This window comes from Telopea speciosissima, chromosome 9 (genome assembly GCF_018873765.1).
Source record: "Telopea speciosissima isolate NSW1024214 ecotype Mountain lineage chromosome 9, Tspe_v1, whole genome shotgun sequence".
NCBI classification, from domain to species: domain Eukaryota; kingdom Viridiplantae; phylum Streptophyta; class Magnoliopsida; order Proteales; family Proteaceae; genus Telopea; species Telopea speciosissima.
The window spans coordinates 54,242,644-54,314,732 of NC_057924.1; the positions used below are offsets into that span (position 1 = coordinate 54,242,644).

At 38.8% G+C, this 72,089-nt stretch overlaps 1 protein-coding gene across 2 annotated transcripts; it reads left to right on the forward strand.

Moving 5' to 3' along the window:
- The first annotated feature begins 8,689 nt into the window (after positions 1-8,689).
- LOC122640898 (carnosine N-methyltransferase-like) lies at positions 8,690-56,492 on the forward strand. 2 transcript variants are annotated; one of them, XM_043834180.1, is made up of 18 exons: positions 8,691-8,853; positions 18,180-18,252; positions 28,822-28,865; positions 29,541-29,583; positions 29,798-30,025; positions 30,139-30,238; positions 35,783-35,856; positions 36,532-36,576; positions 36,673-36,752; positions 36,914-36,978; positions 37,087-37,153; positions 37,255-37,368; positions 47,861-47,934; positions 54,011-54,108; positions 54,284-54,343; positions 54,454-54,522; positions 54,625-54,678; positions 56,258-56,492. In XM_043834180.1, the coding sequence occupies exons 1-18, from the start codon at positions 8,768-8,770 to the stop codon at positions 56,309-56,311; spliced, it is 1,428 nt and encodes a 475-aa protein (XP_043690115.1). In that variant the 5' UTR covers positions 8,691-8,767; the 3' UTR covers positions 56,312-56,492. The 2 variants fall into 2 exon arrangements, 1 of the variants encoding a protein (XP_043690115.1); XR_006329773.1 differs by lacking the exons at positions 54,454-54,522; positions 54,625-54,678; positions 56,258-56,492 and having other exon boundaries at positions 8,690-8,853; positions 30,139-30,291; positions 35,785-35,856; positions 53,985-54,108; positions 54,284-54,344.
- Positions 56,493-72,089: the final 15,597 nt, after the last annotated feature.

Consider the following 72,089-nt stretch of genomic DNA (forward strand, 5'->3'; position numbering starts at 1 on the left):
CCTTCACCATTGACCATCCACAAGCAGTTTGGATGTCAAAAAGAATTCTTGCCAAGATTCCTTGGGTAACTATTCCTGTCTTTTTTTCTCTCCAATACTTGATATTAGTATCATTTGTGTTTAATCGTCATTTTAGTTGTTCTTAATAATGTTAGAATTTTCTATCCATGCATAAGTGTAAGAGCCATGAGTTTGTAAAATATTTAAGATGCGTATTATAGTTGGGTATTATTTTATTGGTATCTTAAACAAAAGTATTTGAATCAATATATTATTACTTTTCAGAATTTTTTTTATTAATATGTAGAAAGGTTATTTATTAAACGAACAAACATCGGAACAAATTATGTAATTTTAAAAGTGTCAAATAATCAAGAAGGAAGGTGTCTAGACGACAAGAATGATCAACCCAGTTAAAAAGAAATCATAATCACTTCATTCATTACCTTCATCTCACTAAAAGAAATAGAAACTATTAATGAAAGTACATGTATTAAATCATTTATAGTTGATACAATTTCTTCTAGAAGTATTTTCTTTCTTTTATTTTTCTTTCCTATGAATATCGCATGTGAAAATGTTTTAGTCAGTCTACACAATTAAAAAGACATACAGATGGAATTTGGGTATCATTTCATCAATATCTTACGCAAATATATTTCTATGAATATATTGTTTCTCCTCTCGATTTCATTTTTTTATTTTTTGTAAAAAAATATATTTACTTAACACGCAAACCATGAAACATAATAAAATGCTATAAAAAGTGATTGTTAACCAAGAAGGGAAGGCATCTAGCTAACAAAAATATCTTGAATTAAACAAGAACATAATGACTTGATTTTGAACATCCACAACCTTCAACTAAAAAAAGAACTTCAAAAACCAAATAAGATTCCATGAAAATTGAATATCGTCTAACTACAAAAAAAAATGCTCAAAAAGCGCACTTGGGTGGAGGTCTACTACCGCGGTTGCCAAGGACAGCGGTGAAAGACAATCTATAGATGCGGTTTTTCTCAAACGCAGCCAAATGTACTTGGAGGGTTCAAATATACTGCGATTTTCCATAACCGTGACCATTGATAGACATATGGTTGCATTATATACATTGCACATATATTTTGAATTTTTTATTGGGGAAAGGTTTTGTACACGGTCGTGTAAACCATGTACAGGAGAGAGTCTCTCACATAAAGTTGGAAAAGGCAAAATTATCCACTCATTAATTACTGCCTTGAAACTCCCACCCTCTCACATACACGGTTTACACGACCGTGTACAAAATCTTTCTCCTATGAACTATTAATAGATTCAATCACTTCCAAAACATCTCAAAGACCACATTATCTTATCCGAACACTTTTACTTGATGACCATTATAAAAACCACTTCCATATTTCTTTCCTACCCTTGGCACACAAAAGAACAATAATGAAAGCATGAGCACCACCTTCTCTCAATTTAAAATTTTCATAAAAATTAATAATGATTTAATTAACCCCACCTAAATCTTTAACCAAGAAAACAAATCCCCACTAAAAACCACTATCTCAAAAAAGTGAGAGCAGTCCACTCAAGGTATTAATCTTACAACAACCACCTTTTAGAAGCATTGATTTATATATAGTATTGAGTACTAAGCTTAAAGACTTAAAATAAGGAAATATTCCTTGCTTCCCATGATAGCACAACAAGTGGAAAGAATAAAACTCGTTATTTCTTTCCATAGATTAAGTCCATCTAATGGAAGATTCTTATCCTTTATTATTCAATAAAAGATAATCCTCATTGAGACATACACTAAGTTGCTTCATAATAAGGACAATGAGATACAATGCATATTTAATAGTTTACTACGAATATTCCAACATGGCTATAGAGAGGCAACCATTTGTAATTTTCTCCCAAAATCATCACTAGTATTCCTACCCCTTTTAATATCTCAATGTGTCTCTATTGTAATAATTACGCCACTCTTGAAGAAAGGCCAAACCAATCTTTGTTTCTCTCCATGCTTCCTGTTTAAGAATGTTTGTAAGACATCAATGACCCTCCTCATCATAATCAAAATTAACTAATAGGGAAAAGGTTTTTTGAGCAGCTGGGGGAGGGTGTGCTGGCGCCCTTTATGTCTCTCTCCTCCTCAGATGAAATGACCTTGCTTCCATAGAATACCGCTTCATCGCACGTCATTAGTGTACTCCCCAATTCCTCTTGCTTAAAGAACACTCTCCCATCTAATTAATAATACTTTCATCTAGCATTTTCTATAATATCAAGTAATCCACTAACTTTGAAGTTGGAAGTATTGACATTAAACTTAGGCTTTCTAAAAAACATTGTGCAAAGAAATGCTTCATCGAATATATTCAATGACCAATGAAGTTTTTTGAGCTTCATTGAATATATTTTAATAGCCCAAAAAAATTTGTGCAAAGAATCCTATAACATTTCTATATTGAAAATTTGCCTATCTTTCACAGTCCAATCTATATGATTCCTTATAAAACTTTGAGCCTTTACAAAATAACTTTTATGAGGAAATTGGGGTATTCTTGTCTCCTAGTCGAACCATTGATGAGATCTTTTTGGTTCTTTCCTTCTTGATCCACTATGAGATTAGTGTTTGTTTATCCTTAAGAGAGTAGTTGTCTTGTTGACTTTGTCCCCCTTTCTTGGGTTTGATCGTGTGAGAGTTCTATAGTTATTTCTTCTCTTGTTTTCTGTATTCTTTGTATAGTTTCTCTATTTTTCTCAATAAAGCGATATTACCTATAAAAAAAAAAAAACTTTTATGAGGAAGATGTACTTCTACAATCCATACCCACCCAAAGAGAAGAAGGCGAGTATTAACCAATATGAATTTCACAGTTCAAAAGATTTTAATCAATGAGAATTCTTTAACGAGTCTTATCAACAATGAAGAACTGCTATAAAAAACCTCTTCAACTCCCAAAGATTGCAAATCTGGTACCTAAAGAGATGAATTTTGGAATTATCCTCTTCTTCACCCCTTTAGAATTTCATATTGAGTTGTTTATCTCTTGAACAATGCAAAAAAGAGTGCATAGATAAAACAGATCACATTAGGATAAGGTGGACATATATATCTTATTGCATTCGACAATTAAAGAACTTTTAAGGCTTGAATATATTTCTCACCTTATCAATAAGAAGGGCAATGTTCTCTTCTTAGATATCCCAAAGAGACTTCTCTTCCCGCTGTTGTGGCTTGCCTTTTATTTTGCTTGCATCACTTTATTGAAGGCATATTGATCTTAGTAATGAATACCCTAGATTGGTTTACCGACTAGATAGCTTTGTGCATGTAACCTGTCATATTCTGCAGTTTCTTTTGGGTTCATGGCTTGGGCTTGCCATGAACCTCCTGATGTAAAAATTGTATCACTAATATGAATAGATTATTTCAGGTTATTCATCTTATATGTGGCATTTTATTATCATCTTAGTCTAGCTTACAATTAATAATTGATGGTCTTTCTTTTTGCCTTCTGATTTGCTAAAATGTTTCACCCAAATTTTTATTTTTATTTTTGCTGAAATGATCCTTTTTGTTCTCATTTGATATATTTTGTTCTAGATTTTTTTTAACAGTAGAAATGTGCCAAACATAGCATATGCATTACAAGCTAGAGACGAGATGCAAGATGATTGTTTCCAAAGGATTAAGAAGGATGAAGAAAAATACGGAAAGCTCTACAATCGGATCAATGATTTACCAGGTGTGTTACGTGAGATTTCAATCTTTGTTATTTTTGGCTCTGTTTGTTTTGGCATAAAATTTTACTTGAAATTTTTAAATGTTGAAAAGCGTTCCAATGTTTGTTTTTTGATAGAAACAAACATTAGAAATTTTTTTAACATGTAAAATTTTACATTTACAAAGTAAAATTTGTCACGTAAAATTTTACACCGAAACAAGCGGAGCCTTAAGGGAATATAAATCAATCCTAAACAATTGGACCTAGCCCATGGACTCACCCAATTTGACCTGGTCTGTTGAACCTAATTCACATGACAAGCAACTAGGTAATGGTCCTCTTCTCTTACAGGACTGCAACCAATAAAACTCTGAGAGCGAGTTGAGCATGACTAAGCTTGCTAAAAATATTGGAGGGGAAAATGGAAATTGTTTTGGAGGTTGAGCAGCTAGAAGCTTAGATGGCAAGTTCATGCAAGGAATGAAAATTGCAGCAAGAGCTCTGATGTCTGGATCTCCCTTCCTTTAGTCTCCAGTGGCGCCTCCGAATATGAGGATTCACAAGCATGCCCAGAAGTCCCAGACTTGTTGTATTCCTTCCCAACTTCCTTCATCCACCAACTGATCCCCACGAGACAGCCCTTCGACGCGCATGTGCGAGCTCAACCGCTCACCATGGGATGTGATGACCTTCACTTTCGAGGTATGCCCTCCTCCAATTGCCATTACTACACAGGGTTTGGTCCTTTATGGGGAAGGGAAGAGCAGAAGCCAAGAAGAGAGATATCGAATTCGATTCTGGTTATTCTTCTTCTACTCCATGAATGGCTACATGTCTAAGGCTTCTCTTCATGGCTCGACAAACCTGGAGGGGGATTCTTCAGTAGTGGAGGAGTTTCAGCAGCCGAGGGGGAGGAAGAGAAAGAGAAATACCAAAAGTTTTAATACAAGTAGTCACTCTAGGGAGAGAGATGAAGCCTTATCCCGCCGGAGATGTCTATGGTGATCGGTTGCAGTTGTGGTTCCCTCCATTTCGATACCATACATAGAAAAAAGGAGCTGTGGAGTGGAATATATGGGTATTTTGGTAAAATTCTTGTATAGGGTTTCACTATAAATTTCTAGCGAGGGTTCTTTCTCTGCAATGTAATCTGAGAGGTGTGAGGATTAACGATTGTAACCCTATTCTCCATTGATAATGAAGAAGATCACATCTCACCGTGGATGTAGGTAATCTTACCAAACCACGTAAATCCTTGTGTTCGATTGTGTGATTATTGTTGTGATTTTCATTCTTTTCTGCATCATTATAGGTTCCATTTTCTACACTACAGTTTAGATAAATTACACCCAAAGTTTTGAGAAGTATGTTATAGGTAATTATACTTTACTTCTTGTTGCCTTTTGGTTTGATGAGGTTAATTACCATGAATAATGAGCAAACTGAGAATGTGCAAAATGACAGAAACAATATCATCCTGGGGTATTCTATGAACCCCGATCAATTGTGTTTTACAACTCAATAGAATAAATTTCCTTGACCTGGTTTGATGAGGTTAATTACCAATCTCATTTTCCTTTGTTCTGAAAATTAGAAAAGAGATAGAAAAGAGGGGAAGAAGGAAAAGAAAGAAGAAAGAAGGGGGATGTGGTGCAAGAGTTGAGGATTCGGACTTCTATTCGAGGATAAAGGATTCTTGTATCAAGGCAGATCAAAAGGAATCAAGGAAAAGTGATTGAGAAAGGGTTTTGAGTTCAAAAAGGTAAACCCTAATTTTCCCTTTCGATTCATTGATTTTTGATGGGATTTGATAGGGTGGTAAGTTCCCTAGTAGTAATAGTGAGGTATAGAAACGATTTAGAGTAAAAGAGATAGAAGCTCGGGGTTGTTCTTGGGAGAAAAGTAGCAGAAATGTCATTCTTGAGCAAATTTCCCTGGAACCAGTCGATCAATTGGGCCTAAGGGTTTTTTTTATAGATAAATCAATTTATTGAAAAAAAGAGAGAAAAGATATACAAAAACAAAGGCAGCCTACCAAGACTTGGAATGAATTACCCAAGCCTCAGAAGGAACCAAGACTAAAGATTATACCCAAGGCCCGAAGCCAAGCAAAACTCAGGAGACCCCAAGAGCACAACGAAACAAAAAAGCAACAGAACCCCAATCATCCAATGGGACATTACTCCCCCAACCCACATTGGGTGCACTTCCCATTTCTAAACTAAGAAGATATTCCTGAGAGATTTCTCCCCCTTGGGGATATCCCCCCTACACCGGTCCTAGACGTCCGCTTTGATATCTCCAATAAGACAAGGTATAGTCTTCATTTTATTTCTAAAAAGATGGAAATTTCTCTCCTTCTAGATGTGTGCAACTATTGCACAAAAAGCCAATTTAGCGATGCACCCAATCGAATCTCCCTTGAAAGTCTTGGTGATCCACTTTGCTTCCATAAGAATACCAGCTCCTAGCCTTCTAGCTGGAGAGAAAGGATTCAAAAATATCTCCCCGTACTTTTCTAGTAAAGGAGCACTCAAAAAATAATTAGTCTCTATTCTCCAATCCTGCCCAACAAAAAACACAATACAGAGCAACCATCATCTGTCGTTTCCTAAGTTGATCTTTGGTTGAGAGCCCATCCTTCAAGCATCTCCATGTTGTTACTGAATGCCTAGGAATACAATTGTCGAACCATATCGAACCCGCCCAATCAACCTGTGGAGAAGATGATCTCACCAAACTCCAAATAGATTTTGTAGAGGACCTTGTAGGGCAGGCAGTCCACAAGATAGAATCTTCTTGAAGGGGATTAAGTATTCTAATTTCGTCCAACTGCCCCCAAACCAACCTGAGAGACAAGGAAGTGGGATGGCTATGGGACCACATTCCATCCACCAAAATAGATTGCACCAAAACCAATCTATGGGACCTTGCATCGGATCTAATATGATCCCCAAATCTATTAAAGAGTACCCCAGCAGGGTGCCAAGGATTCAACCAAAGAAATATACCTGAGTCATTCCCTATAATGTAGTGAATAAAAGGTTTCAGCCGAACCCGATAATTCATCATCTTCCGCCAAACCCAAGAGTAGTTCTGAGTAGGTCGGACAGTCCATATAGAATCCACTCGCAAGTATCTATGTCGAACCCACTTCACCCAAAGTGAGTCTTTTTTAGATGTGACCCACCAAATCTGTTTTATAATATCTGCTATATTCATATCTTTGATGCGCCTCACCCTTAATCCACCCTCATTTTTAGGCTTATAGATATCATCCCAAGCAATGTAATGAATTTTCCTCTCCAAAGAGGCCCTGACCATAAAAAATTTGAAAACATTGACTCCAGGGGCCTAAGGGGTTGATCGGTACTTCGTCTGGTTGACCAAAGATTGGACTATCCCCACGGACCTAGGTTGTCATCCTAGATGGCGACTCATTTTCATCATGTATATCCCAATCACCCTGTCGCCAAGGGACCGAAGGAGGAGGGAATCTCCTGTCCGTCAGTCGTAGTACCTAGTACCTACAGGCTAAATCAGTTTTGGGATGAGAATGGGTGAATCCAAAAAATCAAACAAATAAGGGAAAGTCTAGTTTCAGTTTCATTCTAGTTTGCCTTGATTTATTTAGGGGTTCTCTTATCAGGTTGTTATCGGTTTCATGTCGGTTTTGGGTTGGGTTTACCATGTATACATATACATAATTATAGGTCAGGTTGGTATCATTTCTTATCGGTTTCAGTCGATTTGGTATAGTCCGATTCTTATCCGGTTTCATAATATCTGAAACTAAGGGTGTCAAAACCTAGCCCGAACTATTTAGACTAACCGAAAAAACCCAGACCGAACCGAACTAATACTTATTGGATTGATTTTGGGCTTGGGTATTGCAAGACCGACTGAAAACCGGACCGCACCGGACCGACCGATAACAAACCGAAAATCAAACCGAATGAAACAGATAAAAAAGCATAGAGTATAAGGTTATAAATAGGTGGATTGATTACCCATTGATTTCAATATTAGTGAGCAATTTTCTGATTGTAAGGGGAATTGTTACAAATCAATGAGCATGAGGTTGAAAAAAAGGAAATTGATTTGTAACCATGCTTCTTCCATTGATCTCCTTGTTTACTATACAAAATTAATTGGTTATCCAAAATGATTTGATAGTAGGGTTCTTTTTGTGATTTCAATATTAATTATCTTCTCAGTGATTATTCATTGATTTCAATTTTAATTACATTGTCCTTACAATTAATGATAAATAACTATATGATTTGTAATAATGATTTCGCTACAAACCCTATTTATCCATTGATTTGAATATTAATTATCTTTTATTCTTCCCCATATAATTTATTTTTCTTTGTTTGAATTACAACATGAACTGATGAACCTATCAAACCATTTTTCTTATTTTTTGTTGTATACTTTTTTTTTTTTTACTTGGGAAGGTGAATTGAAGTGTTTTTTATTGAATCTTTTCTCACTACAAATTATGAATTTAAGATTTCATTGTGGCTCAAACCTGAAAGTAAACCGATCTAAACAGGTATTAATCCGATATTGAAAACCTAAAATAAACTAAAATCGCACCGGATTGAAATCGAAACCGACCGAAAACTGAAGTTTCTTAACTGTTTGGTTTTGGTCTCACCATTCCAAGACCGAAACCCGATTCAGCCCGACCGAAACCGAGCTGAATCGACCGTTTGACACACCTATCTGAAACCAAAGCTGGTTCAATAAAGATTCGGTTCGATCGTTTGGTTTAGGGTTTGACACCCTAATCCCTACAATACCACAACGCGTGTCGTGCGTGAAAGCTCCAAACTTTACCGCAAGTGGTGAGATGTAGTTTCTCTCCAATTTAAGATCCCAGTGGGGTTGACAATACTCCTGTCAACACTAGTCTGACGCTAACGCAAGCATTAGGTAACGTCCATATAAAAACCTCGAATTGCCAATGTTGTCATAATCTTTCGTGGCGGAGCTCTCATCTGTACTGGCTTTGGAGTTTTGATTCCGAAGACGAAATGCCGAGCGGAGAGCTTCAACACAGCAAGCTCGAAGAGGCGCTTGAGGTGAAGTCTCTCAGGCGAATCATTAGCGCTTACCTCAAGTAAGTTTCTCTTTAATCTGAAATGATTTAAATCTCCACTCTAATTTGATTCTGTCGATCAGAACTGTGTTTTTCTGCTAGATTGATCTTTGGTATCGTTTCCTTCTACCTTGAACTCTCTATTCATCATTTGTAATATTAGTTGTTTGTATATTTGATTCATCAATATGAAAGGAATAGTTTTTGCTGAATAAAATTCCAGATAATTTCTCCAGAGAAACGAAGCACTTAAGCTTGGTTTCAGGAGAACATTGGTCGAGTAAAATTTTGATTTACTCAGGAGGAGCTGAACATGGTTTGATAATTTTCTAAATTTAGGTAAACGGGCTATTACCTATAATAGGTCTAAACAGAGACTAAAAACGTAATCGTGCTTATAAGACGCCTGCTTGGATGGAATTTTAACTTTAAGACGAGTACAGGACCATTCCAGGTTCATCTTTGGTCCATAAATGAGATTGATTAAGTGTATTAGACTGTCTAGACGGGATACCCGGATGTTGAATTTTGTAGTAAAAATTGTGCTATACTGTTCTTTACTCTGTTACCATGGTTATCAATAGTTTAGGCTGTGTCCATCTTATTGAAACAGCTAGATAATGGCCAAACTAGTCTCTTTACTCATGGAACAATGTTTGGCTCTGCGCAGTTACAGTTTCATATCCTAGTATCATGTTTGGGTTTACTGGGGAAAAAGATAAGGCTTGTGGAGAAATAGTAGCAGGCTATAGAGTTAGTGTTTCTGAAGATGAGTTGCTGAAAGGATAAATGGAGGTTTTGGAATAGAAGATTAAAATCTCTACCTTGCAACAATGGAGATTCAGACATTTATGTCCATTGGCTAGGTTTTAAGGCTAGGATGCGAGAGTTCTGAATTCAGGATCAAGAATGTACGCCTTTGGTAGCAGGTTAGTGAATTTAATAGCTAATAGCAGAGAATGTGTTGCAGGATGGTTTGGAAAGGCCAATGCTGTGGGTGAATGGGCCCAATGAATTCATCCTTTCTCACAACAGAGGACATGTTGGTAATTAGGTGATTTAGGAGCAGGGCTCATGACTCTGCCAAAACAAATTGGATTTGCAGGATATTGGCATCTTTGTGTAAGTAACTGGATAAGCTCTTTTTAGATGACATCAAAATCATGTGAGACAAATAAGTTTTGACCTTCCAAAATAAGTCCCAACAATAGTGATGGAAATGACAAAAACAATTTGATACTACATGGTTAATATGGAAATGGAATAAAGTTTTGATGCTTTTGTTCTTTCTTCCATGCTTGTGAATCTCCAGTCCCATGGAAAAGGAGGAAATATTGTCATTGCTCTCACACCAAATCCAATACATACTCCATTTTTTTTTTCCCCTTCAAATAGAAACTTTGAATTTAGTTTAGACACTTAATGACTAAACTATCCCTATACTTTTAAGTAAAAGATAACATAAAAATAGGACTGGAACACCTAACTAGACACAAATTGAGCATAAACAAGTGATAAAACAGGAGTCCTTATAATGTATGTAACGCCAAAGTCCCGGGATAATGGAAAGTGCAGCCCTCACAGGCGGTGACCATAAGGCCATGGAAATTTGAAACAATATAAGACACTTAATTCTCATAACAACAATAATCAGAGTAAACTCAGTGGTAAAGGATCTTATTCAAGTCGTCATAAGTACCTACTTAGATAAATGTACAAAACATAATGAATGCAATACACCTGAAACCAAATCGAAATCTCTTACAACTTTTCTTATAATTTACAAATCAAAACACCGGGTCTCGTGATGTGGTACTATGCATCCTAACTCATTACTCTCGATCAACAAACTTTACTCCTCCTATCCTGAAACACACTGAAAAAGTTTCCCCAAGTGTGGAGCTACAACAGCCCAGTGAGTAAAATCTACTCTAGACAATCTCACCAGTAACATCCAGCAATATATACATAGTAATTTGGCATGCCCTACGTTAGCACTTCATTATCATTTGTAAATACCTTATATTCGTTATCATATAAAATCTAAATAATCGACATGGTACTAATCATAAATTACAAAGATTACCATGCCCACACGTAGATGGGATGGATATACAAATCAATATCATAGCCTCATTCGAATGGTATGGATTCAACACACAATGGATTGGTACCATACCAATGCACATGTAGAATGGACTCACATTCCCACACCCTTCATATAATGGTCATAACCACACATAGATGGAGCTAATCCTCAATTCTCTTCACACTTCCCTACGTTTGTTGTAACCGGTCGTAGATGGAAATAACCTTTGTTCTCTTCTCATCTCGTATCATTTGTCTTAACCGTTCAGAAATGACCTTCCTGTCGAATCTCCACTTCCCTCTCCCCCCCACCCCACGCTAAGTGGGATCAGCCCCTTTACCCTCTATTCCTTCTCCCCCCGCTAAGTGAGGTACACCATGAGTATCCTCTCACTCCTCCTGCCCCCGCTAAGTGAGGTACCACAAAACTCATTCCATACCCTCACTCCTTCCCCCGCTAAGTGAGGTACACCGTGATACTATCTATTTGATAGCGTACACACGACTCATAATACATCAACCAGAACTCACTAATTCAGTTCACAACCAACACATCACATTAATATATATATATACTCGATACCTGTGAACTACTAAAAAAAAAAGCGTACCCAGTGCACGAGGCTCCCGCCACTGCGGGGTTTGGGGAGGGCATATTGTATGTGCAACATCACCATCTTACAAATGGGTTCAAGAATCAACCACGCACATGCCAGCATTCAACATTCAATATGCATATCATTACTCTACCACAAGTACATAGTTCAATCTATTCACTGTTCCTTCATCCTATTAATACATTAATCACTATCCAGAATGGGAGAGAGAAATCGCAAATAGATCCTATTCACTTATCATCTTATGTCATCTCATACAAACACAAGGTGAAACACATTATATTTTGTATCTATATAGCATAGTTATCAAGGCGGGAAGGCGACCATGGCATTGGAGAGGGTCTGAAATCAATGTGACACCGTCTAGGCAGCAAGGCGACCAAGGAGCCTGGACGCCTTGATAACTGCTATATAAGTTAAACCGTATTAAATAAACATTCACATAAGCGCATCATCACACAAACTGGAAAGAAATTCCAAAGTAGAATCCACTCACCTTGGTTCGTTCGAACCCTCGAGTCATAGGCCATCTGTCACCAAATCAGGGCCAAAAGTATATTAGAACTCCCTAAAATGTCAATAAATCCCTTCCCATTGGTCTCGGTCTGTGAAAACAAACAAATAGGCTTTCAGGGTTTATCCGGACTTGCCGAACCCCATCCGGATTGGCATCCGGACTCGCCAGATGTTGATCCGGTTATCTCTGTTTCTAATCAGAAACAGGCATTTAAAATCCAGAGGCAACCGGAGGTCGTCGATCATTCTGCTGTATTGCCGGTTGGGTCTACCGGAGATCCAGTTGAGCCCAAAATGCAGTCGAGCTGCATTTTGGCTCCGGAAAAGTTGGGGGTTTCAAAGGGGTTTTCTTCCCACACTCACATACTTCGAAATCACACATTATAGACATTAAATTCCACCATAAATGACAAGTAATGAAGTGTAAAACAAGCCTTAACTCTATCTACTCATGGACTTGGGGAAACCTTACCTTGTTTTGCCATTTCCACCAAGCCCAAGCCCAAGGCTCCCCATTCCCTTCCGTTCCCTCCAAGGCCACATTACAAATAGGTGTAATGTCACCCAAATCATCCCATAACTACACTGGAAACACAACACAAAGCCTGGATTGAAAACCAAATAGGTTTCGAAGGATTTTACCTTTGTCACAGCCTTGGAATACTAGGCTGGTTATGGTGGCTGGACTTCCCATCACCTCCCAAGCTAGCTGGACTTCTCTCCTAAGCCGACTCCACCCAAACCCTAGGTGTAACAATGGATTCTCTAGCTGGAGCTGCTACCTTGCTTCTACTTTCCTCCTCTCTCTTTCACCCTTTTTTCTCTCCAAAGAGATTGAAGAGGAAAATTTTAAATTCTAGTCATATGTCATCAGGAGACGTAACAACCTAAGGTGCCAAACACCCACAGATTACTACGGATTCGCTCATCACATGAAGTCACAGGGTCACAGAACAAGGAATGCACATCAACATAATAGTCAAGGCAATATATTTCTCATGCATACAACAACAATTCTCCTATTACTGTCCTAATGTAGCAGACAAGTGATGTGAGGCAACAATTACACCAAAGCCAATTAATATATAATCAAATAAAACTATAGTCATCTACTCCATCCATTAAAATATCAATAATTGTCACCATTCAGCAAAAGCATCTAAATCATTAAACCCAAAATGAAAGCACACTATTCTCATTCCCCGTCCTAGTTCTCAACCCGAACAAAAATTCAAAGTATTGAAATTGTTAATTACCCCCATCACAATAAATACATGTCCATAATAAGTAAATCCAAGGTAAAAATCAGAAATACTAGAAGTCACTGGTCGCCATCCTCTTCATCATCATTTGCGGCTCAGCTCCCAGGTTCCTTCACCCCAAAGAACTGGTTCATGTGGCTCATCATCTTTGTCAGTTCTCCAATCTTCTTGGCCTGATTGTCCAATCTGTTGTTGTAGATGACTAGATTGGCATTGGTTGCCATGCCTTGTAGCTTGATCTCCCCTAGTTGGGCCATTTCTTCTTCCTTGAACTTCTGAAATTCCTATTGGGAGACTCCATTGTAATCGTAGTCAGAATCCTCCCCTCTCTCCATCTCTGTCTCAGCATTGCTCCTGGTCCTCTTTCTTCTTCCCTGCTCACCTCTCCCTTGTGCCTCACCCCCTTGAGTCTCATCCCCTGGGTCTCATCCCCTTCTAATATCCCCTTCAGTTTTGCCAACTGAGAGGCATTTATGTGATTCTGGGCTGGGGCTGGTGTTTCATCCTCTAATTCTACTTCGAAGTACTCGAAGATTTGACTCTGTAATCTCCCAAAGGGTAGGTTATATTTGCCATCTCTTGCACCTTTTGTCTCCATGTACCTCATAATGGTATAGGGGAGGTTCACAGGTTAGCAGTACAGAGGCAATAGGTCAAGTAGGCCTGTAAAGGGTTAAGGGTTAATTTCGTCTCTGTGGCCACTCTTGGGTAGTATATTGTGGCTACTAATATGAGCAATGAGCCGGGGCAGGGGTTTCAACTAGGCACTCTTCACTACATAGGCATTTCTGTAAATCCCTGTGATGACAATGTACACTGCCCTCTCTCATCCATAAAATCTTGGTGCCGGGCTCTTTGAGGCCAAAATTTCAATTCTCCTACACATGTGAGGTTCAAGATTTGTCCTAACTCTTAGAGTGTAAACCGCAATTTCACCACTTTCACCAGGGAGGGAATTTCCAGGGTATCTCCCATTCCACTAATATGCCTATTACAGTAGAATAGTCGCACAAGGCGGGGATAGCAAGGGTGGTCAAATGTTAAGAGAGGTTCCCATCCTAGAGAAGAGAAATGCTGATAAAGATACAAGGCATTGAAGGAATTGTAATCAACATCCCTACCATACTCGATTGCCCTTGTCTCGTAATGCTTCCAGTAGTTCCTAGCCTTCGGTGTAGCAAAGTCGTGCGTTCTTGAGGATCCGGAAGCCGCCTTCTTCCCTTTGGGTTTGTAGGCTACGTGCTTGACCCCTTCCAGATCGATGTGATTCTGCCATGGGGGTTTCTTAGGTTTTTGGTTTGGTGGAGAAACGGAGAAATGATGGAATCTCAAGAAGAGGGGTTGTGGGTTGATGTTCTTGGGGCTAGAACACTCAATTTTTTATGGAGGAAAGGGGGTTTAAGGTTTAGAGATGATAAAGAGGAGTTGGAGAGTGAAAAGAGTCGAATGGGCTTTCAGTCCAATTGAAATGAGTCAAATCTGCGCAGCCCATGCATTTATAGTTACGCGATACCGGTGCGTCCGGTTGTCAACCGGCGGGTCTGGTTGACCCCTGTTTCAGACATTTGGGGTTTTTGCTGTGTTTAAGTCCTAAATGACGATGCGTTAGCGTCTCCTAACCCTTTTTATGGTCATAATACTCCATTTACACATGCTCCTAATCGTGTGTCCCTGCCAAAGTGTGTGTATTCATATACACACTTATATCTCTACACCTATGCTAAAAAAAAAAAGTATACATATGCTAGTAATTAATATGTATATACATATATAGGTGTACATATGTACCACGCCATATATAAAGGAATAGTACGATTTTATAATTTATATAGCGTCCACCAGCACTAAAGCTATGTATAAATAAGGTGTATCGCCGTACATTACACATCGCACTTTAAATCTATGTACATAGGAGAAGTATTTGATTAACCGCCCCATGTGCTATAGCTACGCCGTGATACATACCTTGGTGTAGTAGGCGACAACACAACAGTATACTTATAAACAAGAATGTAGTAACATCCAAAAGAAATCATATAAGCATACACAATTCATACACTCTCACGTCATTCACTTGTCATTAACAGACAAACGGCAGCAATCGTCACAGCAATATAATATCACTACATACAGAGCTATCATACATGGAGCATCATACTCCCAAATTCCAAGTCACAGCATTAGTTCATTTGCACAACATCAATCATTACACTCACGGATTATGTCGCATCTACATCCCTCTCCTGGCACCCTGTCCTGAGAAATCAACACTCTTGCATGTGTAACCCCTTGTTCTACCAGGGTCTATGGTTAGTTTCTAACCACGTTCTATGCTCTGATACCATCTGTAATGCCACAGTCCTGGGATAAAGGAAAGTGCAGCCCTCACGGGCGGTGACCATAAGGCCATGGAAATTTGAAACAATATAAGGCACTTAATTATCATAACAACAATAATCAGAGTAAACTCATTGGTAAAGGATCTTATTCAAGTCGCCATAAGTAGCTACTTAGATAAATGTACAAAACATAATGAATACAATACCCGAAACCAAATCAAAATCTCTTACAACCTTTCTTATAATTTACAAATCAAAACACCGGGTCTCGTGATGCCCCATCAGAACAGTCCTTGTTAAATTTCTCTTAATTTTAGTTTCCTTATCCCTGTTTTTTCTGGTTTACTTGAGGTTTCTTAATCGCAATCCCTGAGTAGAAACCCCATCATTTCATATGGTTTTAGTGTTTGGTAAGTGGTCATGTTTCGTTAGGAATTCTTGCGTAGGTTCGCTTCAAGTTTGTGAAAGGAGATAGAAATATACTTTGGGAAGATGAATGGTGTAGAGAAGAAAATTCTATTTAGGCCTTCAATCCTATCTGCCAATTACTCAACAGACTTAGATAATTATCATATTTTGAGATGGAGGTAATTTATACAATGGGACATACATTTAGGAGACCTTTGCTAGATGGGAAATATGAAAAGTCCTCTCCTCCATATAATATCTTAGAGGAAGCTATAAATTCAATATTGGGTTATATTACCTGGTAGATTATCCTAAAGGGAGCTTTGTTCAACTCTTTTTATGACTATTTGGTGGAGTGGATTTACCTTTGTCCATTATTTCTAAGATTTGGGAAAAATGGTTCCACCCAAGGTTTAAATTATCGGTAAGAGACGTATCGTATCCCAAGGGTGATTTTAAGAGACGTATCGTATCGTATCGGAGAGATGCAAGATATGCTAAAAATATGTATGGAGATAGTCAAGAAACATATGGAAATGCTTAGGATATGCAAAATATAATTTTGAAGCATAAAACACTATAAAAGAGTGTCCCAGTGCACAAGGCTCCCGCTACTGCTGGGTCTAGGAGGGGCAAATGTACGCAGCCTTACCCCCTGCTTTGCAGAAGAGGATGTTTCTAAGTTTTGAACTGGCAATCAACAGGTTGCAATAGTTCAACTTAATCATTGCGCCAAGGCTCGCCCACTAAGCATAAAACACTATAAATAAGTTATAAGTAAAATTTATCATGTATAAAAAGAACAAAGTACAACGATAATCGTATTCAATTGATTATATGTAAAGATAAAGTTTCTTTGATTAACAATGGCATGATTGCTAACTTGTTAGGATTGGCTTGAATGCATGTGTTTTGATGAACAGGGAGATGAGTGAAACAGATTAACATATGGCTCACTTTTTTTCAATCCACTTAAATTTGTCACAGAGGTGGTGTTGAAGTTATTCATCCTTCAATGCTTTAATCAGATGTTAGGGTACCAGTACCACTGCTAATTTAGAAAAGATAAATAAAATGGTTTGTGTTCTTGGGCTTTCAGTAATGAACTGTTATTTTTTAAATTATTTTAGACATCAATTCTAGTGGTGCAGCTAAATTTGTTCCTAAAGATTCTGATGACGGTGGTGGTTTTATTTCCCAATTACATACTTCTCACCATTTTATTCTATTCCAAGTTCTTCATTCCATGTTTCAATTCTGCCATGTGATTAGATATTTTTTCTATTTTTTGAGTTCCATGTCTTTATATTTTTGTTTATATTGGTCTATTCTAAATACTCTCTCTTTGTGGGTGAGTGCTACTGATGCTGGAGCATGTCCATTGAAAATTCTCGGCCTTTGATTTATCAGAAGGTTAATTTGTAGCTTGCTTTTATTGTGGTAGGAGTCAAATGGGACAGGTTGCAACTGATAAAGGTCTGTAACTTTTTCTTAACTAAAGAGGTTTAGATGAGATAGAAGAAGGGGCCAGGCTCCCGGTTGAGCAGAGGGAGACAGTTAGGATAACGAACTTGAAATGCGAAGCCCAAGTGGCCAGTGAGCAAGTGGTTGATGGCATTCCTCTCTGCGGCTGGCACTCAAGGAACCACAGGGAACTTCATACAGAGGAAGCAAGTCTTAGGGATGAGACGCCTGTGAGGGGGGATACAGGGGAGACTTGGGCGAGTGGTCTCAGTTTTTTCTGAGATCGACTTTTCTTTTTCTTCAGAAACCTTTCTTTTTTCAGTGTGCCGCTCTGCGAGCAAATCCTAGCTTTGGGTTCGCTCCTAGTTTTGGGCCCAGGACCTCACTTTCTTTAAATCTGCCTTTATGAAATACTTTCTTATATTACTCTGCTAATTGAACTTTTCTTTTAGAATTGTATAATATTGTATTACTGACATTTTTTTCTGGTTTTCCAAGTTGCCGAGTGAGTCACCTTGTGTCAATGTTTTCAGTGTTACATGTACTTAAAAAATTAGGACTAATAATATGATTATGCCACCTTTCTCTCTCCAATACTGATATCAATTATTAATTGTTTGTTTTTAAAATATTGGCATAAAACTCTTATACAGCTATTCCAACGCTGCGGAAGAGGATGTTAGAAGATATGAGAGATCCTATAAAAAACTTCCACCTGCTCACAAGGTAAGCCTCTTCCTAAATCGGGTTCGTCATTTTGTTGCATCATAACCTTTCATGCTGTTTTGTAAGCTTTGTTTTTTTAGATTTCAAAGCAGAGAATTTAAGTCTGCACTATATTGGCTAGATAATGGCTCATGATTTGATGCTTCTTTTTGTAAATAATTAAACAGTTAGGCAGAGTCCTGGGTTTTCATATTGTGAAAGCCGGATCGAACTGAGAGGGGGGGGGGTGAATCAGTTCCCTTAAATTTTACGGCGTCTTTTGCAAACCATACAGTCGCTTATGGTCTCACCTTGCACCACCAAAATGTGGCCAGGTCTACCAAGACTATAAACCCACTCTGCAAAACAGGGATTAGTCTCCAACAAATAAAAGTAGACACAGAGACATGATTTACGTGGTTCACCTCACAGTATGTGAAGGCTACGTCCACGGAGCAATACCCCTCAACGTTTCGTATATGCCTAATACTCAACAACAGTACAATTAGCCGCCCCTACGGCCAGGATACCCCTTACCTGCTTCAACCTCTCACCTCAGTGAGGGCAAGGACTTCAATCCCCAATATAAAATGGTCTCAGCCTTACAATCAATCAACCCAATAATCAGATTTCAATCACAAACCCAACCCTTAACAGATTACACAGAGACAATGGTTTGTGAACACGTTTACCTTCTCAAAGGAAAACTCTGAACTCCAAACGAATGCTGTGAGATCTTCAATAGGACGAATCAAGCACTCGAATCCATCGCTAACAACCAAACCGATGTTTTCTGACGATTTCCTTCGCGCCTCTGCTCTCGAATCACGTCGGAATGGTAGAAGACGACTTCTCCTTGATTTCCTTCCTCACTAGTGCTCCAGAGATGCGTTTTCGGTCCTTTAACGAGAATATATATACAATTCCAAAAGATACCCTGCTGACCAACTGAATACTGTCTTCACAACCACAGCACTGCCAAATCCTTGTTGCCAAAACGACAACACTGCCAAGAGCACCAACACATATAATCATATACACCCTATCACTACTTCAATGGTTGTCTTTTGTGATTTTTCTCATCTGAGCTGGGTACCATTCACTTTTTGCGCAAATGCCCAGAATTTGAGGTCCTGACCTGATTCTGATACAAACTCACGCCTGCAGGCTGGCCTCCGTATGCTTAACAGCCTTAATGGTAAATACTTCATTGTTAAGTATAAAGCTGGTGCAGAGCCACAAGTAAGTTGCATGTGTCTTTATGCGATCTTCTACTTAACAAAAGGTTTTGTAGACAAGCCACCACACCATAATTAGGTGGACGAGTCATGGATCTGTCTAGCTTGGGTTGATGATGTAGCCAAACCTACCATTAGTTAGATAAGAGGACTCTAGATTGATCATATGTCAAACTTTGTAGTTTGTAGCCAACCTTTTTCTTTTGTGACTTTCCACTTTTAAGTTTGGCCACCAGACATAGATGATGCATAGTTCAAGCTGTACACGCGAAGGAGGAAGAGAGAACATACGTAGACTCAGGCCTAAAATCAGAATCTGGGTTCAGTTAATGCTCACGGTTTTGGTTCTGGTCCTGATTCAAGCTAGAATCAGGTTTGCCTCTGTATGGCTTGTGGAAATCTTCTAGCAGATTGTGTGGGGCCCTATGAGAAGACTATGCATGGAGATGTTGGAATATCTTGCTGGAACATTCTATTAGGGGCTGTTACTACTCTAGTTTCTATTTTTGTAATAGTTTCTTAGTTGTTAAGTCAATAGCTATTTAGTAGTTGCTATTTTGATACTTCCTTTTTTTTTTTAATTAAATCAAAGGTTCAAGTAGACTGAATTATTTCGTGTTTCTACCGAAATCTGATCGAAATCCTGCAGAGGTCGGTGGTTGGTTTCATTGACCATTTCAGTGATCAAACAACCATATTTTGAGCTGAAACTTGGCAGAAACCCAAATAAGCATCCTTAAATACAGGGGAACCTTAAGATTGTTGAAAAACACACTCAGATTGTTCCTTGGTTTCGTACCCTAGGTTGGCAATGTATGCCATACGTTACCTGTATATTTCTCAAAGATAGCCTATGTTACACATGATTTAGTACTATAACATAAAAAATGTAATGAAACCAATTAAAATATGCAATTGCAAGTGACAAATGGAGAAAAATCACTTAATATTATTAAATTTCATAATATTACATCAAAGGTGCAAATGTACAGATACTAACTTCATAAGTCACACATCAAAGGTTAAAAGAAGTGAAATTCTCTTGCGCTTCCTGCAGGATTTGTGATTGAGTCGGAGGAATGGTCTTGTTGGAAGCACAATCTTCCACATCGTTCTCCTCCTCTATGTCAATATCACATAGAGTTCCACATGGGCTCAAACAATGTGGAAGATTGCTGCTGACAACGAGACCATTCCTCCGACTCAATCACAAAAGATGGCCATGTCATGGTATGTCAGAAGAAACACTCAAAAGTCCATCACAACAACCTGATATGTCTCATCATCCACATACTCTAGGTTTGGATATAGATCACCAGGTCGGAAGATGATGCAAACGTGCCTCTACTGTGGTTGCTCGATGGACAGGACTGACAGAGCTGTTGGGGGCCTGGGAAGGAGAAGATGGTTCCACTAAAGATGTCACACCTGTGACTGATCATCATTAGTAGTGCAGAATGAAGATGATGAAGAGCCATGTTGATCAAACCCACCGTACCCACCATACTTAGATGTGTCTGAGAAATGATGGTGCATGCCAGTCCCGGTCGCCCGAACCCACTACTACCCTCCGTACTGAGGTCTCCATGTGTGTCAGACATAGAAGAAACATATGTAACATCTATCTCCATGTTAACGTTATTTTTGAATTTTTAAAAATATTCTTCTAATTTTCAAAAATTAAAATAATTATTTTTTGGCAGGAAAAAAAAAAGTGACACTGACACCATAAATCGGCTGGTGGTGATTAACATATATAAAATTGAGCTTCAACCACTAAATATTAACCTATTTTTGTCAAAATTTTGTTGCAAGAAAATCAATTTTTTAAACTAGAAATTAAAAAATATTTGCAACACAGAAAATTAATCCGACTCCGTGAAGTCGTAGATCGGCAAGTACTATATAACATACCACCACATGTTTACCCTATTTTTTGCCCAAATTTTTTGGGAAAAAGGGTATTATCTCAAACTGTGACTCTTCAATCAATCTCCCTCAAATCCACCAAATGTTGTCTGTAGATGACTTGTACAAGCTTCTAACAACTAGTTCCATTAAGAGTTTGAAGTGGAATGGCCAAAAACAACGTAATCGAAACCTATCAAAACCACAAGTCAAAATGGGTTGAACAATACCCATTTCGATGACTTTCAGTTTTTATACCAAATGGTTGTACCGTTTTGGTGAAACGAAATGGCACGACCGAAACCTACGTAGATTTCAACCAAAACATGAAACTTTTGGTCGAAACTTGAAATCCCTAGTGAGTTGCACTAGGTTTTATGCGGTTCAGGTCGAAGATGAAATTTTTTCTGTAGGTTTCGACCAAAACCACTGAAGTCTTGGACCATGATAACATATCCATTCTAGAAGGTTACTATCTTTGAATTTATTTGGGAGACAAGTACTCCCACACATATAGAGTTACTAATTTTGTAGCAAGAATCAGACTTTGGTTAAAATATCTTCAAGAACCAATGGTTAGATGGAGAGTTACTAATTTTGTAGCAAGAACCAGATAATGGGGCTACATGGAAGGGGTGTCCAGAACTTACGGTTTTGGCTATTCCTTTATTGAGTTCTCTTTGTGAGATGCATGCTACTGTGGTGATTCAGCAGCAAACCTTGGGTGGTGAAGCTTCCCGCTGGCCTTGGTGGTGAAGCCAGGTCATATCCCTTCTTCCAGATCATATCCGTCTTCCCTCTCCTTGCCGTCCATCTTTACTACAGTTTCAGCAAGCTACATGGTGATGCATGGGTGACTGTCAAGGTAATCTGAAACTTTTCTTGTGGATTCCCCACTTTTGTTTCCATTCTCTGTGATTTAGTTCAGCTATTATTCACTCCATTTTCTGCTAGTTCTATTTCTCTGTTTCAGTCCTTGTATCAGTAGTTTGTCTACTTGTGATATCTGACTTCATCAGGGATTCCAACTAGTCCAGCCCTTGGATCAAGCCCAATTTTTTATATGTTCTTCTCTATTGGGGCTACACTTGTCCAAAAGTGCAGGTTCATCAGATTTGGAAACTGGTATTCCTCAAGTTTCTATTTTGTCTACCTTCATTACTTGACACTCTTGATGATATTTTTGCCACAAGTTCAGCAGATTTAGGCCAGCCTTTGACCAACTTTTTAGCCCCATCAGCTAGCTGGTTTGTGGGTTATTACATCTTTTATTTCCTGCACTATTGTTACCTAAGCTAGGAACACTGCGGTTCTGTCCTGTAGTTTTTCAGTTCATTAAATCTTACTTTGATTCATTAGAACTCATCAATTTCTCAAAGTTTGCCATATGGTGAAATGTTTTTCATCTTTTAACATATGCGATGCGTGCCAACCAAGCGGCCACATATATTGAGCCTGATGGACTTTGGGGCCAAGCTTGAGTGAGAAGTCTCCTATCATACACCGATATATGACAGGTCCCTGTTACGAGAAGTATGGAGTTATAACCTTAATGCATGGCATCAAAATTCTGTCAGTGCTTGTGGCCAACTTATTTGTAGGTGAGAACCTTCTGAACTCTACTAACTATTGCACAACAACAATTTTGAGGGACACATTTTCTTTTAAATCGAAACAAAGTAAAAAATAAAAAGAACCACAACATGGACATGCCCAGTAAACGCTTTTACATCTAATATTTTGGGAAGAAAGAAAAGCAGTGAGCCGCACTGGCCTATTACGTTTTTCAGCAGCAAACTAAGGAACAAGAGAGTAAACGGAGGGTGCACAAGTGCGCCCGGCTTTCAATCGCCTAGCACGAAAGTCGATGCGCTAGAACCATTGGGGAGATTATTGTATAGTGGGGGATCTTCTCATAGGGTTTCAAGCTGGGCCTGTGATGCAGGTGTGTGAAACTGAAAACTGTACAGATAACAAAAATAAACACTGCAAAAAAAATATTGCACAACATGAAATGCACTGTAACTCAAAAGCTAACAAGGTCACAGCACTGAAAAAGGTCTGGTGTGTAAAGCTTGTGATGCAGTTACACGCTGGGTTAGGTAGGTTTTTTGATTATTTGTTAGGGTTATTTGTGTAATTGCATTTTTGGTTTTATTTTATTATATAGCTGGGAAGTAGATACATTACGTAGGCTTATTTCAATTTCTTTTTCTGAAGTAGTTTCCTACTTGATTTCAGTTTCTATTTTCAGATTAGGTATAAAATTAGAAGTTTTTTCTTATTTAAATAGCCATATAATCCCATCATTAGATAAATTAGAGTTGATTTAATAAAGTTTCTTTTTAGTTCATGTTCTATGAAGTGGCATACACAACTGTTCTCTCTTCCCTGCGTAACTCCTGAACTTATCCATCTTCAGGTCAGATCTTCCTTTCTTATTTCTTTTGTTGTGCTTACCTTCTGATCTCTTTTCTCCTCCTTATACTTCCTCCTCTATTCTTTATCTCCCTATTTTCTCATTTCTGTTTGTTATTCTCTGATTTTGGGCGACACTAGCAGTTCGGCAGAATTCAATTTATTTCCCTGGGATCTTTTCCTTTATCTCAGATGTTGGGAGCTCCACCTTTACACTAGGGCGACTCATCCTGTAGAACTTGGGACTGAAACCTTATTTCAGTTTAGAGTTCTATCCAGAGTTTCGGATCTGGTTCATAAACCTCCGCCCAGATTTGCTTCAACCATTTGTTATTAAAATAATACCTGGTGTTTGGGTCTATTTAATGTAGTCTTAGATAGGTAGGAGACCTACTAGGAGCCAAACAACAGGATCAAATAAAAAAAGGGGCTGCTGGTTCGAATGGACAGCACTAGGATTTAGGTCAATTCCTAGGGTTAGGGTTGGATATTGGAAAAGGGGTTTATAGGGTATTAATGGGCAGGTCTAGGGGGTCAATATGGTATAAAAATAATAGGATTTGGGAAGGTTTTAAAATTCTGCAGTTCTGGACAGAATTGTGTTGCAGGTTTTAGGTTTTAATGGAGTGAAGGAATGGAGGGGATAAAGTGGGAGTTTGGGGCTGAAACTTGGATCGAGTGTCAACAATGATGTAAGGGATGTATGCTGAAAGTTTGGTTTGAAACTGATGGATAGATTTGGAGTTATGGAGGTTTCCTAGTAGAAGTAGGAGAGAGGGATAAAACTGTAATTCCAGACAATCGGCTGGGTGGATGGTGCTGAAATTTGAATCGAGTCTCTCTTAGGGTTTGAGAAAGACTTGATCAAATTTTTAGCAGATTCTAATGGTTAGATTTGGCTGGGCAGAATTCTCACGAAAATCACCTTGTATGTGACCTTCTAGAAGGAAGAAGAATAGTTGCAGAATTTCTTACTTGTTACAGGTCTTCAATGGCAACAACTTTGAAGATGAACAATGGGGTCTCCCGATCTTCACAATGCAAGGAGATAAGTAGCAGCCCTCCCAATCTTCACAATGCAAGGAGTCGATTGGAGATCCACCAATCCCTTCAACCTTGATATTACTCACAAGGCAACCTTGATATTACTCACAAGGCACACTCACGATGGAGCAAAGGCAGCAAGCATAAAGCTAATTTTTATTAATCAAATTCGTATACAATGCTGGCCTCCCTTACAAACTTATATAGAAGACTCAAAAATAGACTTAGACACTAAAAAGGAATGGCCTAACCTTATCCCTAACCTATTAGGCAACTTAAACTGACTAGGAAACTCAAATAGACTCAAAATAGAGTCCTAATGACTTAAAACAACTTAAACTACTTAAAATAAAGAAGATTCCCTAGTAGCCAATAGGATATAAGAACCTCTTAGCCAATAGGATCACTTCACTTAAATTATACCAATTGAACCAATTGGATGTAACCAATTTAAACCGGTTCAATTAAAAACAGAAAATAAAAACTAAGTATTGGGCTAATCCCGTATGCAACCTATATACCCCTATTTCAGGCCCACTAAAGTGGCCTAATACATAGAAAACCCTTGGGAACAAAGGCCCAACATATATATATCCCAACCCTACACTTATTCCCAATGAAACAAGCCCTATTTGATGATGAATCTGCATCAACTCTCCCCAACTTGAAAAATTCGTCCTCGAATTTTGTAGTGATGAGGGGAATCAACATGTGATCAGAGCTTTGACCATCCCCAAACGAATTTCGGTGAAGCGGGAACATTGGGGATTAAGTCTTCAATGCATGGAGCGTTCTCTTCAAAGAACCATAGTGGCATAACAAACTCTATGTGCTCGACCTCTTCAAGAACAACATCTTGGATGTCGATGATTTCTTGTGGAGTGTTGTCAATCACCACTTCATCTTCCATGTCCTCGCCTTGTCTACTTTGCCCTCTTGATAGTTTCTTCTACCATTGTGTGTTGGACCTCCACATCAATTTGATGGCCGAGCTTCTCAACCATGATCTCAACTTTGGTGCAGCTTGGTCTACTTGAATTTCTTTAGCTATAGGTTCTTGAATCTCTTCAACACAAACCGCTTTAGTAGAATCTTTTGTTGGTACATCTGCCATAGGTGAAACTTCAAACACGATCGGCGTCACTTGCATTTGAGTTGACATGTTCGGCGATCCTTGTGGCTGTACATCGATGTGGTCACCTTTGGTTGTAATCCTTTTAGAGTAAACAAATGATATAGACGCTCGTCGATCGGTAGGACACACAAGTTGTTTTCCGGTTCAATCCAACCTTGTCGCTCGTCCAACCAATTGCAACCTCTGCAATAAAGATCCTTGGAGATGGTACCGGCTTACACCAAGCACCATCATGATATGAAGAACACCCAAATTCAACACGGACTTTACTGTAGGCTCGATGCAAATCTCTCCGATTGGGACAACATATCCACCACGGATTGTGAAATAATGTTGTTACGTCTCCTCTCATCAACAACTAAGATGGCTGTGCTCCCATTGGGTAGACGAACTTGGGTCTTGAAAACGAAGGGAGGTGGGTCTTTCAAGGCTTGGTTGGAGCTGCCCTCCGCCATAGCTTTGATACCACTTAATGTAGTCCTAGATAGGTAGTAGACCTACTAGGAGCCAAACAACAGGATCAAATAAAAAAAGGGGCTGCTGGTTCGAATGGACAGCACTAGGATTTAGGTCAATTCCTAGGGTTAGGGTTGGATATTGGGAAAGGGGTTTATAGGGTATTAATGGGCAGGTCTAGGGGGTCAATATGGTATAAAAATAATAGGATTTGGGAAGGTTTTAAAATTCTGCAGTTCTGGACAGAATTGTGTTGCAGGTTTTAGGTTTTAATGGAGTGAAGGAATGGAGGGGATAAAGTGGGAGTTTGGGGCTGAAACTTGGATCGAGTGTCAACAATGATGTAAGGGATGTATGTTGAAAGTTTGGTTTGAAACTGATGGATAGATTTGGAGTTATGGAGGTTTCCTAGTAGAAGTAGGAGAGAGGGATAAAACTGTAATTCCAGACAATCGGCTGGGTGGATGGTGCTGAAATTTGAATCGAGTCTCTCTTAGGGTTTGAGAAAGACTTGATCAAATTTTTAGCAGATTCTAATGGTTAGATTTGGCTGGGCAGAATTCTCACGAAAATCACCTTATATGTGACCTTCTAGAAGGAAGAAGAATAGTTGCAGAATTTCTTACTTGTTACAGGTCTTCAATGGAAACAACTTTGAAGATGAACAATGGGGTCTCTGATCTTCACAATGCAAGGAGATAAGTAGCAGCCCTCCCGATCTTCACAATGCAAGGAGTCGATTGGAGATCCACCAATCCCTTCAACCTTGATATTACTCACAAGGCAGCCTTGATATTACTCACAAGGCACACTCACGATGGAGCAAAGGCAGCAACAAAGGCAGCAAGCATAAAGCTAATTTTTATTAATCAAATTCGTATACAATGCTGGCCTCCCTTACAAACTTATATAGAAGACTCAAAAATAGACTTAGACACTAAAAAAGAATGGCCTAACCTTATCCCTAACCTATTAGGCAACTTAAACTGACTAGGAAACTCAAATAGACTCAAAATAGAGTCCTAATGACTTAAAACAACTTAAACTACTTAAAATAAAGAAGATTCCCTAGTAGCCAATAGGATATAAGAACCTCTTAGCCAATAGGATCACTTCACTTAAATTATACCAATTGAACCAATTGGATGCAACCAATTTAAACCGGTTCAATTAAAAACTAAGTATTGGGCTAATCCCGTATGCAACCTATATACCCCTATTTCAGGCCCACTAAAGTGGCCTAATACATAGAAAACCCTTGGGAACAAAGGCCCAACATATATATATCCCAACCCTACACTTATTCCCAATGAAACAAGCCCTATTTGATGATGAATCTGCATCACTATTGTTAGTTGCTCTTAAGAGGGTTGGGAATTAGGAATCTCCTCCTAAAATTTCAAGTTGAAAGGAGTTAACCCGAGTGAGATCTACCACTCGAAAGCAACCTGGTTTACTGCTGGTTGTTGAACTAACGAGAGGTTGAAGAAGAAGATAACTTATTGTATTTACACTTAAGCCCCATTCCTTGATATTACGATAAAGTTCCTGATTCTGGAATTTTTTCAGTTTGATTCCATCTCCATATACTTTCCAGAATTGTTCTTTTTCTTTGGTGGGCCCATAACGACCCAAACTTAGGGTTCAGAATCTGGGGAATCGAATCTCCATCCCTGTCTAGACAATCAGCTATGGAGTTAATAGATCTGAGTCATCTGACAGTGTTTGAAGGTCTCTGGTTAATTTGTGTTTCAGATTCAATTGTTCCCTCACCCTTTTCTTTTTGGGACTTATAATGCTTGCATTTATTTGGTGATTAGAAAAAGAAATCCAAATTTCAGTGACTCTGTTAGTCTTTCCCAAAACATGGTTTATACACAAAGGAAGAGGATACAAAATGGATTAAAAAATTGTTTCAAGAAAACTCTTACTGCTTCAGATGTATGATACAACAAACTGAAATTGTAAAGCTCTACATAGCCCCTCTCTCTCTCTCTATATATATATCTATATATATATACACAAGTTGCTGTTGCCAATTGGCGGTTAATTTTTTTCTAAATCTAATGGAGTGACTACGCGGAGTCTCTTTCCATAGATTTTGTGCTTGGATTTGGTGTCCCAAGTCTGATAGGAGTTACAAGGAATTTTTTTACACTTGCCTTTTTCTGTAAGATAATTTTTTCATTTCACTTGTGAATCTTTCCAGGAGATCTCTAATTCCATTATGCTGCTTTACTGGGAATACAATTATTATGCTCTTGTAGTATAATATGTAATTCGAATTGATATTTTTATTTCAGCATAGAATTTTCTAATTATCGTTTAAAATAATTTGTTTTCTTTTATCAAAAGATATTTTTAAATTAGTGAATCATATTTTTTATGCAGGCTCTTCTATCCCATTTCCCTTTAAAATGTCAGAGGCTTAGACGGTACATTTTTCTCAACTTGGTCTTTCATTTGAAGCTGTGGAAAAATAGTTTATTTTGTAGGCCTACAACATGCCTAGGCAACACTTATCCTCCTTGAGTACAAGTGGTTAGAAAACTAAGATGGATGTGGAATTGCGGATATACACTGGCTAGTCCTGTAGAATTGATAAGTTGCAAAAGTGACTGTGGGCCTTGTACTTTCAACTTGTGCTGATGATATTATGCTGCTGTGCCATTCTTTTGATGTGGTGAAAATAGATTTGTGAGTTCCAAGGTGTTCTTTTTATTGAACATGTTAAGGAATACCTTATCAATTTCAACAGTCTTACTGAGTCACTGTCTTTCTAGGTTGCTATTTGGCCTTTTTGAGGCTTTGGCAAAAGTGTCAAGATTTTGGGCGTGAATGCCCACTGACTTCTTCAACATCAAATTTATTTTTTGAAAACTTGACCAAAAAAAAAAGAAGCTAAAATGTTGTGAAGTAGTATTCAACAGATGTGTAAATAACCTTATAATGGCCTCCGTGATCCTCCATTTTGAATCCATTGTAATAGATTAATGTTCCAGAGACATTCAGAATGAGTTTGCATACTGCTTAATGGTATCCTTGAAAGTCTGCAAATTGTATGACAATGTCTTCACAGATTCTGATTGCTTTGTTTCTCTATTTTGCAGGTGTATTTCTATAAATTCATATTTCATCTTGAACATGCTACAGGTCTTCTAGAACCTACTATTTGCTTGAATGATCACCTTCTTTATTCTACTTTACCACCTTTTTTTCCAGTTGATTTTTCTTGTTCATATTTTAACTGTAGTTCTCAATCTCATAAAATTTTTGTCTTTAATAGAATTTGAAATGGGTTATAACTCGAGTCTATGAAATTGGTCCAAAAGTGTTCTCAGGTGTTTCTGTCCTAATTTTCTTCCAGGCATTTGAGCCTCCACTTGACATGAGCCAGGACATAGATAACTGTGAACATGATGAACATCTGGGAGATGTCAGTGTGGATCATATTCCCTGTGAAGGTAGGGATTTTTGCTCTTGTCAGTCTGCATCAACTAGTGGAAGAACGTGTTTTCTTGAAACCGATAAAGCCAGTTGTGGAGAAGGGAGCAACCTGATCTGCAATTCACAAAAAGAGAGGACCGTCAGTGAGGTGCCTGCAACAACTATGTTGAAGTTTCTTAATGGATGCAACTTCTAGGATTGAAGAATATTGTCAGGTTTTCATCTGAAATTTGACCTATAATACTGTTTATGTAATAACAGGAAGTGCAAGTTCAGAATTTCGGTGGATCTGTCAATGGAAACTTGTCTTTAAACTCAGATTACAGCAGACAATCCGAAAGAGCTGGTTGTGATGATGTTACAATTGTCAATAATGATATGGAACTGAATTCTGTTTATGGTTCCAACAGAACTGTAAGTTCGATTCCTTTTATTTCATTAAGGCTTATTGGTGCTATAAAGATTAGGTGAATGATTTACGGGGCTACTAACGGCAGTACACTTGGTTGACATGTAGGCCTTAACACAATTTGATCATATAGTATAGTTGATTAGATTTCCCAGCTCAGTGACATTAGTTTGGACTTAAATGCAAATATTAAAAAGTCCAAAAGATTGTCACAGCTTGAGTCATTGGAATTGTTGATCACATCTATTTATCAGCCTTGCATGCCTCTAGGTGGAAAATACTGTACAGGTCATAAAATCTCTCATCTTCCTAGTGTGTCCTGCACAATTATGGACTGTTTTAACCAGTCCTGCCTTCAAGACATGAGTTTTACTTTGAACTGCGCTGCTCAGTCTGTCTTTCTATGTGCACTTAGTAGTAATAACTTAGTTGATGGAGTTTTTGTTGCTGGGCTTGATTGTTTATAGTTTTAGTATGTGGTTCCAGGATTTTGTTTTAGATCTACTTCGGTAACTGTCATTTCACTCTATGATATTACTAGACAGTTTTGTTCAATTTGTCATTGACTGCCTACATAAATAAATTACATTTTTTGTCATTTTTTTTTTCAATTTTTAATATTGTTTGGAAGAGAGTGGAAGGGTTTGATATACTCCACAAGGTCCCTGATACAGTTATGCAAGAATTATTGAGGGCGGGCCTCTCTCTCTCTCTCTCTCCACACACACACACATTCACGTGCGTGCTTGCTCTCACACACATAAAGGGAAACAAGCTCTGTTTTATAGGATCTATCATGGGTATACCCACACACCAGTTTAGTTGTATCAACAGGCCTATTCTACGGTGAGATGAAGGTTTGTGTGACATAGCATAGGGAATGGTTCTCTTTTGAGTGGTTTGATAGTCAAGCCCTACTTCTATTCATGGTGGCAACCTCTTATCTTTTTTTATCTTTGTTCTTCAATTAGTTATATTCTGTTAATTATTCTTGTTGGGTGAGTATCCACAGTTTTGTTAAACAAAAGGGCTAAATATCAAGAGCAAAAGTGATGCAGCAGCTCTCGGTTGTCCTTTCTTCTATCTATTAGAGTTTCGAATAGCAATAGGGAAGTTGGCCTCTATGTGTCTTTGTAGCTATACGAGATTCGGAATTTTACGAAATGTATTCGATTTGAATTTTGGGAATAGTGTGTGTAGTTGGTGCCATCGACTTGTTCGGCAAGGGGCTGATTCTGTGAGATTTCTCACTCTATTTTTCTCTCCTTTTTCTGATTGTCGATTCCATATTCCTTTATCAGAATATCCCTGTTTCCAGATCAGTTTTTTTCTTCTTTTTCTCACTGTAAAACCCTGCTTTTGTAGCCTCTTTTGCTCAGTCAGTTTCTTCCATAGCTGCTGGTTCAGTGATTGATTTGATCTGATACTTTGCAGCTAAATTTCTGTTGCTAATTTTTCGTAGTTCTGGTCATTAAAACAATGTTTACATCTGTCTGTTATCCTCTGCAAACAACCTCTTTTTTTTTTTTTGCCTTAACTTAGATACCGGTCCTATTGCACCACCGTTGGAATCAGCAGAGAAATCATCAATTCTTGCTCTTATTGTTTGGACCAGATTATCTGGGGTTTTGGTTTTCTAATTGTTGGTGTATTGATTTTTCTTTTTATCTCCTATTCTGGTAATCAATTCTGTAGATTCTTCAAGTCTGAATTGTATTGAGCCTAGCTTTATAAATTATAACTATCTGATTTGTTATTGTGCATTCCAATATCTGTTTTTCTCTAATTTCCTTAGTTCTCTTGACTGAGATCAGCAACTTCTATCATCCTATTCTGTAATGCAGTGTTTGGATCTGCCGTTATATGTTTTTGTAACATAATCTAGGCTTAACAACTCCTTTCTTGGGCAGCTTATCAATCAGCTCATTCTCTCTTCTCTGGGTCCATTTTCTCAATCAAGATTGACATGAATCCTCCTAATAATATGCAACTCCTCCATGGACCATCTATCCTGCTTCTTGTCCACACCAATAACCAAAGCAGAATCTCTTTCCACAATGTTAAGAAATGCATTTCATGAGATAAAAATATCGAAGTATGAGGAATGTTCAGCCCTTGTTACTTTCCTCTGAGGCCTGAATAAACTCCAACAATTTGCCACGCCAAATCTTTGAAACATCTCCTACCATAGTTATTATAAGGTGGCTAGGCAAGCCAAAGGCACTGGCTAGGAGTGTTGGAGCCTAGGTGCCTAGGCGGTGGCCTTATTGGTCAAGGGGTGCATAAAATAGGGATTTGTTATAGGCCATTTCAGGTTGTGCTAGTACTTGCTGTTTATCAGTATCGTGACTAAGTTGTGTTAATATTTAGTCTCATTGGTAGTAAATTACATCCATCAAAACAAGTGATAGACGATCAAGGAATTATTTGTTTTGTCAATGATTTCAGGGCTAATTTATATTTGTATTTCCAAGTTTACCCCTTAATTTGCTGCTTTTCTAATTTTAATCCCTTTGTGCTCCTCAAAAGCATAAGGCTGTATATGAGTTAAAAATGAAGGCCCAAATTGTTGACTGCCTAGGTCAAAATCTGGCCAATTCAGGCAAGGCCTAGGCGATCAAGGTGAGGGCGTTGTGGCCTAGGCAAGGCATTAATAACTACGTAACAGGATTCGATGTTGCCTGTACCCCCAATAGTCCTAGTTTAAAATAAAAGTCGAGCTTCATCGTACCTAGCGAGGGAGGGTGCCAAACCTGTATAATCTGCTCTCTAACTGCGTGGGAGGTAACTAAACTATGCTATTCTTGTAAAATAATAGGGATCCCTCCAACCAGATCTGAAGCAGATGTTGGTTGGGCCAAATCCTTTGTTAATCTGCATGTCTGAACTGCTTTGTGCGTGAAAAATCCCTGTATTCTTTACCTCCCGCATTGAATGGAACATTGTACACTGAGGACTTTGCCACAGAATCTTCACTCTCTTAGTGAATGCTGTCCCTAACTAATTCTCCAAAGGCGAACAACATCAGAACATCCTTAGGATGAACCCAATTCAAATGAAACAACTCCAAAGAGTCTCTTAGTGAATGATGTCCCTAACTAATGCTCCAAATGCGAACAACATCAGAACATCTTAGGATGAACCCAATTCAAATGAAACGACTCCAAAGAGTGAAATCAATCATTAACATAACTGATCAGTTGAAAAACAATTGGTCTATAGATCTTGCATCCTCCTTGCACATGAACAACTGTGAGGAAGAAGGGACTTGTGAGGAAGAAGGGGCACTACCACAAATGCTTCCTTTGGAACAATTCAGCACTGTGCACCTTCTTGTGAGTACTCTTCCAACTAAGTGCCCATAGTTGTCACGGCGTCACGGCGATCCAAGTCGGTGGAGGGGTGTCACGTCGATATATCGACATGTAACGCCATGGCGAGCATGTCGACCATGCTTTATTTTTTATTTTCTCTATTTTTAATGTCATTTAGTATGCTATAATATATATCCTATAACATCAAAAATCAACATGAAAGTGTACTACTAATATACTATGGTTTAATTCATGAAAGTGTAATATCCATTAGCGTATATGAAAGTATGAAAACATAGATTAGCCTATCAAATAATTGAAAGCAGTAGTCTTCCTGATAATAAAGTTGAAAAATCAAATGATAGGCATGTAAGCACAAAATCAAAGTACTGGTTTTTAGCAGATTAACATTAAGCTGAAGGGGAAAAAAAAACTGAAATTATGGAGTTGAATATGTGCTTGCTGCAATGCTGCTGTTGTGTGTGTGACACTGTGACTGTGTGTGAGACTGTGACTGATGGACTACTGGCTGTAAGTGAGACTGTGACCGATGGACTACTGGCTGTAATAAATCCCTCCCCCCCCCCCCCTGTCTCTCGACTCTCTCCCTGTCTCTGTGTGTGTAACTGTGTATGTGTGCCTGTGTGCAAGGTAAGAAGAAGAAAAAATAAAAAAAAACACCTTCTCTGTGACTGTGCAAGCCTGCAACTGCAAGGCAAGCGAAGGAAAAAAAAAAAAACAGAGAGAACTACTGGCTGTAATAAATCCCTCCCCACCCCTCTGTCTCTCGTGTGTGTAATTGTGCATGCGTGGCTGTGTGCAGGGCAAGAAGAAGAAAAAAAAGAACACTTTCTCTGTCTATGTGGAAGCCTGCAACTGCAAGGCAAGAAGAAACAAAAAACCGAGAGGTTGTGTGCAAGCCTGCAACTGCAAGGCAACGAGAAGAAAAAAGGAAAAAAAAAAATAACTGAGAGGTCTGTGACTGTAAGCAAGCCTGCAACTGCAAGGCAAGAAGAAGAAAAAAGAAAAAAAAAAAAAACTGAGAGGTCTGTCACTGTGTGCAAACCTGCAACTGCAAGGCAAGAAGAAGAAAAAAGAAAAAAAAAACTGAGGTCTGTGTCTCTGTGACTGTGTGCAAGCCTGCAATTGCAAGGCAAGAAGAAGAACTGAAGAAGAAGGAGTTAAGAAGATGAAGAAGTGAGAAGAAGAAGAACTGACGGAGAGAGTTGCCGGAAGTGAAGAAGACGAAGAAGTGAGAAGAAGAACTGAAGAAGAAGAAGAAGAAGAAGAAGAAGAAGAAGAAGAAGAAGAAGGATCGAGTCGCACTCGCCGGAGGACTGGGAGGAGATTGGAGAAGAAGAAGAAGAACCAAATAACTAAAAAATAAAAAATTGCTTACCTGGAGGTTGCCGGAGGGGTTCGAACTTGCCGAGAGTTGCAGACTTGCAGCTTCAGTAGTTCTTCTTCTTCTTCTCACTTCTTCGTCTTCTTGACTCCCTCAGTCTCCAGACGTCTCACGAAGTCTCTCCTCTGTCTCGACAAACTTTGCGATTTCTAAAATCCCCCAAATTTCAATTCCTATTAGGGATTTAGGGTATAGTAGTAAATTGTACTGTTTAATCTTTAATGGTTTTAATTTTTTATGTTAATGTGACCAATACAAATCAAGGAAAAAGCATTGAAGCTTTTAAATGGTTTAAAAAAAATAATTTAAAACCTAAGTTTTATACACTAATATCGACCGATATGCCCATATATCATGGTATGGCGATAATTATACATCCTCCATGGCGAAGCTCGACATGCTTGCCTCTCCAGGCCAGGACGCCATGGCGGCACCATGGCGACGCCATGACAACTATGTAAGTGCCTTAATTTCAAGTAAATAACAAATATTTGGGGGGAAGTGGTTGAATAAATCTAAATGGCATTCTGATGTCTTTTTTCTGCTAATATCTTAGATGTGTCAGGTGAAATAAGTTTTCTACATATGGCAATTTATTTTTTTTCACATTTCTCCTTTTTATTTGACTATGGATTTTGAATTAAGAGTGGTCAAAGAATAGTTTGGCATATATTTTTGAATTTCCTTTAAGTTATTTGTTCCCCTTTTGCGCTTTATAGGGATATGGATACTCTAATGATAATTTTGTATATTCTGTTAATTTATATATGTATTTCCAGGCAAGCTCATCTGCACGTGACTGGTTGGATCCTTCATTACAGTTAAAAGTTCCATTGGTCGATGTTGATAAGGTAACTTTGGTTATTTTTCTTATCAAAAACGACTCTCTAGTTTCTTAATATTTATACTAGGCTGAGCATGAAAATTTTATGCTGCGACTTATCAAAGGATATACACTGATGCTTGAGTACAGTGTTACATACATGTACTGAATCTCTTTTATCACTTAGATTTATTTTGTTATAAATAAATAATGTAAGAAGAATACTGGAAAGATCTACCTGCAGAAAAACTTTGCTAATACTTATGTTCACCATAGTGTACATTTATAAAAAGTATGAAATGAGAACTAAATCAAGTGCTAAGTACTGACACATGGGATAGATTACATACCAGTGTTTCTGGAAAAGATCAAGGATTGGATTGTCTGAGGAAAAGTCAGCAGTTCAAATAGTCAAATTGCCTGGTCTGACAATCAATATGGAATCTAAGTGGACTATTCTAGTTAGGGAGATAATTGTTCAAGGAAAAAGGCCTGTGGTCCAAACAATCCAACCATCGTCAGACAACCTGGTCTGATGGTCAATACACTATTCCATACCTAAACCACAGTTTCTTTATCTTATAGTTCTGAAATCGACCATTACTCTTGTTTATAGTTGAGTTTTTTCCATTCTTATATCTTGCACCAACTTTTCTGTCCAGTCAATTGGTGTAACTTGTATTTTACTTTTTACTAATGTCAGGTCCGATGTATCATAAGAAATATTGTTAGAGATTGGGCACCAGAGGTACTTGTTCATCTAATCTGACCTAGTTTTGATGTTCATAACTGTCCAGAACTGCATCAGGAAAGTTCATACTGTTCTTTATATATTGTACTTCAGGGACAGAGAGAGCGTGATCAATGCTATATTCCTATTCTTAAAGAGCTTGATCGTTTATTCCCTGACAGATGCAAGGACAGGTATAGTGTTTTCCTTACTTGCAGTAGTTAACTTCATAAAGCAAGAGTACCATAGAGTGATTTCTTTGTCTTGAAGAGCTCATTTGCTTGATGGTGTCTGTGATGCTCTTTAGCTGCTCATGTAATCTACGGAAATCATAATTCTTAAAACATTCTAATAGGGCTCCTAGCTGTTTAGTTCCTGGTGCTGGACTTGGAAGGCTGGCTTTGGAGATTTCATGCTTTGGTATGTATCTGATGTTCATGAGTAAATACTTGCCTTTTCAAGTTAAAGTGGCTGGGATTCCTTTTCTCTCTTCTTCTTCCTCTTATTCTTATTTTTTAATACAAACAGGTTTCATAAGCCAAGGAAATGAATTCTCGTACTACATGATGATCTGCTCAAGTTTTATTCTTAACCAGTAGGAATCCATAATGACTTGGATCATTTCTCTCCCCTCATTCATTCTGATTGAAATTATGTGAGGAGGGTCATTTTAATTTGTTTTCTTATTTGTATCAGTACTCAGACAGCTGGGGAGTGGACCATATATCCTTGGATCCACAGCAATTGCAATTCTCTTTCAGATAATGACCAACTTCGGCCTGTTTCATTTCCTGATATCCATCCAGCTAGGTAGTCATGCTAATTCTTTTCTTATTTCATTCATTGAATTCTGTAGTCATTTTAATGTTTTTGTTTTTTCATTCTCAAATTTGTCCCAAGGATTCTGATTACTTGGGTTCAGTTCAAGAGATTCTCTCTAATGGATCAATCTTTATTTTAAAACATTGCAGCTTAGGCTACAGGTCCATTCCTACATTATAGTTGTGTAAATCTAAGGTTCTTGGGACCTGTGATTGAAAGGGCAGAGAGTATGTTGTCCACTTGAAAGGCAAAGTATCTGTTGGGGGGAGGGGGTGGAGTTGACACGCATCAGATGTGCTTTGTCAAATTTTCCTATATACTTCATGTACTTGTTCTCTGCCCTGTCATTGGTGGCTAATAGATTCGAGAAGCTCCAAAGAGATTTTTTGTGGCTTGGTAGAGAATCACTGGAAGTGTCATCTAATTGGTTGGCAGAGGGTATTCCCACCTAAAGAGGAGGGGGTATTAGGTATTAGACCGATGAAACTCAAGAATATGGCCTTGTTCGGGAATTGGTTGTGGAGGATGTGGGAAGAAGATATGAAGTTGTGGAAGAAAGTAATCACAGTTATGGTTTATGGGAAGAGTGATGGGTCACATGGGGGAAGGGTCTAGAAGGGGATCTGTAATCATGGTACAAAATTTTGCGATATATCACCAATATATCGCGAAATTTCGGTAATTTCGGTAAGGCTGAGACGAGATGTGAAGGCGAAACCAAAAAAGACAAAATTTCGACGATATTTCGTAACATTTCGGGGCATTTCGGCGATATACCGAAATATTGCCGAAATGTGACAAAAGACCTCACGTGACTCATTAAACCATGGTTATAAGTACCATATTTCGCCAGCTAATAGTCGAAATATCGACCGAGAGCTGGGCAGAAGCTGTTTTTGGCCAGATACACTCGTTTCTTCTCCGAAACTATACTATGGTCCACATACGTCCTTCAAACAGAGAGCAATGGACGTCGACTCCAGCGGGCCATGAGTGGGGTTGAACCAGGAAGACATAGCAACTATTGTTAGCACTTGTGAGTTGACTTGTGAGTCTTGTGAGTCTTATCTTTGTAAGTTGTAAGTTGTAAGTTGTAAGTTGTGATTTCACTGATTTGTGAACTTGTGAGTTGTGAGTTGTGACTTTGTGTATTGCCTATTAAAGTATTGACTATTGAGCTATTGAGTATTGACTATTGAGTCATTGACTATTATGGAGTTTATGAGAATATGATTTATGAATTATGTCTTATGAGTTTTAATTAGTTTGTTTTAATTTCTTTTATATCTTTAACTGCCTAATCAATGTGTATTTAACTATTTATATACATTAGGGTCGGCAACCGTATATTATCAATCAAGGGTACAAGCCCAAAACATCACTTTGAGTTCATTTTTTTGCAATATGAAGGTTTAAATGTGTTTATTTAGCTTAAATAAGGATGTCCATGAAGTATTAGGCCTAGATATGGCCAAAAACCCACCGAGATGGACTCCTGAAATATTGCAGAAAAAATGCAATATTTCGGCAAAATTTTGCCCATATTTCGGATATCTCGGTAAGCCTGAGATACCGATATATCGCGAAATTTAATACCTTGTCTGTAATAAGTCCCTTCAGTTCAAGAGGCGGTTATTTTCAGATAGGGGATGGGAAAAGAGTGACGTTTTGGCATGATTGTTGGTGTGGAGAAGGCTCGTTGAAGAAGATTTTCCCTAATTTCTTTTTGATTGCTAGGAATCAAGGTGGGGTGGTGGACGATCACAGGGAGACGGTTTTTGGTAGCCAAGTATGGGTGCCTACCTTAGGCCTAATCTAAATGATTAAGAGATCATGGTAAAAGATTATGAGGGAAAATAATTATAGTGATTAATGGACTTAAATGATTACAGTCGTCCATCTCAGTATGGGTCCACTTCATCTTTTGTAAGAGCTGTTGGCTTATTCATGATGTAATACTTTGCATCCTAATGTTGATACCAAGGTTAAAAATTTCGTATTTCGGTGGGATTTTAAACCATGCCGAAACCAAAATGTTTGGGCAAAATCCCACCAAAGTTTGGTCCATTTTGGTAGGAGTACAGAAATGGCCATTTCAGTGCCCAAAAAGGGGAATTTTTCCCTGAACCATCAGGGTGTGCCTATTCAAGCATGATTGAACATGTTTCAATCATCAGATTAGAAAAAAACACCCAAGTTATAGCTTAGCTTTGACCCTATGACATATGATGACATGTCATTCTCTGTCTGAAGCATAGTGGTTATGCTGACAAGGTCACCCGGAGCGGTGGTAAGGTGCCTAGGCGCCTTGTTTCTTAGGTGTGTCATATGAAGGGTGGGGGTATAGGTGTAAAGTATCATGCCTTGATTCAGCAGCAAAATGAAAGATTTTCTAAAACAATTGAGGTTTTTTAGCTGTTTTGGAGCTCTTAGGCGAGAAGGGGTGAAAACTCAAAACTTCGACGAAATGAGTCAAAATTTTGTCGAACTCTTGCTTCTATATATGGGCAATGTTCGAAATATGACTGAATGAGTTAAAATTTCACCGAAATCTAGAAATACTTGTAAGTCGACTCCCTCATATCTACATGATTATGAGTGCTCTCTTACTTTTCAGCCCTCTCTGATACTCCTATCGAGCCAAAAACAGTTAAAGCTGCCACAAGAAGGTGGATTTGGCACACTAGTCACTCAATTTGTTTATTCAGGTCGGCCTTTACTGCTTGTGAGTCAAACTTGGCCTTCGACCTTTGTCCTGGACTCATTTGGGGGGAAGCATAAAGAAAGATAACTCGTGTTGATTAATGGACTTGGATGATCTGATTCATCTGTCTCAGCATGGTCCACTTCATCTCATCGATTGCCAAGTCTACAAAAGCCTAAAGTAGTTGTATCTTAGTAGTTACCTTATTGTGTTGTATCTCATTATAGTAGTTTTACCGTTGGAAACAAATCTTTTCTTTTCTTTTCTTTTTATTTCTTTGTTTTGGTGATTGAGATTTGAGAAGACAAAGTGTGGGTACCGGAACCTCCGGACGGGTCGAAGAGTTGTTACTTATCGAGGTCCTTTGGCGATGGGGGTTTGGGATCATATTACATATATCAAAGTAAATGGAGTCACCTCGGGCCTAGGATCCAATGGGTGTAGCCCCGACCGGGGTGAGTGGAAAGGGCTACATGATTCCATATGGTCTAGTCAGAGAGTCTGGGTGGTCAGGTAACGAGAGTAGGAAGGTATTAGCACCCCATCTAGCCCGGTTGAACCAGTCTGTCTACTAGATGCTTGTTTTTGAATATTCTCCCATTATGATGTATCCTAAACAAACATGTAAGGCTAATTTGATGTGCATCAAATATGTGGAATGAAACTACACATGCTACATGCAAATAAAAATATTAATATGCATTCTAAAACGATCTACTTTAATGGGCAAAATTAAAGTAAACTAAGCATGCTTGAAGAAGACTAGAATATGCTATATTAACGGGTAAAAATTACTATATATACTAATGCAAGATACTTTAATGATCTAAATTGTGCCAAAAGTAAAGAGACAGTGAAAATGTATACCTGCCAACGAAATCAACAAAGTACAGAAAACCCGCAATGTGAGGTGTCTCCCTGGCTCAGGTGGAGATGGATGAACGACCAGCCTATCTTTTGTCAAACAGAGTAACGATTATGTAAGAGGAAATTTAGCAACTCAGACTTCGGGCAGAGTAATGGCATCATGAGGAACTTGGGGAGCCTATTGCTCATCTTCGGATAGAATAACAGCGTCACATAAGGGTTTATCCAAAAGGATGTGGGTAGGGAAAGTGATGGAAAATTGGGTAAAAAAGATGAAAGAAGGGGACCAAGGCTCAGACGGTGAGCAGACAGAGTAACGGTGATGCGGGTATTGAAGTAGTAAGACGATGGGGGTTGAAACGGACAGAAAACTGGCCTAGGGGAGCTAAAAAAGATGAAAAATGGGCATTGGGACGCTATGGCACTCCAACGGCGCCGTTCCTCGATTTCCGCGTCGTTGGAGTGCCACTCCAGTGCCATTGGGTTTGGAACACTGTTTCCAGGTTACCTATGTGTTTTCGCGAATTTCTGAGCAACTATGAGAGAGATATCATCGTTCATCCGTGCCCAGTTGTCATCATCGTCGGGGGAGGGTGGCAATTTTCAGCATCTGCACAAAGGAAACCTTCCAATCACAGCTCATTGTAATCTCTGTAATTGATATGATGTATGGGAATACAATCCTCACACCGAGAGAATGAGTTATTCTCATTTTCATTCATATGGGTGAAATGCTCATATGGCGCTTTTATGTACAGGAGTATAAAGAAAAAGGAGAAGGTTATTTGGGAAGAGTTATATTTGTGTTGGGAAATGGTAAGATGGTGTGAATATAAGAAAATCAATGATGTTGGAGGGGGAAACTTTGTGATCTTTGCTGAAGGCTATATAGCCTGTTCCAGTGTAAGTTAAAGAACGAAGGGGTGAGGCTGGCTTGAGTCCTATGTTTAGAAGAAGCTTAAATGCTAGAAAGATCGAGGAATGTATTTCCTTCCTCAGTATTGGAAGACTACCGACCCTATCATATTATAAAGTGAAGGGGTAGATATTAGAAGTTGCATTGAAAATACAAAAGGGACATTGTGTAATCTTTGGACGTCATCTTGGCATCAAGGTGAAAACATATTGTCACAATACCAAAAGAGGTTAGATCAGCATCTGAGTATAGGAGAATGAAGAGGAAAAGAGATAGAACTAGGTGAAAACCTAGCTCACGGTATGTGTGTGTACTATCTCCCGTGAGCAAGGCAGTACATTATATATAATGAATGACTCCTGAGACATGATTGGGTACAATTCAAAAGTAATAAAAGACCCCCACAGCACTACTTAGTTACGTATTTTAAACATCACCATAAATAATAAACAGCACCATGTACTGTCAAGTGTCACCATAATTACTAAATAACCCCATGACTAAAATCTTGACACTCCCCCTCTAGCTGGAGCATAAAGATCACTCATGCCCAGCTTGGAACAACCCTCAAGGAAAGCCGGACGAAACAATGCCTTGATTAACATATCACCAAGATGACTCCCAGATCTCCAAACAGTGTAGAAATCAATTTCATCACAGCATCTTGCACAAAATGGCAGTCAACCTCGATGTGCTTAGTGCGTTCATTAAACATAGGGTTGCTGGCAAAATATAAATGACTGCCTGGTTATCACAAAACATATTGATAGTCTTGATAATAGGAAATTCAAGCTCCTTAAAAAGAGACTTCAACCACATCGAGGTACAATGAGCCATAGCCCTGTGCTTGGCCTCAAGACTCGACTTTGCCCCAACGAAGGTACAATAACCAGTAGTAGATTTCCTATCACCTTCAGTACCAGCCCAGTCATCATCAAAGTACCCAATAAAATCAACATTTCTTTTAGGTCTATATATAAGACCCTTTCCTGGAGCACTTTTAAGATACTGCAGAACTCAACAAGCTACCTCCCAATGAGCTCGTTTGGGCGTCTCGATAAATTGGCATATAACTCCTACAAGAAAAGAAATATTTGAAATTATCACAATAAGAATATAAATAAGTTTTCCAACCAACCACCTATACTGATTCTTATCTGTAAGCTCCTCACCACCATTAGTCCCAAACTTTTGGTGTGGATCCTTATGTGTATCGATAGGTTTGGATACTAATATCCTAGTGTCAAACAGACGCTTACATACTTTCTTTGAGAGAGATTAATGCCTTTACTACTCATAACTCAATCCCTAGAAAATACCTGAGGGTACCCAGATCTTTCATCTAAATGCTACTGTAAATAAGATATACCTTCATCAATATCAGAAGAGTCATTACCAGGTAACAATATGATCAACATATACAACCAGCAGTACCACCCTAGAATCATGGCGATGAACAAACACTGCATGACCTGAGTAAATCCACACTGAGTAACAAATGTACTGATTCTATCAAACCAGGCTAGAGGGGACTGCTTCAGACCATAAATTGCTTTATGAAGTTTGCATACCTTACCAGCATTGTATGACAAAAAGCAGGGGTGCTGAAGGGTTAATTGAAGGGCGCCGTGGACGCGTTTTGATTCAAGATACAAAAATCATGGAACAAGGAACTCGATGAACACATGCATAACAAAATCCTCTTAAGGTTTGATGGTTACCTAGAAAACACAATTGGCACGATCCTCCAAAGGAATGTAGCACAAGGTCGCAAACTCCGTTGAGATGGCACCACCTTCAATGCTCAAAACCCTATCTTGAGGAAGAAGACCCTCTTTTTCTCTCCTCAAAAATTCACTCTCAATTGTGATGTGCAAGTTAGAATTTGAGCCTAAGCTATTCATTTATAGAGAAGGCTTAGTTAGAAGATTTCAATCTAACAGACACGTTTGCGCCAAGTGATATGATCCTAAAGGGTGGCCGTTTAAGTTACCCTTAATTACACCAAAGGACATCTCTACAAAAGGCGTAACCTAGAAACCCCAGTGGTGGAAAAGTTTCTTTACACTTTACCCCCCACACTTAGAACACCCATGATGGATCTCACATGCATGGAATAAAAAACACCGCCATGAACCCTAATCCATTGTCCATAAAACTGTGAGTATCAAGATCATCGACCGAGTCAAATTATTTGAAACACTTTTCAAATAATAATATATAACCGAGGCCCTGGATTCCAACAAGTCAAAATCTGATAACTCACATACTTGGATATTCATCCCTAAACAGGGTGCGGAAACCTTATTGAGGTCACCCACATTCATGTTTACACCCTGTACGTTGAGCGTCCGGTGTAAAGTCAGTCATGTCGGTAGACAACCCACCATTGGAACACCGAATCGTTATCACTTCCAATTCCTGCCCGCTCCAATTCCTCACATAGGAGCAGAAATGACCACCTTAACCCCTGCCCGAACACACTGCCCAAGTTGGGATAGGGTGGTCATTTCTGCTCCTATGTGAAGAATTGGAGGGAATTGGAGGGAATTGGAGTGGGCAGCGAATTGGAGGTGATAAAAATTCTTGGAACACCACAGTGCATAAAATATAGACGAAACAGTAACTGCTTCTAAGGTACGGGGAAAAGAAAGTACTAAAAATTCCCGTAGCGAAAACAATAGGCGGTGTACCATTTGGGAATTTCAATGGATCAATGTTCAACACATTAATGTTTCCACATTTATATTTTCTGACCAATCACCATTGTGGAAATATACAATGTAGCAACCCTACAACTGAGTGTTCAATTCCATCCATAGTCGTGAACAATAATGTTAAAAAGTGGACTATGCACATAATCGAAATAATCACAAGAAGCACATGAAATAAATCATAATAATTAATTTAATCACATTAAATTGATGTTTGATGTGTCCATCAAACATCAATAAGTCCAAATTTAATCTCCACCAGTAATGCATCTAAGAAGATCAAACTAGGGGGGAAAAAAAGCCATAAAGTAACAGGGGTTCTGCAAGGATTAATCTTTAAGATAATGCAAAAAAGGAAATCAAACCAGACAACATGTTGAGAGCAGCAACTGAAAACTTCATGCGCAGATTACTCCACATCAGCAGAAAACTTCTTGCTCAGAGAGAGGGAATACCATATCCAGCAAGAAAACTTCATGCACAGGTAAGGAAATACCATTGACAGAAAAGCAACAAGCTCCAGCGAGCAGTTCATGTGTTCGATAGCATCAATCATCACACAAAAACCGTGTTTTTCATGTTTCTTCAAGTAGGGTTTAATAGCACTAATGTAGCATTGGTTAAATCCTTAAGAAACTCCCAAAACAGAGTAGTAGAATGTACGAGTACTAAACGACCTGCTTTGATACCATGTGACAATACCAAAACAGGTTAGGTCAGTATCTGAGTATAGAAGAATGAAGAGGAAGAGGAGAGAGAGCGAAGAAAGGAGATAGAACTAGGAGATAGCCTAGCTCACAGTTTGTGTGTGTAGTATCTCGTGTGAGCAAGGCAGTATAGTATATATTGAAGTCATGATTGAGTACAACTCAAAGTAACCAAAGACTCACACAGTACCACTTTATTATGTGGTTTAAACATGACCATAAACAATAAACAGCACCATGTATTGTCAAGTGTGACCATAGTTACTAAACAACACCATGACTAGAATAACACATATCACCCTTGAGTTGAGGCCTTGTGTGTGAATTTTTAGTAGTAGATAAGCTGTTGTCATTTCATAACCTTAAATTGTAAGGGTGCATTTGGCTAGCGAAAATGTTATGTCTGAGGAGGAAGCAACTGCCCAACATCTCTTGATGGAGTGCCCAAAAGATCCCAGTGCATTTTGTGGGGGTTGTTTGGTATTCCATTGGTTTGATCAAAAGAAATTAAAGACATTTTTTATCTTGTGGCCTTCCATTTGTTCTAGGGGAAAAAGGAAGGTTGCTGTGATAGTTGATTAGATGGTCTCTTTTGTGGTGTGTTGGGTGATATGGAAGGGGATGGAATAGAAGAATCTTGGATGAAAAGATTCAGGGGCACCCAAAGTTATGCCAGATTGCGAATACATAGGCTCATTATATATTGATGATTGGCATGTAAAAGCTAAAGACCTGGCGAGAGAAGTTTTTGTTGATGAAATGTAATTTCTATTGTGGAATTGATAGGACAGCATTATAATATGGATTATGCGTATATACATGATAAAGATACTATCAGTGATTTGTAAAGTGAATTTTTTTTTTCTTTAAAAAAAATAGGGTAAATTACACCTCATGTGCCCAATCTTTATGAAAAGGTTGTTTTGGGTACCCAATCTTTGAAAATTGAAGTTTGGGATGCCTTTTTTAAGTTAGTCCTATTCTATCCCTCAACCTCATCTTGACCTCCACCTCCCCAACCACTGCCACCATGAGTCCGGATCACATACTTGTACAAGTCTGGATCTTAAGTTAGTCTTTCTCTCTTTCTTTCTTTTTTCTTCTTCTTCTTCTTAGGCAACTGAATGCCCACCCCTCTGCAACTTGCCGGCCCTCCCCCATCTTCGCTCTCACCTACCCTCACCCCATCCCTCCACTAAAATCCCCACCCCTCATAAAACAAGCCCAACTGAAGAAAAGCAGGGAGAGATTGCAATATGGAAAAGGGCTTAAAGATCTCAGTTTTCTGATTTTCTGATCAGAAATCATTTGTCTAACTAGTTTGCAACTCTCGCAGGAGGAGGATTCAGAGGGGAAATCCCTGTTGGTTCTTACTTTTTCCAATAAAAAATTTCCATCTTTTTCTAAATCTCTACTAGTGATTGAGAAGGAAAACCAAAGGGGCATCTTCTTTTTTATAAATCCTATCTGTTCCGACTTCTTTCTTTCTTTGGGCTTCTCTGATTTAATGGAGAAGATGAGTTTACAACACCTACAGTCGACCATGTGTCAGAGCAACGTTGATGAAAATTTCAAGGTTTTTTCAAGGATGAGCCTTCTGTTCCCCTCTTATCCATCATGGTCTCCCTCTCCCTCCCTATTTTGTCATTTTGGGTCCTCCTATACAGGGAGGGAGTGTAAGAGCGCTGGGTTAGCTTTTTCAGGTTTTAAGGCCTACATTGGAGCATGGTGGGAGCGAGGGTTGTTTTGGAAAGGACAAGAATGGAGTGGATTTGAATCAGGGTAACGAGGATGAAGATGGGAGCTCCGGTAATCATGGTGGGTGATCGATGAACATCAGCTACTAAACTGTGAATTATCATTGTACATACAAGAACAATTTATTTATTTTTGGTGAATAAATATATATTACTAAACAAGAAGAATTTATTAAGCATAGACACATTGGAAGAAATTTGCATGGGGGGGGGGGGATGCGATTTTCTCATTCAAAAATTAGTGGAGTTGAAGGTGGGGTTAAGAGGGATAAATTTGGAAATTTACATCATTCTAGACTAGGACCAACTTAAAAAGCACCTCAACTGTCAATTTTCAAAGATTGGGCACCCAAAATGACCTTTTAATAAAGATTCGGCACCTGAGGTGTAATTCATTCCTCTTATGAATCGTTTCTTCCTGCTAAGATTCCATTTTGAAAATGAAATGTAGGGGGGAAAATTAAAAAATAAAAGGCACCTCAGAGTTTTTAGAACCCTGAATAGATTGTCGGAGAAAATTGACATCACAAAATCCTCGGGCTTACTTTATAATTAATAATTATTTTTTGTGCATAATGTTACCTAATCATTATAAAAGAAGGTTATGCATGGTTAGTCCTTCAAAATACACTCTATTACATGTCTCTATGCAAGTAAATAAAGATAGAAATATCAATATGTGTCCAGCTCCAACCTTGTGTCTGACTTGGTCATTTTAAATCTTCAGTCATAAATCAAAGTATGACTGTATGCAATTTTTGGTAACCATATGCTTCCTTTACTGAATGGTCATGGTTGGCTTGTTTTGAAAACAGCGCAGGAATTACTGAAGGCTTCTCCATGTGTGGTGGTGACTTTGTTGAAGTCTATAGTGACCCAAGCCAAGAAGGTAGGAGAAAGAGTTCTGGTTCTTTATTCCTTTCTTCTTTTCTGTAACAACCCCCCCCGGGGGTAATAGAATCCTTAATCGTTGGTAGATAATGATTACCATGGAGATGATATAATGAATTTACAATCTTTCCAGAGTAAAATTTAACCTGTTGTCTGTAATTTAGTAAAACTTTCCTTTCAGCAATTTTGTAATGATAAAATACTTTGACTTTGATGTTTTCTTCCAATTTTGCAGATGTTTTCATCAGAAATAATAAAGCAACAATGAAATTAAAAATATAAAGTTGACCTATTTATCAAAACTCTTTTCTTTTCTTGGACTCTACTATTACAATTAAAATGAAACATAAATGCTTTTTGCTGATAAATATCTACATGCAGTGCTTCTCAAATAATATTTATTATGTATTGCCTCTTTTCCCTTTGTCATCAGCAGTCATTATTGATAACCATTACTGTCTATGGTAGAAGCACTTCCATTTACTCATTCTGGGAAGTGAGTTGTTAGTAGTTAGTGTGTAACACCTGTTCATGAAAATTTTCAAAAACTTGTCTCGTGTATAGAATCCAAACTGTGTAAAACACTCAAATTCTTTTTTTTTGGGTGAATAATAAATTCATTACCAAAGAGGAAAAGAAAGAAAAAGAACAACCCTCAAATGGGAGGGAAAAAAAAATAAAAAACCAACAGTCAAAGACTCAAACAGGGGAGCCCGAAGAGAGATAGAGGGAAGGCCCCAGGAGACAACAATGAGCCTGTTCCTTGGGGTGTCATTACAAATAAAAGGAGCAACCGAACTAAGTTTGGTTTTAATTTCAAAAGAGATGGAATCCCAAATCTGGTTGAGAGTTCTAGATTTGGTGGTCCATTTCCATAAATTTCGCTCCATCCAAATATGATTGATGACAGCACAAAAAGCCAGCTTTCCAACCGCATCACAGAGGGAAGAACCTCCACATGTCAACCCAAAGCCATTCTCTGTCAAAAGGAAGAATCCGACGATTTCTTGGCCAGCATTTAGCAAGGATGCCTTTGCAGATGGAATTAGAGAAAGGGCATGCAAAGAATAGATGATTGGAATCCTCAATCCCATTCCAACAGAGACCACAATTTGGGGGAATAGAGATGTGCCGGTGCCGAAGAAAGGACTGTGTTGGAAGGCAGTTGGAGAAGACTCTCCAAACTGTAAAACAGTGCCGGGGAATACGGTACTTGAACCAAACTAGTTTCCTCCAAGGGACAAGAGGATGACGAGTCCGAATGAGATCCCAAGCAGCTTTGGAGCTAAAAGAATCCAAAGAGTTTGGCAACCAAGTAACACAGTCATCCCTATGGTGGGATCTTCTGGGAATAGAGGGCAGTAAATTCCAAATATTAATAAGCACATGATTTGAAGTATCTGGGGAGCCCAGCCATTAGCATCAATGATATCAGCCACCAAAGCATTTCGAGACAGCCCAGAGCCATATATAGTTTTAGGGCTAACTTGATGAAGAAGAATTCCCATAGGGTGCCTATGATCCAGTCACATGGAAGTGGAGTTCCCATTGCCAATGCTAGAGTGGATAGATCCAAGGACAGTAGGGTGAGAAGCCAGGATTTTGCACATACCCAGGAAGCATCAGAAGGGATAGAGACTGTCCAAATGGAATCCGATCGAAGAGGCCCAGAACAAATCCTATCCACCCAGATACTTTTCTTTCTAGAAGCAATCTTCCATATCAACTTGATGATGCCAGCTAAATTCACCTCCTTGATTCTTCTAATACCCAAACCTCCTTCCGCCAATGGGAGGCAAACTGAAGCCCAACTAATGGTGTAACGCCTCCAATTCTATCCAGGAGTTTAGGTCCGTTAACGGTCCACAAGATCTAAGTCTTAGTGAAATAGGAACCGAAATGTGAACCAAATTATAAATCCTCTGGTAACCTCAAAACATAATTGCAGCGGAAGTCTCTATCCATATCCAATCAATCAACACACTAAAAATTCAAGTCTCCAATAATACCAAAAATTTAACTAATTACATCGTCTCAAAACTCAAATTAATCAAAATTACATGTCCTTAAAAATTCAAGTCTAAAACAGAATTTAAATAAACTCCAAGATTCAATCCTAATGTATCTCTCTGTCACAACCATAAGCTTCGTCCTCTTGATTCTCCACACAAGTCTGATCAATATCTATAGTCTCCTCATCTGAAACATGATAGGGGTAAGTTTCGGGAAGAAACTTAGCGAGATAACATCCAAACCTCATACGAATATTTTAAAAGACATGCACCATAACAAAGTTGGAAAAATATATACATAAAATTAGGGTTACTCATCCCTATAGCAAATTTCACAAAAACCAACAACATTGCATATACATAATCAAGTAAATGGTACAAAATTTCGTGATATATCGCCGAAATTTTGGTAATTTCGACACTACCGAGACGAGATGGGCTTCTGAAATAAAAAAAATTCAAATTTCGTAGAAATTTCTATATATTTCGGTATATTTCGTAGAAATACTGTGTATTGAGCAGTATATTTTGGTAAATCTCGTAGAAATACTTTGTGTATTGAGTATTGAACAATTGACTATTATGAAGTTTATGAATTATGACTTTGTGTTTAAACTTTAAAGTTTAAACTAAAGGCTACATTTGACTTTATTTGTGTTTCATTACTTTGTTGAAATTTCTTATTATGTCTTTTAGTACTTAAACAATATGTATTTAATTATCTTATACATCAGGGTACAACCGTATACAGTCAATTAAGGGTGCAAACCCAAAACATCACTTTGAGTTCATTTTTTTTTGCAATATGAAGGTTTAAATGTGTTTATTTAGTTTAAACAAAGGTGTACATGAAGTATCAGGCCTTAATATGGCCAAAAACCCATCGAGATGGAGTGCCAAAATATGGCAGAAAAAAATACCATATTTCGGCAAAATTTCGGTATATTTCGGATATCTCGGTAGGCCCGAGATACCGATATATCGTGAGATATTGAACTATGATCAAGTACCAACACCATGCTTACACGTGGCCAAAAGCATAACTACGATATCCGAATTTAATCATGAACATGCACATTAATGTAATCACAAACACTTGCCTTGCACCGTACTATAAGCACAGCTCACTTACCAAAGGTGAGGACAAGAAGTATGCCCCGTACCGTACTACAGGCTCATATTCTCAATCACAATTAAATAAAAAAGATAAAATATCCATACATCCATAAGCATGCAAGGAGTTGTCATGCTTCCATAATCATAAAGAAATATCATCATAACATCCTTCTCACTATATCTTATGTTATTATGCCCTTAAATCAATGAATTTTTCAACATGGATTTCTCAAACAGAAATTTTAAACACATGCTTGTAAAAGCAGAATTTTAAAATCAAGAGAGGAGAATATTTTTAATATAAAATAAGCACAAAGTATAGATGTTAATTCGCTGGTTTGCTGAAAATCGAATTTCTAAAGAAAAATTTGAAGGTGCTCTAATGGTGGAAGACCTCCCTCCTTCCTCTTATTTTTTCTTCTTCTTTTTTTCCTCCTCTCTTTTCGGCGATCTCTCTCTCTTTCTCCCCTTTTCACGATATATGTCTCGTCCCCTCTTTCTTATTTCCACTCAAACTCCTTTTTTTTTCTAACTTCCTTTCTCTCTCCCTTTTCACGATTTTCCCCCTTTCCTCTTTCAATTCAAATTCTCTTTCACCTATTTAACTCAATCTCTCTTTCTTCTCTAATTTCTTTATTTTATTTATTTATTATTTTCTTTAAACGGTGAAGAGTTCCCACATCTCTACGGTTTTGGTAGTTTCCAGAACTTCTCAACTTCTAGTTTAGTAAATCCTCTCTTTCCTATTTCACCTCCACTACCCATACTACCCACGGTTAGAAGCTTTTCTATTTTATCTCAACATCTCAAGTCAAAAATCAATATTGTGTGGGTCCACTATGCTGCCCAAGGAAAAAGAAATAAAATCACTTTTAATTGCTTCACTCAAGAATCGACCTTTAGACCTCTTCAATTAGGTTAAGTGTATACCACTAGGCTAGATGCTAGCTTATGCATAAATCCCAACAAAATAAATAATTAAGAAAATTAGTCATCTTACCTCAAATTCCAGTGATCGCACCTCCAAAATCAAGATCCCTAATTGGCCGTCGGTTCAGAATCTATGTCAAAGTGTGAAATGTCCAAATTACCCTTATATTTTGGGCACGAGTATTACATCCCTCCCCCCTTATAAAAATTTCGCCCTCGAAATTTACAATTATCTGGATCTCCCCATTATGTCGGGATATTACAAATGGGCCAAAGGAACCTTGAGGAATCGGAGCCTTTCCAGAGGAAAAAAGATGTAAGGGATTCCAAGGATTTGATGATGGAGTGAGGCAGCCCATAAATTCCAGACCAGAAGATGTAAGAAGCTTGCAACACAGACTTGACGAGCACCAGACGACCCGCATAAGAGAGGAGCTTGCCTTTCCAAAGTTGAAGTCTTTTCCTAATGAGGTCCAGCATGGGAGTACAATGATGGGCCGATAATCTGGTTGGAATTAAAGGGAGACCCAAGTATTTGACTGGAAGCTGGCCAATAGGGAAACCACATTTTTCCTTCAAAGCAACTTTGTCCAATTCAGAAACCCCAGCCAAGAATAGAAGGGACTTTGATGGATTGATCTGAAGCCCCAAAGCTTGAAAGTGTTGCAAACAATGCATAATAGACTCAAAGGAGCTAATGGAAGCCTTGGAGAAAATCATGAGATCATCTGCGAAAGCCAAGTGAGATAGCTTGAGGGCTTTGCATTTGGGGATGGGAATGATGAGCTGCTGATCAATGCATAGTTGGATCTCCCGAGAAAGAATTTCCAGAGCTAAAGTGAATATATAAGGGGAGATAGAGCAACCTTAACGAACACCCACAGTAGAGTCAAAATAGCCAGCCGGGCTGCCACTAACAAGCACAGAGAACCTGGGGGTAGATATGCAGCAATGTATCCAATGAATGAATACCGGAGGCAATCCCATCTTAGCCAACACTTTGTCAATGAAATCCCACCTCAAAGAATTGAAAGCTTTTTGAATATCAATCTTCATAAGAGCAGCTGGGGCATGGTTCTTTCTCTCAAATCCTCTGACAATCTCATTGCAAAGAAGAATGTTATCTGAAATATTTCTACCTGGGATGAAGGTGGACTGATTTTCACTGACAAGAAGATCCACAACAGTCTTGAGCCTGAGAGCAAGGATTTTTGCAATGAACTTGTATATCAGGTTACAGTGGGCAATAGGTCTGAAATCCGACATCACTGAAGCTCCCTCCTTCTTGGGAATGAGACAAAAAAAGGTGTGGTACACCCCTTTAATCTGGCTAGGATTAAGGAAAAAACTTCTGATAGCTTTGATGAGATCTTCCTTACTAATTTCCCAAGATGCTAAAAAGAACCCCATACTAAAACCATCCGGCCCAGGAGCCCGGTTCAACTTGAGAGAGTGGATAGCAGTAGTAATTTCAGTCTCCATTGGAATGGCACCAAGGGACTGAAGGAGCTCACTAGGAATGAATTTATTGAGCAAATTATTTGGAATCGGATCCGCAACATCCAAAGAGCCAGTAAAAAGATCCTTGAAGTAGTTTACAGCCATATCTTTGATGTCTTTCACTCTAGTAACTGGAGAACCATCCGGAGCAACCAACTGTAGTATGGAATTGAAGTTGGATCTAGATTTCATGAGTTGTAGTTAAGGTATCCTATGATCTCATCCCATTAATTTCTGGTTCTTTTCCCCATTGGAACAGATACAGGATTTATCTAAAAGTGCATACAGAAACTCTCTTTTTTTAGGCCTTATCTTATAAGTTGTAACCTCTTACTACTTCATTTGAGCTCTCATTTAATCCTTTCAGGCATATTCGCTTGTCCAACAGTTTCAGTAGTCAAGCTTTCTTCTCTTCTGGTTTATGATTGTTTTGTCATTTTTTGTGTATTATCAACGACTTATTAATTTACTTCAAAACTTACATTTTTAGGGGGACTCGTTGTGGTATTCCTGCAGGAGCTTGGGATGCAGTGGTGACTTGTTTCTTCCTTGATACGGCACATAATATTGTTGAATACATTGAGATTATATCAAGGATACTCAAAGGAGGAGGAGTAAGTTCTCAATAATTTTTTTTTTTTTTTTGGAGGGGTGAATGGCATGATCTTGGTGTCATCCCTCAGTCAAGGCAAGTGCTTGCTTTGGTGAAAATGTAGCAGGTCATAAAATGTGTGACTGTTGCTAATTGGTTCTCTCCTTTTTCGTACTGTTTATTTGTCTGGTTGGTAGGTGTGGATAAACTTGGGGCCGCTGCTTTATCACTTTGCAGATATGTATGGGCCGCAGGATGTAATCTCTCTCTCTCTCTCTCTCTCTTGCGCTTCCCTCCCTCCCTCTCTCATATGCACAGATTATAATGACTTTTCTCCCCCTCTCCCTCCTCCCCCTTTTTTTCTCAGGAGATGTCCATAGAACTCAGTTTGGAAGATGTAAAGAAGGTTGCGCTCCAGTATGGATTTCAGATGGAGGTATCTTTTGCAAATTTGATTTTATCACCATATATTCATGCAGCATCACCCAATGACAATGTTTATGAACTGATGACCAAGCATTTACAATTTTTGTGGCAGAAAGAGAAGACTATTGAAACAACTTATACTGGAAATCTTCGATCTATGATGCAAGTAAGTTCTGACATAGTCTATTGACGGAAGTTTTTCTGGACTGGCCTTGTTGTAGAGTGTTATATGGCAGGCCATCTATATCTGCCACATGGAGGGGTGATGTGGCAAGTCTAACCATGCATATTTAGGGAATGGTCTAGACTGGCCGTGTCAATTCCAGAGTCAAATTCAATCTAATACCCTTGAATGCTTGTTCATACATCCCTATATTTGTCAGATGTCCATATATTGGCATGTACCCTCTTGTAATCCTGAATTTTTTCAGTACTGTGTTTTGCTACTTGGCCAACTCCAGTTAAGGTAAAACTTGACATGTGAGCAGGGGTCCTTGGGGCCCATCCATCCACAAAATTAGAGCCCCATCTAACCTGACAAGAAGCAGAACTAATGCCCACGTGGAGATCCTCTCCGCACACCAATGTTCAAGGTTTCCTCGAAATTTCACAAAATATTTCGGTTTCACAATATGTCGAAACGAAACTCCATGCTATATGTAAAAAGGGTAAGGTTACAGTTGAAATTTTGTTGTTTCAGCAAAATTTTGACGATATGTTCTTTTGGTATTGTTTCGACCAGAACGATACAAACTTTTAATATAAAATGTATAGTTTCGAAAGAAATGAGTCGGATTTCGAATCATTCTGTTGGTTTTGCTGGTTTCCTCTTAAGGTTTATAGAAACTGGGTTTTTGGTCAAATCACACTCCCATACAAGCGTCGTACAAGTTGTTGGGCAGTAGTGGTATACATCAAAAGCGACGATTTACTTTATTTGTGATAGTTTTGAGCAATATTCAAAATTGTGTGGAATAGGCCATATAAGAGAATGTATATAGTAGCGTACAACATATATATTACAAACCTAGAGTCCAAAGTTAAAACTTTTACCATTTTTTTGTGTGTTCTTTTACAATCTCAGGGTTCTGCTATGTTTAAAGGGCCTAAAATAGGGTTGTCTAAAAATTTCAGAACCTAATTTGGCTATTTGGGCCTCGAAACCATCCACCAAAACCTTTTGAAATTTCACGGTTTCGCAAAATATTACGGTTTCGAGACTGTTGTTGCACACATGCCCTCTTAGAAATATTGCTGCCCTATCTATGGGTTTGTCTCTCTTTTCATTTTCACTTCCTAAATAATTGAAAATGCATTTGGAGAGGGATGATCTGTGGTTAGGAAAAAGCTTGAGCACTTCAAAGTTAACAGAACAACAGAAGATATGAGCTCCAAAAGTCGGTTAACCTTTTGGGGCTGGTTTGTGGTTTGTGTGATTACACTTCACTTTGTTGTTGTTTCATCAGAAAAAAAAAAAACAGAAGATATGAGCTTTATAGATTGTAATGGCTAAACAGGTTTTGCCTGATCTTAAGTGGTTTGAATAAGGCTCAGTGAGTTGACCATTTCTAAAGGGATAGTCTGGGTATAGACTGTAAATGCAGTCTGTGAAAAGCATTTCCCTATGTTTTGTATGTATCTAGAGTTGCTGTATTTCTCAACCAAAGACAGACACCTTATTCTTAGCATCTACTGTGTGCAAATACTCTTTTTGTTCCTGTTTTACTGATCTTCTCAAATTGCAGAACCGATACTATGCTGCATTTTGGACAATGACAAAGAGGCAAGTCAAGTCATAAATATTTGCCATCTACAAGGTATAAAGTCTAAAAGTACTATTCTTTAAGCAATTTATTTATTGGATAATAGATTCTTTTTACTAGCTTCTTTATACCATGAGATTGTTGTTGATCCTAATTGTGAGGAACACAGGATTGGCAAAAATGACGATGTATGCTGTTTCTTGGAGTTGGCATTTGTGTTTTTTTTTGTAAGTTTAAAAATATTATTCTTTAAACAATTTATCTATTGGATAATAGATTCTTTTTACTACCTTTTTTATACTATGAGATTGTTGTTGATCCTACTTGTGAGGAACACAGGTTTGGCAAAAATGACGATGTATGCTGTTTCTTGGAGTTGGGATTTGTTTTTTTTTCTGCCTTCCCTTACCCTCTTGTCCTTGTTTACTTCCAGAAAAGGTGAAGTTTTATATGAAAGAAAGAAATATGTGGCACCCAATAAACAGTATTGCATGTGATGAGTACCTGTTGTGACTATGATTTCTGGTTTCCTAGGGTCTCTATTCACATTTCAGTGTGTAAAATATCTGAGGACAATCCAATCTCTTTTTTTTTTTTTTGGGGGGGGGGGGAAGGGGTGGTCCTTTGAGATCATTCGCTCTATGAACAGGAGAGGCCCTACCTAGTACCTACTGGCTATGTATAATCTGCGTCAGCCTGCCCAATTGCAAAGTGATGAATCCCCTTTCACCTTATAATAGGATAAGCTTCTATAATTGGCTGATGCTGTTTCATCGAATTTACCTTCTTTTATTTTGGAGGAACTGCATGGACTTGCCCAACCAAAACTGGTCAATACTTTGGTAAAACTATATTCTGGACGATCTGAACTTTCACATTTGATGGGTAGCTTTTGTCCCCAGTACTGGGGACCCACTGTGCACATATGGGCGCTGCTGCACCGCATGATGCTCACAGCAGCACCCCCAGTAGTGGGGGCGATAATTTTCCACATTTAATTACTGTCCAAACATGATAGTATTATTATCACCATGGCATATGAATGTGTTGTTGGGATACATTTGTTCCTTGGTATTCTACTCTGAGGAAATAAAAGCTGTTGAGACTCTTAAAGGTTATCTCCAAATACCTGCAGCACTTTCGTCCCATCGATCTGGATCCTCTACTTCCGAGCTGGCCCTATTGCCGTGCGCCTCACACACTGCAAGGTGTAAAAGACTGCCTTACCCCTGCCTAGTGGTCTTTTTGTGCCTTGCTGTGTATGGGGCGTACGCGGCAATACAGGCAGCTCGGCAGTAGAGGACCCCGACGCATCCACTCAACTACCATTGAATAAAACCTGGATCAGGGAGCTGCCATGTTGAGACCCTTATTTTTAATTCCTTTAATTATCAATTTTTCCTCAAAAGGCAGACCAATTTCTTACAATATTAAAGAAAGGAATTATTGAGTAGAATTTTGGCACTAGACCCTGTACAGAAACCTTATAATTTGAAATTGTTGACTACAAAAATTGGAAAAGACCACCAGGATCTTTGACTTTGTGGAATTCCATTAATCAGTGGATTCAATGTCCATTATTGTCTTTTACCATTTTGGGTCAGTCCCATCTGATAACATTCCAGATACGGATTGGTTTTAGGGGAGTCTGGTGCAAAGGTGAAGGTGTGATTTGGTACTTACTGGTGGATCATAACTATCCCATACTTCCATTGTTGGGATACTTTAGTCAAATTATTCTGTTGGAGATTTCTTATTCAATATGAAAAATGAAAAAGTCTGTCTTATTCAATATCCCCTGGAGAAATCTGGATCTAGAGTGTAATTAATAGTTGGAGCGTTGTTCTTTGTGCTGCATCACAGTCTGCGTCCAGGTACATGGAGGTGGGTACAATGACCACCCTGCCCCTTGCACAGGCTGCCCTGTGGCACAGAGAATATTCTCCTTTAATATTTTTATCTATTATAGATCTGGGTAATTTTCTCAAAAAAAAAATCTCAATCATTTTTTTTATACATGTCCTCACTCTGGCGAGACATCTAGAATTTTTATCAGCTGCTATAACTGGAGCGTTGCTGTGCGCATCGTGCGGTGCAGTAGCAGCCATGTGTGTACAACGGGCCCCATTGTGCGCACATGGCCGTTGCTGCGCGCTCCAGTTACAGCAGCGGGTGAAGGTCCTGACATCTATGGGTGATTAAAAGCTAAAAACGGTAATATCCCATTAAAATGGTATTTTTCGTAATTTTTCAACGACAAGGAATTGAAATGATTCTATAATTGCATACCAAGTGCCACTTCTGAGTCTATCATGGAATCAATAATATCAATATTTGTCAAACGGCAATCTTACTCTCAAAAATCATGGAATAAAAAGAAATCACTTCCACCTGAAATCATGGAATTGGAGCGGAATTATTGCCAATCGGGGCTTAATCTGATTTCTGATACTTGATTTTCAGAAACATATATCAAGATCATTAAAAAAAAAAAGAAAAAGTACATATCCCCCTCCCCTGTATTATAGCCTAATTACACCTTCATGCCTTGCATTTTCCTCAATTATCCTCTGACCCCTCTATTTTACAAAAATTACTATTACACTCCTACCGTTACAGTCCGTCTGTTAAGTGTTGACATGGCTTAATAAATTTTTTCATAATCTCCAAACTAACCCTGAGTTCCTTGTGAGATGACCCATTTACCGTTTTGATAAAAAGGAAAATAAGACTCACTTTCCCTTTCTTCTTTCTCCCAACTTCATCTTCCACCTCTAAACCTTGACATCGATGGCGACAAAACCCCCTCCCATTGCCTAAGTCTTCTGCAGCTAGAGAAGAAAGGCGTCGAGAAGGTATCTCTGAAACTCCATCTTCTTGCTCTAGTTTCAACCTTACTACTCTCCTATCCGACGAGTTTCTCTTCCGGGTATTCTCCAAGCTTCTTGATTCCACCGCCACTTCCGCCACCTCCTCTAAATGTTTACAGTGTTTCTTTATTCTCTTCTCAGTTTTTCTTGTTATTTTGGTGTTTACACCCTATTTTTTGCTATATTTCGGTCAACAAAGAAATAGACCGAAATTTATTTTAGTCAAGACTGACCAGTCAGTAAGTGGTCGAAAATGAAAACGGTCAGTAACAGTGACCAATAAACAGTCAACGATCGACAGACGGTGACTGACCGACGAATGGTCAATGACCGACAAATGGTTAATGACTGACGAATTGTGAGTGATCGACGGAAGATTGAGAAACAGATAGTTATGAAACTATCTAGTAGCTGCAGAAACTACCTAAGGATGCTTATAAAAGAGAATTCCAACCATAGAGGAAAAAACCCCTGACTTTTGTAGGGAGGATCAACATTCAAAGGAGGCATCATGTTCGTAGCATCAGCAGGATATTTGACATCATATTGTTAACATCAGCAGGCTAGGAATGAAGACATCATGTTATAGCATCAACAGGCCATGGTAACCATGTGATCTACCAACATTAGCAGGCCATTGGCACCATGTTATCAACATTAGCAGGTTTGAAACGGGCATCATGTTATCAATATTAGCAGGTCATTGGCACCATGCTATCAACATCAATCGGCCAGGAATGGAATGTTGATTTTTATCATCTTTTACTCTTAGATGTTTGTCTTTTATTCTTTAGTTTTTTTTGCTGGAGATGGATTCCGACCACCACTATCTCATTTACCCATGTTTCACGAGGCATTATTTTTTTTGTTTTAAATTAATATTATCAATTTTCTATCTTTCTTCTTTCTTGGCATTGTGATTTTCATCACTAAAAGTCCTTGGAGCGATCGAGGCAATGGAAAAAAACCCCTTTCTTTCTTGGTCAGAAGTCAGATTCAATCATTTTATCATCTCTTGAGTCCTCGAGACTTTGGCACGCCTATGCATTTTCAACTCATGCCGTTTACCAAAAAGAGGGTAAACATTTGGTTTGCTACTGTTGAATCTGTTCCGGGCCTTAGTTGGATCATGGATGCTAAAACTTCTCAGATCAAGTCCTTGGATCTGAAAATTTGTGGCTTGAATCACACCCAAGATTTGATCCTAACTTACCAGTTTGAAATCAAACGAACCTCTCTATTGTGAGAATCAAATCGCTGAAACCAATATGGTCTTGTCTTCCACCAAGCCCAATTTGCAGGAATTTATTATTGTTTTGACTAGATTGAAAAAGGAGGGGAAGAAATCGGTTGAGTTAGTTAATTGACTTGAGGTCTCTGTTTCTAACAAGAATTTCTCGTTACAGGTGTAGTGAGATGGTAGCACACTGAGAGCGAACGAGAAAGTGGAGAGAGAAAAAGAGAGTAAGTCTTTGTCCATCACCTTCCTCCTTTATCACTGCCTCCGAAGGGCAGCAAGTCAGTGGCTTTTGTGTTATATTCACTCCAAATCGGTTGCGGAGGTGGTGGTGGTGCAAGGTGACCTTGAACTAGGGATGCAACAACATGTTTTTAGTGCACGATATCGGAACGGGTATCGACAACACGCAAAATCAATACGATACTGATACGGTATTGGCCTGGATCGATTGTATCTGACAAAATTACCCTTGAAATTCCTTAAAAAATGAGTTTACTGATCATTTTACCCCTTGTCCGTACTCTGCTACCGATATGATGTCGGCACGGTATCTGTATCGGTGACTAGCAAAATCGATATGTATTGTCCGATACGGGTGATACGATACCGATACTTAGAACCATGTGCAACAGGGTCGGGTTGGGCCGGGCTTTATAGAACCCTAGCCCAACCCTAAGTCCCCTTAGTTGGGCCCAGGCCCGACCCGACCCTGACTCGGGGTCTAAAAAATCCAACCCTGACCCGCCCTTAGGGTCGGGGCGGGCTGACCCTGATTGGCCCTGATCATGGGCAGATGAAGGAAATGCATGGGTTGGAATGGGTTGGGGAGAAAATTTATCAATTTTATGAAAAATAACACTATCATAAAATGTATTATATCACTTTTTGTCTTCATCTATAATATAATATGGGAAGTAGTTTTTGCACGGGAGTGTGGCCTACGCTAGCACTCCCTTCTGTGTATCTCTCTCCTCCTTAAAACAAGGGGGCAAATGTGTCTTTTCACATGGGGAGGAGAGAGATAGACTCATGGGAGTGTTGGCGTAGGCCACACTCCCGGCCAGAGAACTTTTTCCCATATATTATATAACAAAATGTGGGTGACGTTTAAAGTTTATAATATGGGCTCATGTTCTCTGTGCTGCCGCACAAGCTACACCTAGATACATGGCCCTGGCACTTAGGGGGGCAGGGTGGTCATTGCACCCACCATCTTGTGTCTGGGCGCAACCTATGCCCCTGGCACAGAGAATATTTTCCCTTATATCAATATATGTTTTATAGTATAACTTAAAACAAGGTTGGTCGGGCCGGGGTGGGCCAGGCTTCGCTCAAGTCCTCAACCCTGGCCCGACCTGACCCTCATTCAGGGCCAAAAATTTCCAGCCCAGGTCCTGTTCGGGCTCAGGGTGGACCAGGGCGGGTTTGGGCCGACAGGGCCAAACTTGCAACCCTACCTTGAACCGTCACCGTGCATCACATAAAGAAGTAGTAGTTGTCTATTTCAATGAAAAATTGAATGGCTCCTCCTTCATTCGACGATGATCGTGTGATGAGCGCCATTAACACTACCATAACTGTGGCAATCGATACAGACAGGAATAGCCTCTCCGCCGTGAAATGGACAATCGATCACCTCTTGAATACAAATTCTCAGCTCACCACACCCACTTCTCCCATCGCTTCTTGCAAAACCGTAGATACCCATCTCTAATTCATCATCAATTTCTATTATTGTTTGTATCAATTTGGCAACATTCTTAATCAAAGCGGCACCAGATCTCAAAAGGAAAAGTGGTATCGATCCGATCAACCACTCATCTTCCACAGCTTCAAGCCCCTGAGAATTCCGACCTACAAGATGCCATCAAGTGTCAGTCATATAATAACCACTATATTGTGTTGAAAAATCGATGGAGTTTCAGATATACCTTCTCCGGAGATGGCTTGTTTTGTTTCGGCCGGAGTTTGCAGGAGGACTTCCTTGGAGTTCGCTGGAGATGCTTGGAGGTAGATGGAGATGAATCGTTTTCCTCTGTTAGACTGTTTTAGGTTGAAGATGATGAAAAGGGTAGAATTGGTATTGTATTTTTAATATTTTTGTAAAAGATAAAAATTGTCTTTTCGAACTAATAAGTAACAACAGGTTAACACCGTCAGCCAAGGTCAAAGTGTAATTGGGAAAATGCAAGGGGGGAAAGTATAATTAGACTATAGTACAAGGGAGGGAGCTGGGGGTTTAAATAACATGTGTTTATTTCTAGTAAATGTATCCCTTGGGTTGGGTTTCTTTGAAGGTTTGCTTTCGACGGATAAACAGAAATGGAAAAGTACGGTACTGTCCACCTCTGCAACACTCACATCATCCGGGATCGCCGCTGCAATGGTACCTAGTCGCGGAACGCCGAAAAAAAAGAGGTTAGAATCACTCTCCTCTCTTCTCTATAATCTTCTGCAGTTCCGGTAGCGCCGCCTCCTCCACCACCATCTCCATCAACGAAAGCTTTGAGCTTTAAACTTTAAATTCCACTGGAACCCCTTCTTTTCCTTCTTGTCCTCCTATCCCAGGCAAACTTTGAAATACTCCAAGAAACCTGCTTTTTACCATCCAATGTTCCTGCGATTTTCCAGCGTTTGGGTCTTTGCAATGGCAAGTAAGATTACCTCCTTTAGTCCTCCCATCAAGAAGGAGGTGAACCAGAGAGCTCGTAGTCCTTCTACCCGTTGGCAATGACTTCCTTAACTCTCAATTGATGTGAAACATTCGTGTAGTCCAATTTTGCATTCGGAGGGAAAAATTAGCTATTTGACTATCAAAAACTACAAATCTGTGTTTTCTAACTTAATTGTGCAGTCCCCTCTCTCGGTGTAACAGTAATTATATTATTTTGATTGTTTATTCCGTTACTTTATTGGTAGTATTGAAATTTTGCTTTTAAGTTAAGGGTTTTGAGATTCTCTTGTTTTTTTTTTTTTCTCTGAATGCTTTTGTGGTCAAGTGCGTCTTGTCTAGTACCCATGTTGCACATTGTAAGTCGCAATACCTGGACGTAATAACCTCAATATACCAATCATGCCATTTTAGCAAAGAGTGTTGCTTTTACATTTTATACTGTTTATTTATTTATTTATTTTTTGTGATTCAGTGTAGTGCATCCCTGGATGGGGCATTAGTGGTCTTGTATGCTCTATAGAGGTGCCTGTTGAAGATGGTTTAGTGTAATCTCTTTCTCCATTGTAAGTGAATTGGTTTTCCATTTTTTCAACTCTTAGCAAGAAGAAATGATAGAAAACAGGAATGGGTATGACCTGTGTGTAGGTCTATTTATTCGCATAAGGAGCTTATTCCCATAATTACCTTCATTCTGAATCCTATGCGGGAAATTACATTATGAAGTTCATACCTTGTCTTTAAACTCAACTTCTCTAGAACTCACATTATGCGAACAGGAAGCTCAAATATCATTGACGCAGCAACAATTTCTTGGCTGGACCGGTATGACTCAATCTGGAAACCTAGGCCAAGAAGAACTAGGTCCAAACCTGGTTTTCGGTTCTATAGGGGCTTATTTGAGGTTTTTGTGTCATTTGATGTTTATTAAATTTCTTTTTATTCTTGTTTATCGGTTGATAGGCATGGGGTAGAGTTTGTTTCAAACTCACCATAAGTTTGGAGTTTGTTTAGGAGTCCTTTTTTTCAACGACATTATATTGTTGAGGGTTGATTTATTGTATTTTGTAGACTCAGTTTGTGGGTACTTTGAGAAATTTGTATCTCTTTGTTGCGATAGGGGGTATTAGGGTTACGAGAATCTCTTTATAAACACAGAGAGGCGTGAGGAAGAGTGCATGTAACCCTTTTTTTGTGAAACTGCTCTCATCTCTCCGTGGACGTAGGCAACTTGCTGAAACATGCAAATCCTAGCATTGCAGTTGTATGTGATTGTTTCTTCTGTTTATTGTGTTTTTTGGGATCATGAATAGGTTTCCATTTCTACATATATATGTAACTCCATCTATTGAGTAGAGATCAGATTGAATGACATTTGAGTTTGAGTTTGCCTCTCATGGCTGTAGAGCTGCGGGTTTGTGATCTGTGACCAGATTGGTTGATTGTTCTGTCTTTCTTCTTTTGTTATTCTCTTCCATTTTCCTTAGTTCTTATATCTCAGGTACATTTCTACCTTTTTTCCTCCTTTTACTCTTCTTTCATTCTTAATACTATTCTTGCTTCTGCCTTCATATTTCTTGCTATTGGCGATATTGCTGGATTGAGAAAATTTGATAGAACTCCTGATCTCTAACCTGTACGGTCTGAAATTCTTGGGGGTTACTTCTTCCCCCAAGGGCGACCTAAACCTTAGTGTTTTATTCCCAACAAATCTTCATGCTGGGAGCTATCAAATTGAAACTAAACTTGAACCTGCAATTACTGCCTCGTAGTACTTGCAGAATTTTTTTTATTTTATCTGTCTTCAATTTTGAGTGCTTGTTGTATGAAACAATAGGTCTTCCGGTTTGTGACCTTCCCCAAAAGTTACTGTCCATTCAAAGTCCATACCGGTGAGTTCTCTCACCTGAAAGCGAGCTGACTCTAATGCCCTGACTGTTGGTCGGGAGGTTTGGGATGACCAACTCTTTAATTTGCTAATAAGGACAAAACTCTGGGTACATCCTGAAAGCCCCTCCTTTCTGAATTTTGTTTTGTTTAACCCCAATGTTTTCTGAGATTCTAGAAACATCCTAATGTAGTTCTAGATAGGGTAAAGCCCTACCAGAAGCCAATTAAACCAGGACCAATAACAAGGAATTAAGGGGCTGTTGGTTCTGCAGTTTCAGTAGGACAGAATTGCTGTTTTAGGTCAAATCTAGGGCTTTGGTTTGGATAATGGAAGGGGGGCTTAGGGGGTATGTCTAGGCAGGTTTACAGGACTCTAATAATGTAGGTATTATAGAGTTTTAAGTGTTTTGAAAATTCTGTAAAACTGGGCAGTAAGTCAGGATCGACTATGGGTTTTGGGGAAATTAATGAAGGATGAGGGGATTAGGGTTTTGATGGACAATATGGCTGTGCAGCAAGATCTAGAGTTTAATGGAATTAGGGTTTAATGGAATTCAACCAAAAATAAAAGGGATCAATTGGCGAAGGGAGTAGAGGATTAGAAGAAGAAATTAATGAACAAGTTGCAGCAGAAATCCACTAGCAGCAGCTTGGAAAGAAGTGAAGGATAGAACTACCTTCGAATTGGGATCCTCCTGGCCGTCACGGCGCAAGGAGTCGATCGGATTCCATCAATCCCCTTCCACCTTGATAGAACCACAATGATGCACACTCACAAGGAGCAGAGGAGCAGCAACAATGGCAGCCAACAAACAAAAGCTTTTTTCATTAATCAAATTCGTGTTCAAGGCTTTGCCCCATTACAACCTTAAATAAAAGACTCAAAAATAGACTTCTACTCTAAAAAGGAAAGGCCTAACCCAATCTTTAACTTATTAGGCAACTTAAACTAATTAGGAAACTAAAATACTAAAAGAAATAAACTCAAAACCTAGCTGGACTTATAGAATCCTAATCCAGCCCAACTTACATCACATGACCACTTCAGTTGTCACATGACCACTTAAACAAGTCACATGATCATTTAAGTGATCACATGACCACTAATTACATAAAAATCAAAACTAAGGAATTAAAACCGCTAATCCCGTTTTCAACCTAATTACCCATATTTTAGGCCCATAAAAGTGGCCTATTACATAGAAAACCCATGGGATCAAAGGCCCAACATACATATAACCCAACCCTAGACTTATTTCTAAAGAAATAAGCCCATTTCGGTGATGAATCTGCATCAACTCTCCCCAACTTGAAAAAATTTGTCCTTGAATTTTGCAGTGATGAGGGGGAAACAACATATGAGTAGCAGATTCAACCATTCCCAAACAAAATTCTGGTGATGCAGGAACATTAGGGATGAAGTCTTCAAGGTGTGGAGCTTTCTCTTCGAAGAACCATGGTGGCATAACAAACTCTATGTGTTCGATCTCTGAATCACCCGTGAATGCCCTATCCATAGAGTTTTCAGTGTTAATAACCTTCTTAGACACCAGCTCCACCTCTTCATCTTCTACTGTATCAGCCTTAGCTACATTGGTTTCTTCGACATAGACCACTTCAGTAGGATCTTCTACATGTTGATTTTCCATCTTTGAAGCTATAGGAGTGATCTCTTTCTGTTCATCACAATTCACTGTCACTTCAGATTTATTTTCAACTTCCTTTGGAAATGAAAATATGTATTCTCTATATCTGTCTGTGTCTTCTCTGTAACCTCTGAGTCTATCCCTGTGATCTCTGGAAGGGGTGACTCTTTGTTCTCCCAATCGTTGTAACCTATCCAGGATGGCTTCAGTTGCAGCCCTTTGTTTAGCAGCAAATTTCTGGAACAATTCCAACATAGTAGCCATAGGATCTGCTGATGGATTTAGTACTTGATTACCATGCTGGTCCATGGCTTTGATACCAAATTATGTAGTTCTAGATAGGGTAAAGCCGTACTAGAAGTCAATTAAACCAGGACCAATAACAAGGAACTAAGGGGCTGTTGGTTCTGTAGTTTCCATAAGACAGAATTGCAGTTTTAGGTCAAATCTAGGGCTTAGTTTAGGATAATGGAAGGGGGGCTTAGGGGGTATGGCTAGGTAGGTTTATAGGACTCTAATAATGTAGGTATTCTAGAGTTTTAAGTGCTTTGAAAATTCTATAAAACTGGGTAGTAAGTCAGGATCGACCGGTTTTGGGAAAATTAATGAAGGATGAGGGGATTAGGGTTTTGATGGACAAATATGGCTGAGCAGCAAGATCTAGAATTTAATGGAATTCAAGCAAAAATAATGGGGGATCAATTGGGGAAGGGAGTAGAGGATTAGAAGAAAAAATTAATGAACAAGCTGCAGCAGAAATCCACTAGCAGCAGCTTGGACAGAAGTGAAGGATAGAACCACCTTTGAATTGGGATCCTCTCGGCAGTCATGGTGCAAGGAGTCGATCGGATTCCACCAATCCTTTTCCACCTTGATAGAACCACAAGGATGCACACTCACAAGGAGTAGAGGAGCAACAACAATGGCAGCCAACAAGCAAAAGCTTTTTTCATTAACCAAATTCGTGTTCAAGGCTTTGCCCCCTTACAATCTTATATAAAAGACTCAAAAATAGACTTCTACTCCAAAAAGGAAAGGCCTAACCCAATCCTTAACCTATTAGGTAAATTAAACTGACTAGAAAACTAAAATACTAAAAGAAATAGACTCAAAACCTGGCTGGACTTATAGAATCCAAATCCAGCCCAACTTACATCACATGACCACTTAAATTGTCACATGACCACTTAAATTGTCACATGACCACTTAAACAAGTCACATGATCACTTAAGTGATCACATGACCACTAATTACATAAAAATCAAAACTAAGGAATTAAAACAGCTAATCCCGTATGCAACCTAATTACCCATATTTTAGGCCCATAAAAGTGGCTTATTACATAAAAAAACCCATGGGATCAAAGGCCCAACATACATATAGCCCAACCCTAGACTTATTTCTAAAGAAATAAACTCATTTCGGTGATGAATCTGCGTCACATCCTCTTCAATTTTATTTCACGTTTAATCCTACAATCTGTTTTCTCACCCAAAAGGTGTTCCAAACTTCCACATATTTATAGAATTGCCATTGTATCTTAGATTTGTTACTGTTGAGAAGTGTACCACGATAAGGGGAGTGTCCCTATTGTGGTTGAGTCCATTATGATTTCCTTTATTGTTTTATGTCTTTAATTGTTAGGAGTTAGGAGTTAGGAGTCAGTTTCCTAGTCTAAGTTAGCTACCTATTTTAGATTAGGTTTAGTTTCCTTTTCCTTTTATGATTGTAATGGTTTTATTATAAATAAGATACTTGAGGGAGGAAGCAAACTAAGACATACGGCTCCTCCCCTTGCGCTACTCTTCTCCTCTTCTTTCTTCTCTCTTTTCTCCTCTATAAGGTTATTGGTTACGAGTCCTAGGTTTTCTACATGGTATCGTGTTGTAACCAATACACGATTATCACGTAATTGCCGTTTTGAGAGTCGATTTTAAATTACGGCTTGAAGAAGGAAACCTAGTTCATAGAGGAAGAAGAGGACCTAGGGTTTCACATCTGGTTTCGATGAAAGTTTGAAATAGTGTCCGAAGATCATACCGAAGTTGGGTGTGCATCGATTGCGGAATCTTGCCGCTATTGTTGTCGTTTTACCGCTATGATCGATTTTCCGTTGAGTAATCGATTTACCATGGAAGATTTGTTAAGGAATATCGATTTCTTTGCTGAAATTACAGGCTTTATCTCTGTGGACGGTATTACAGAACCAAGAAGAAGCATGCTGAATCTTTAATCCTTGTCGATTGGTTCTTAGATGCGGGTTGAAGGGTGCCCTGTAAGGCGGCTCAAGTCTTTGAAGATTTCCTTCGAAACTTTCCTTTAGTTGTGAGAGTCGAAGCCTCTAGCAATGAATGCCCGCACTTCTACCGCTGCGCAGCTCCAGTCCTTGATCTCGAGAACGGTGGTCGATTGGAGCTCTGTTTGGGTGCAATCCGGAGGTATTTCCATCACCTACTTACCGTTAAAACCCTAGGATAAACAGAGCATCCCCAAAGGAGTTCTTTCCTTCGAAACCTGTTGGGTTTTCCGTCTTTGGTTTGTGCTAGAGGTAGGAGGCGACCTCTTCAACTTCCCCTTTCCAAGAATTTTCTTTTTCTACTTTTATTACCCCACTTTCCAATTTTACCCTTCCATAATGTAAATAACCCCTTCTATCCTTTAATCTGTTTTCTTCCAAGTTAGTCCTAAATCTATAAATTAATTCCCATTATGTCCCCATCGCTTCTTCAATTACCCATAGCCCCTTTTCTCGGTTTATTGCATTGCCCTCCTCCCTTAAATTTGGCCTTGCTTATGCATATATATGGATTTCACTTAAATTACGATTCGCCATGACCTCTTGGTATTCCTATTGTATACTTGGATGGGTCCATCCCGAACGAAAGTGGGTATTTTGACCGGGTTCCACATCAATGGAGATTGAATGATGTTATTCTGAATTACCATTGGGTATACATATATGCCATATTATTGCTTTTGTGGGCCGGATCGCATCAATTTGTTTTTTGGCAAATTGATACTTAAATGATATTGAGGTTGGAGTTTGTTTTGAGGGGAGATTGGAAATTATTGAGATGCTGGTCATATACCAAACCGCCATTGCCCTTTTAATTCGACATTTCTTTAAAATTCTTGAAGTATAGTTGCCAGTGGGCCCCGAACACAATTGGGATTTGTACTTCTTTAAAGATTGGACCTTGCATGGTGGTTGTTGGCTCCAGTGAGGGGAGGTTAGAAACTGATTTTGGAATTTTTATATCTACGGTTGTGATTTGCGGTGCTCTTGTTTATGGAATTTTTTTTGTGATGCCCGTGCTATGCAATGTTGATTATTGGCTGTTGTTTGTTCACGTGTCTGCTACACGTGAGGGGAGATGGAATTGGATATTATTATTTGTATATCTCGCTGCACAAGTCATCAATTGGAGAGTCTTACCTTTCTCAAGAATATTTTGGTGAAGATTTTTCAAGATTTATTTCGGTGAAGATTTTTACTTTTGAAGGAAACTTGAAGTTGCTGCCCTCCATCTTTTAAGCATGTTATGAAGATTGACAGGAAAATTCCATTTTGTGCGATTGAATTGATTCTTACTTTGAAGATCGAGTTCTTTCCTTATATTGAAGATCGAGTCTTCTCTTATTAGAAATCAAGTTCCGCAATTATTGGAGAACATCTGTCATCGTTACCTATCTCGTTGTTTTTGGATTGCGAGTTGATGTTATCTATCGTCTAGTGCTTGGGCTGATATTTCTATTGGTTTTATCGAATTTCTCTCGTGCTCATTGAAGTCTACAACTACTATTCAAGATTGGTGTTGAGTTTGATTTTCTATTCTTTTTAGTCCAAGCTGGAGCCTTTCTTTTGATATCTGTATACTCCGCCTTGAGGGGGAGTGTTGAGAAGTGTACCACGATAAGGGGAGTGTCCCTATTGTGGTTGAGTCCATTATGATTTCATTTATTGTTTTATGTCTTTAATTGTTAGGAGTTAGGAGTCGGTTTCCTAGTCTAAGTTAGCTACCTATTTTAGATTAGGTTTAGTTTCCTTTTCCTTTTATGATTGTAATGGTTTTATTATAAATAAGATACTTGAGGGAGGAAGCAAACTAAGACATACGGCTCCTCCCCTTGCAGCTACTCTTCTCCTCTTCTTTCTTCTCTCTTTTCTCCTCTATAAGGTTATTGGTTACAGGTCCTAGGTTTTCTACAGTTACTTGTGGCATAGAAACCCAAAATTAGGGTTTTGGAACCCTAGGTTGCATTATTTGGTATCGGAGCTTAAGGCTCACCTTGCTGTCCTAGCTCTCAGTTTTCCCTTCTCTTTCTAAAACCCTATTTTTATTCATAGTGGCTAATAGCGAGGTTTTACAGCAACCGAACTCCTATAAGGAGGAAAATATGGCAGAAATTGCCCATCTCACAGACTGGGTTACCTCCTTAGAGGCTTCTAATAGCTCACTTCAGGCTAGTATTGATAACCTCAACATGAATGTCACTTTTCTTCAGACCATGATGACATCTCTACATAATCCGTTGATAGATTGATACCTTTTGACAAAGGAAAGAGTCCAATTCAGTTTGGGGACACCTCCAATTCCTTCCCATAGCTGTCTAGCTTTCCTCACAGCCAATCTCCACCAACAATTCCCATTCCTCCCAATCAGCATGACCTGAATTTCTTTGGAGGGAGTGTGGGTTCTCAACAAGAGAGGGGGGGGGGGGGGGCTTACATTAACCCACCACCATCACATGGGGCTGGTAGACCTCTTGATGATCCTCCTCATGAAGCTGAATGATGAGCCAGATTGAATGTTCACGATTTGTATGGGGATAACAATCTTAAACAGCTCCTTGATTAGACTTATAGTCTGGATATCTTCCGATGTTATAGCTTGATTGAGGTCGGGAAATTTTTATTTGTCGGACCCAAGTTGAAGGGCGCGGCTCGGGTTTGGTGAATCAATTCCCAATAGCAGAATCAAACTCAAGGTATTGGGTTGGTCAACACTTAGGCTGAAATGAGAAAGGCCATGAGGCAGAGATTTTTTCTTGCCATCCAAAAGTGGCGTATGCACCTTTAATTTATATATAGTTGAGGTATGGTAGTATGGCAGTTGAAGATTATGTGGCGGAGTTCTATTACTTAGCCACTAGGTTAGACTTTTGAGTGGAATAAAGTTTTTAGTGGCACAGTTTCGGAATGGATTTTTTTTTTTGGTAAGCAGTTTCGGAATGGATTACACCCTCAGATCAGTGCTGGATTGGCTTAGAGTAGACTGCCTACAGTGGATGACGTGGTACAAGTGGCGTATCAGGCAGAGAGTTTGAAAAAGCCATACAATTGGAAGAGCTTCATACACACCTTCTTTAAAGGTGATAGCGCCAGTCAACCATCTTCTCACCTGGGAAAGCTGTTCAATAAAGTGAATAAACCATAGGTCAACGGGTCTTCTATGGCATCTTCATTGCCAAACCACACCTCGACTAGTGGGCGTG

Coding starts and splice junctions, on each gene's coding strand:
- LOC122640898 (XM_043834180.1), top strand. CDS start 8,768: ATGCCGAGCGGAGAGCTTCAACACAGCAAGCTCGAAGAGGCGCTTGAG. Junction 8,854..18,179: donor ATCATTAGCGCTTACCTCAA/GTAAGTTTCTCT, acceptor ACTCTTATACAG/CTATTCCAACGCTGCGGAAG. Junction 54,109..54,283: donor GGATACTCAAAGGAGGAGGA/GTAAGTTCTCAA, acceptor TCTGGTTGGTAG/GTGTGGATAAACTTGGGGCC.